The sequence below is a fragment of the Zosterops lateralis genome (assembly GCF_965231275.1).
Source record: "Zosterops lateralis genome assembly, chromosome: 19".
In the NCBI taxonomy this organism is placed as follows: Eukaryota; Metazoa; Chordata; class Aves; order Passeriformes; family Zosteropidae; genus Zosterops; species Zosterops lateralis.
In genome coordinates this window covers 4,104,066-4,165,013 of record NC_139779.1, presented here as the reverse complement: position 1 = coordinate 4,165,013, position 60,948 = coordinate 4,104,066, and the positions used below count along the sequence as shown (strand labels likewise).

At 41.6% G+C, this 60,948-nt stretch overlaps 3 protein-coding genes across 3 annotated transcripts in view; 2 read left to right on the top strand and 1 right to left on the bottom strand.

Annotated features, from left to right (window-relative positions):
- Positions 1-6,252: 6,252 nt before the first annotated feature.
- Positions 6,253-42,200, top strand: EFCAB5 (EF-hand calcium binding domain 5; the record flags this gene model as incomplete). Its single annotated transcript, XM_083875303.1, has 22 exons — positions 6,253-6,410; positions 7,382-7,553; positions 9,861-9,954; positions 10,054-10,360; positions 13,346-13,921; positions 17,762-17,918; positions 18,155-18,218; positions 19,999-20,069; positions 23,535-23,690; positions 28,471-28,564; positions 29,269-30,039; positions 31,173-31,387; positions 32,624-32,780; positions 34,812-35,101; positions 35,758-35,930; positions 36,628-36,856; positions 37,551-37,703; positions 38,856-38,953; positions 39,695-39,948; positions 40,304-40,533; positions 40,688-40,784; positions 42,073-42,200. Exons 5-22 carry the CDS (start codon positions 13,356-13,358, stop codon positions 42,198-42,200), a joined length of 3,903 nt encoding a protein of 1,300 aa, XP_083731429.1. The 5' UTR covers positions 6,253-6,410; positions 7,382-7,553; positions 9,861-9,954; positions 10,054-10,360; positions 13,346-13,355.
- Positions 42,201-43,408: 1,208 nt separating this feature from the next.
- NSRP1 (nuclear speckle splicing regulatory protein 1) lies at positions 43,409-56,165 on the top strand. The gene is made up of 7 exons (XM_083875130.1): positions 43,409-43,446; positions 45,064-45,151; positions 50,923-50,979; positions 51,142-51,273; positions 51,809-52,016; positions 52,603-52,711; positions 54,576-56,165. Exons 1-7 carry the CDS (start codon positions 43,427-43,429, stop codon positions 55,597-55,599), a joined length of 1,638 nt encoding a protein of 545 aa, XP_083731256.1. The 5' UTR covers positions 43,409-43,426; the 3' UTR covers positions 55,600-56,165.
- Positions 56,166-56,914: 749 nt separating this feature from the next.
- Positions 56,915-60,948, bottom strand: part of SLC6A4 (solute carrier family 6 member 4) — a 21,131-nt gene continuing 17,097 nt past the window's right edge. The window contains exons 13-14 of the mRNA XM_083875333.1: positions 60,575-60,742; positions 56,915-59,885 (exon numbers count right to left, since the gene is read on the bottom strand). Coding sequence (XP_083731459.1) covers positions 59,811-59,885; positions 60,575-60,742 — 243 coding nt within the window. The 3' untranslated portion in view covers positions 56,915-59,810. The remainder of the gene's footprint in view (positions 59,886-60,574; positions 60,743-60,948) is intronic.

Sequence of the window (60,948 nt, the reverse complement as noted above, 5' to 3'; positions counted from 1 at the left end):
AAGCATTTTACACATGCAAGGCACATGCTCTATCCCTCCCTCTCATTGTGTAAAAAAGGTAGAGATGAAAAGCCTGACATGGTTTCAGGATTTTTTTCTGAAGAATCCTAATGCACACATTTCTCAGATGTCAACTGTTGAAGCTAAACCAAGCCAGTTGAACAAGTCTTAAAAGTTCTTGATGCGATTTTAAATATGATAGTTCTGTACATCAAAACAGAAAGGACATGGCAGCAGCCAGTGAGAACAGGACAGCCACAGTTCCCTGGGACAGAACTGGCTTTCCACGTTAAAATTCACTTTTCAGATATTTAATTCAGTTACAAGTTGCAGTCCAACTGCTGAGACAACATCTCTGGAATTTACTTCTCCAGGATCTCCTGTGCTTCTCCATTGGCAGAGCAGTGGAAAGCTCAAGCATCAAAGCCACCTCCTGAGCTCTGGTATGAGCTCAGTACAGGGACAGTATGATCTCTGATAAAGCACTTCTTTCAAAACAGCTCAGATAAAATACCTTAATGTCTTTAAACTTCAATACAAGACGTTTATGCTGTGGCCTTAAGTTCCCCAGTAATTCCACCCTAAAACAGCCCCCATCAATGCAGTAACTTCATTATTTCCATGAAGCCTCAGTTTAGGAGTCTCTTGGGAGGAGGAGGAGGAGCTGCACCCCACAGCAGCGAGGAGCCACAAGCACAAGGCGTTTCAGCGAGTGCCAGGGGCGTTCCATTTGCCGGGGCCATGAGGAGTTCACGTCACAGGGCATTTGCCAGGAGTTTCATGATCGCTTGGCATGCACGGCAAGGGTGCGTCTCACCATGGAAGCAACAAGCTGTTAAACCGTGTGACTCATCTCACAGCAACGTTTTGGGCCTTCCGAGAGGAGAGCAGCCTGCAATGAGCAACGCTGATAAGATGCATATTCAGAGGAATTCTATTTGGGCAAAAAGCTATTGACACATTCAAACCCCCTGCCCAAATGCTGACTAAAACACATGAACACACACACTGCAATATTGCAGTATTGTGATAACACATTTTGCAGATGGTTGGGTTGACAGTAATTTAATCAATTTATATGGCCCAACTCAGAAATACAAAAATGGCTTTTAGCCCTTATAATTTTTTTATCCCTTTAAACAAAGCACTCCAGAGGAACAGCTTCCAGCCAAAAAGTAGGAAGCAATGTGTGCCTTGCTTAAATCACTGACTACTTCCACTAGACATCACCTCTTCTCCTGCTTCCAAGATTCCCCTTTTATGCAAAAGATATGGGCTTCATTGTCAGTACCAATAACCAAATTAAAAGGACACTCAGGCAAATCAATGGCACAGAATGAAGTTATCTTTAATTCAGAGGCTGAACTAAACAGCTGGAACACCTGGAGCAGGCAGCTGACCAGCCTACGTGCTCTTGAGTGGCTCGGCCAGCTCATGTGAAGGCAGCACTGCTCACAAACCATTTGTACTTCTTGCTAATGGCATCAGCAGGAGTCAGAGCCTTCAACAGCCCCCTGGCTTCAGCAGGTCCTGGGAGGATGTGGTTTGTTGTGACTGAAGAATGAAACCTTGAGCTGCAGGCTGTGATCGGGGAGCAGCTACACTGAGCTAAGCTGCCCAAAGGCTATTTTCCTTCTCTTTTTTTTCTTTTTCATTTCCCAAGACAGAAGAGTTGCAGCTTTAGATCTTTCAGGATTTCTTCCAGTAACTGGAAATCCTCAGGCATTACTCCTGCATAAAGGCAGCTCTCTTACACTAAAATATTTCCAGCAGACTGATTTGTGGATGGCAGTCTCTGCTCAAAATAGCATTTTCCACTTAAATAAACATGTCGTTGGCTCCCAGAATGGCTATAGATGCTACTGTACCCTGCCCTTTTCAACTTATTTTCATTTCTTAAACAGCACGAATCAATACTGGTTAGATAATGACTCATTACAGCATCACAAGCTATTTGCATTTTCAAATTACAAGCTCCTTTTCAAAACACAAGAATTTATGTGCCACTGGAACTCAAGAGGTGAAAACTGAAATCAAGCTATCATTGAGATATGCAACAAAAGGAGTTAGATCCCTTAAAATATGATAAAGATTTTCTCATGCCCTCTGCAAGTTTTAAGATTGTTTCTCTATGGTTCTCAGTGAGGTTCAATTCCACTGTCATCATCCTCCTTCTCAGCTGCAAATACTGTTGTCAACTCTAAGGGGACATTCCATTTCATGCAGAGCCTAGAGGAGATCTGGTCAGTGTGCACACAACAGGCAGCAGCTATTCCAGAGAAGAAAAAGGTCTTCTGTCACAGTTTAATCATCAAACTGCTTTAGGAGAGTCTCATCACACATGAATGCGTTTACACACACAAAAATTATCTGTGCTCCAACAGCCTGGTCTTGTCCAGCTGGAGAGAAATCACCTTTTAACAAAACAGCAGCACAACCAGCAGAGGTGGAGGCCTCCTGGTTCCTTCACAGGGCTTTCAGCAGAAGAAGTTTCAAAGACAGGAAGTTACAGATCACCTCACCGAAACAGTTTTCTCTCCCAAATGGTGACACCTGGCACCAGAAGAAACAGGTACCTGTAGGGCACTACAGGGTTTGCCTAAAGCAGGAATCAGCTCATTTTTCTGGGCCACTGCCTCTGAAAACTTCAGTTTTCAGAATAAGCTCTGGCTACACCTGAAAGACATCAGCTGGAGAAAACCAAGAAACAATAAATGATCTTTACTGATCAGAGCATCTTTAAATATTAGGCTTTCCTAACTTTACTAAATATTTCATAAGAAGCTTCTGATCTCCCATTTACATTGTAGTTCCCTCCAAAAACCAACTCTCCATAACCTTACCCATGCAGCAGCAATCAACATCTTAATTTATTTAAAAAAAAAAAATTCTATGTAAGATAGACTGGACTTATCAATGATTAAGTTAACTCACAATTATGACACTGTTTAACAGCAATTACAGGACGAGGGGTAGAGCAAAGTTATATTTAGCTTCCCCATAAAGAAGTGGGGAAAATATTTCCTGTATGTTCTACCAGCAAGGACCTTCCAAGCACAACATGAGAGACACTCCCAAACACATTTCCAGGACTCTACTTCCTGCTCAAGCTTTCCTCCTGGGATTAATGAGGGAAAGTCCAATGGTTTAGGTTTTAATTTGCTTTAGCATATTTTTTTTCCCCAAAACTGTGCATTTTAGAACAATATATACCCAGTGTATCCTCTCTTTTTGGGTCAGTCGGTCCCTTCCAATAAAAGCATATTGTCTCCCTCAGGGTAGGGAAGACAAGTGAACTGTGAGAGCAGCCAGGGCCAGATTGCCTGCCCAGCTTCTTCACTTCTCAGGAAACAGATATAATAAACAAAAGGAAAATAGCACTTTCCAGAAATTACAGATACTTTTTTTTTTTTTTTTTTGTAACTGTATATCAAAATACTTTAAAAGGCCAGGTTTCAATAGATTATTTCCAATACAGGCAATTATTAGCCAGGAACTGCCTTGAACAACAACACATCAGCATTAGCATCAAAGACCTCATGGCATCATTTTATTTTACTGTAGCATGGTCCTGTCTGCCACCACTTTCTGCTAACATGGCACATCAGAAGACAACCATTCTGCTGTAAGGATTGAAGACTGCAGTCTTGTTTCTCAAGAGTGACTGCATAACCAAAGGCCAAAACAAACAGCAAAAGTCTGGACAGACAATTAAAGGAATTTTACAAGTCATCAAGCAACCAGAGGGCTGTAAATGTGTAATCAACACTTTGCATGAACTACCCTGAAATGAATGCTCATGAGATGCTCTGTGGCAATGAGAACAAGATAAAAACCTATAAATAAAAGCCATCCAATTTCAGAGTGATTCAGATCAGCTATTCCCCTGAATCCATAAGAGCCAATTATAACAGTTTATAGGGCACACTTAATGCAAAGAATCCAGTTTGAGGACACCAACTTCACCCTTTCTCCTTGCCTGAGAAGTTTATCTCTGAAGCAAAAAGACATCAAGCAATTTAAAGAGAATCCATCTCTGTCCTCAAAATTCTTAGTGACCTGGAAACAGAATTAGACATAGCCATATGCCTGCACACTGACATGCTTCTCCCTTGCCCACAAGTTGAAGCAGCCCAGTTCCAGCAGTTACCAGATAATCTTTGCTCAGAAACAGCAAGGACAGACCCTTATACTACTGATAAAATTATGGAGCAAGATGAGCTTTCACTTAAAGAGGTAACCTGGAGACAGTCAAAAGAAGCTACCATCAGTTTACAACAGACTGGCTGAAACAATTTCACTTAAAACTGAAAGAATCAAGTCCTCCTGCTGCAGTTGACAGGGATCCATGAGAATGGCAAACGTGGCAGGCTCAGGACCAAAGGCTTCCTAAAAATGTGTCTGCCCTGCTCACAAAGCAAGGAGAATCATCTGAAATGACACTAAAGTTGTGATTAAGAAATAACAAGTTTGTGGCAAAGGAGGAACACACATGAGCTCTAACTGAAGGAGGGAGAAGCAACCCCCCCCCAGATATCTAAGAGGCTAAAAGGGCAACCCAGTCCTGAAGTGTGGTTAGGAAGTTGCTACAGGAAATGCAGAAGTGTTCAAACACCAGCAGTTAAGATCATGATGAAAATCAAGTTCACTTTATACTGCAAGAGAAGTCTGAGAAAGCAGAAGTAATTACGAGGCCCAAAACCAGGCCAGGAATAGGCCACACTTATTTCTGGTACAGAACACACCTCCATATCATGGCATGGGAGAAGGAGAATATAGACACATAAACCCAAGGCTGCATCCCCTGGATTTATCAGGCTCCACAGGGAGTTGTTTTATATTTAACAACTAAGTAGTATCCAAATATCAGCACGGTTTCTATTTAATTGGTTGAGAAACAGCCTGGCTGTTGCAGATGGAAAAGCTTTAGAGAATACAACTAATTGTTCATATATATATAAAATATTTAACAAAGGGAGGGTCTGTGCATCCAAGTGGGAGAAAGAAGGAAGATGCATCCAAATGGGAGAAAGAAGGAAGATGCCAAGAGAGACCTATTTATTCTCACTAGATACATTCAGTGCTATTAATGTATGGGAAAAGGAATAGTGGAAATCGTAAAGAAGTCAGAGGGGGAAGAAATCTCTGAAGTAATGCAGCACATTAATATTTATAGCAGGTAAGTATAAGCGAAATTAATCTGTGTTGCTAAGTAAACATACCTTAGGAGAGACATGGGAATGAAAGAGAGTGAAAAAAAAGAAGTAAGTGTTCTGACAGCTAAAATGCCATTGGGGCAGGCAGGACCTGTCAAGTAGCTGATCTAGTTTCAGCAGAGGTTACCTAACACAAGAAGCAATATTTTCGGAGTAGTTGGCTTTTTCATTCCCCCCCACTGAGGATGGAAGCAACTGGGATTTCAACTATTCTCTTCCTCCAAACATTCCCAACCAGGCATAACAGCAGTGTGATAACGCATGAGGTTTTTTAAGGATAAATGCTAAGTTAGAACCAAGCGTACAGAAGTGAAAGCAAAGCTATTTTCATTCTCATCCTTGACTACATCAGAAACGGCACAAAGGGGGTAGGTAGCAGCTCAAGGGGTTAACATCTCAGGGTTTATAACAGAGAAGTACAAACAACAAACAAAACAACAGCATGTCCCAAGTTTAAAGAGCATGGAAAGGCAGAAGCCTTGAGAGCCGCCTGCCCAACCCTGGGCAGCGATGGGAACATCTGTCCTGCTGCACATCTCACTCAGGGAGGGATTTGGAATCTGGCCGTTCTGTGCCTCTCCTGGGCTCGGCACAGCCCTGTGAAGATTACCTGCACTGCTCTAAAGAAGGGGGAGAAAACCACCTTAGGTGCCCGCCAAGGCAGGGCCGGGCACTGGGATACCCAGAGGGTGCTGTCAGATGAGATCAGCTGAGCACGGCCAGAGCCCCAGCCATGGCAGGTCGCTTTCACACACGCTTCCCGCCTCTCCCACCGCATACATACAATGAATACAGAATAAACCGGGCGGATTTACAGAGACAGCCCCGCGCCTCCCCATCTTTCACAGGGCAGCTGGGTATGACCGGGACCCTGCGATGCCATGAGGGCCAGGAGGGGGTTACCCTGCCCCAGCCCAGGCCTGCTGAGAGGCACCGGGACCCCCGCCCGTCCCCTCGGCTGTCAGCAGGCCCAAGCCCGGGGGTATGAGCCCCGTTCCCGGGCACGGCGGGCACGGCGGGCCCGCATCGCCCCCGGCCCGGGCCCCGGACACCGGCGGCACCGGGGGGTGAGGCGGAGGGGGCGTGGCGCATGCGCAGCGCCGCGTGCCGGACCCCAACGGCCGCCGAGCGCCGCGCTGCCCTCAGCGCCCGCCGGGACTCACCGAGGCGCAGGGGCTGGAGGTGGCGCTGGGGGTAGGCGAGCGCTGCACCGTAACCAGAGCCATCGAGGCGCGGCGGGGCCCCCCCGTCCGGCCGTCCGGCGGGGGCCTCAGTCCATGGCGGGGACAGGGGAAGGGAGCGGAGCGGAGCGGAGGTGGCGCGGCGGCGGCCGCAGGGGGCGGCAGCGGCAGCAGCTCCGCGCGCGCCCGCGGCCTCTCGCCGACTGAGGCGCGGCGGGGCCGGGCCGGCCGGGCACAATGAGGCCCAGCGCGCACGCGCCGCCTGTCAGCGCGCGCGCGGCGCCGCCCCCTGGCGGCCGCTCCGCATTAACCCCCGCGGTGCCGGCGCGTCCTGAGGGGTCCCGGCACCGCCAGTCCCCGTGCCTGAGGGGGGGCTGCCATGGGCGGGAGGGACCGACGTCCTTCTCCCGGTGCCTGAGGGGGCTGCGATGGGCTGAGGGCCTCGACATCCTCACTCCGGTCTGTGAGAAAGGCTGCGATGGGCTGGGGACCTCGACATCCTCACTCCGGTCCCTGAGGGGGCTGCGGTGCGCAGAGGGGTCCCGGCATCCCCAGCCCCTCCCTGAGGGACTCCGAGTTCTACCCCCGGTTGCTGAAGGGGTTTTGGCATCGCCCTCCCCGGTCCCTCAGCCTCACCGTGGCTTTATTAATGTATGTCAGCAGGGCACCCTCAATGTGCCTCCTGGCTGGTGGTGGATTGTGGAATCCCATCCCACTGGGAGCCGTGATAGTGGCAGCCCCTGGGGAAAGTTGGCACTGATGGTCACATAACGTAGCTTTTCCTTGGATTAGGCAGCAATAGTAACTCCATAATGAAAGCAACATATAACACCTCTTTGTACATCAATGCACACGCCCAGACACCAAAAATCGAGTCTAATGATTGCATCTTGAGCATTTAAACATTCCCAGATGCAGAACTGCTTGGCTTTTGGGGGTCTGAAACAAAGGGCCAAGTGCTATTAAACCCCATTTGCTTTGCAGCTTCAGCCTAGTGCCACCGAATTAACGTGAAGGAGGTAATTTGGACCAAGAATCTACAGAATTGATGGGAAGGAGGTGACTGGGATCAAGAATCGTCTTGGGCATCAAATGACAACATTACATATGATAACCAGAAACTGTTCTAAACGTTAAACAGAGCAAACTCTGTCAGGTGTGTGTATCAACCCATAGATTCCATTTAAGCACATGGCTGATGCTGCTTCGATCTGTTCCTCAGGCTGACAGCACTTCTTCCCTGTACATTTAAGAACTGGAGAAGCCACATGGTCTCTCTTTTGGTTATTCCCCAGTTAAAATATAATGATCAGCGAGGCTCCTGTAGCTGGGCTTGGCTGCAATGGAGAAGTCAGGCTTTCTAATGGGGCATTTTGCCTCCTGGTGGACAGTGAGGATGGAGAGCAGGCTCCCTAAACTGGGCTAAACTGAGTTTATAGAGTGGGCTACACAGCAAGCCAGGGTCTCGAACATGCAAATTTAGGGCTGCTTTCAGGTCCATAATTCATGTCTGCATTGATAGAGAGGATTTCTAGAAGACTAAAGTTCCCAGAGTATTGTAGCAGTTCCCTCACCTGAGACTGGTGTTTCATTCTGGATTTTGATCAAGTCATGCAGGGATTACTGTCAAGAAATTATTATTTAAAGCAGGTTCCAAAGTAGACTTTTATGTAATTTTCATATACCCTCTAGATCTTCCAGGTATTGGAACAGCAAATACTTTTTAAAAACATTTACCACAGGTAAACCGTGGAGTTGCTATCTACAGTTCACTGAAAGTCCAACATATCAGTTATTGGCTACAACAACCACAAACTGTGATAGTTCTCCAGCCTCTAGAAAGGTGTAATTTGCATGTGCAGTGTTTTTTTAGCAGCAGAATTTAAATGTGGAGGAGGAAGCTATAAGGCAGATGTATTGGGATTGAAAAGAGCAATTAGAGGGCAGGCTGTGGTCACAGCATCAGGGTTGGTACAAAAAACAGACTGGAAGCCTGTGGCCTTACTCCTTCCTGTGCTGGCAGCACTGTGGTCAGCACCTGCTGCTTCAGCCCAGAGGAGCATTTAAAAGAAGTGGAGCTGTACATGAGCTGGTTTTGTACACATTTCCAAAACTGACTATTTAATACACTGCAAACATTCCCCTGGCTAACACAACTTATTATTACTACATGTTAGGGCTTTTATTGCATAATCTTGGCATCAGCTGCAAAAGACAACAGAGTGCTCCCAAAATGTATCTTACACAGAAAAACAAAACAAAACAAAAAAAAGAGATAGAAGAGGCAATTCCAGCAAAACATCTGTGATGACATATTCAGCCCATTATTTTGTCAACAGCGCAAGTATTTGGTGGCATAATAAAAGGATACACTTTGCTTAGCAAAAACATTAAGGGATTACAGCCAAGTTAGATAGGGTACAATTAAAGGTTTGCTTAACCCACGGGATTCCACTTCCAGAAAAATAAAAATAGAGCTGTTTTGATCCATCCTTCTAAATTCTAGTTGTATATTCTTGTTTGGGGGTTGAAAAAAACCCACCTTTTTTTTTTTTTAAATTTATGTTTCATTCTCAAAAAGTTTTGTAAGTTAATCATAATAGCAACAGAATTCTGAATTGCAAAGGGGAAAAACCAAGCCCACCTGGGAGAAGAGATAACAGGAATTAATCATGTGCAAACTGCTTTGAGGAAAAAGTGCACAATCCAGTTTAAAGCCTCATTTTAAATTACTCCTGTGCACTAATTTTCTGCTTCATTTTGTTAACATAATTGATGCTAGACTTCAACACATCTTGGAAATGCACTGCAATGTGCATATTTCCTTCTGATACATTTCTTCAAATAAATAGCAAAGAAATGACAATTTATTACAGTGTATTTTTCACATGAAAGTTGACCTCCACTATTTCAAGGTTTCTTAGAGGCTATCCCCTGAAATGGAGACTAAGAGAGGGCAGAGCACCTTGCAGCTGTTCCAATGACATACACCATAGATAAAGTCACAGTTCAGTTTTCCTGCAGGGAGGCAATCCAAAGGTTTTGCCATTTCTAGTATAAAATACCAAGAAAGAAACAGCACTGGACAAAACTCATTTCCTGGCAGAAATTGCCATAAGTTTCTCAGTTGGAAGTCGTGCCTAACCCAAGGGAATTGCTGAACAGGCACCTGATTTACATTTGTGTAAATGGGTGCAGAATGCCTGTCATAGATGTGTTTGTCATTTGCCTTCTCCTTTCCCTGTCATATTATTCTTCAAAGAATATAGGAGAGATTATGAAAGGGGATTCATCAAATTCCTTTAGATTCAGGTTTTAAAGCAGTCTGAGAAAATGGCACCGTGCACTCCCCGCTCATTAGTGCTTGTGTGCCTTTCCTGCAAGGCTGCTTCAAAGCAACACAAGAAAGAAAGCCTGGAAATGTTTAAATTGAGTTTGTAATTAATTTCTTTTTATGTCTGAGATCCTCACATCTGGTTAACACAATCCTCCCTTCAGCTGGTAATGGACTTGAGACAGTTCTGCAGTTCTGGACTTTGTGAACCTTGAATCTGAAGGTAACCTGTCACTGGCACCTGTGGAATCTCTCTCTATTTGTGCTCTTAATGTTCTCTGTTGCTATTCATAGTCCTTTTTTGATTTTATTTTATTTTCAGTCATGTGATGCAATGTTCTAAGTTCAGTTCAGAAGAGTCTGTTGGGCTGTGCCAAAGCCAAAAGACAACCTACAGCAATTCTGATCGTGGAAAGACATAGCAACCTTTGGGATTATTGCTTAGCAACTGCAAACACACAGAGGAGTAAAACTCACAGCCCAGCTCCACAGCAGGTCTGAGAAATCCCTAATTCACTTCAAGATTTTTAGTGGTTGAGAACAGATGGGCATATATTAAATCCCTGTTGGTTTGCAAAGCCACTTTGAATGCAGGAGGAATAAGATCTATTTTGATACCTGCTCCAAAGGTAAGAAAAACAGTTCTTCAAAGCGTCAGAGAGCAAAAAAGAAAATGTTTTTAAATTTTAATTGTATTGAAAAGATCATGTACGAAAAGGGTATTGGGCTTTTTGTGATTGAGGAGATAAATATGCTATGAAAAACATTAGGGAAAGGCAAAATTATTTCTGAGCAATAGAATGTCAAAGAGATTGGACTTTGTTTTTGAAAGGACTTTTGTAAGGCAACATCTCCAAAATATTTGCCTAAACAAACTTAAGTCCTGCCTTGCTTTGTCCTACTCATCAAAATTCTCTAACAGAATAACAATGAAACCATAAGAGTATTATTTATGGGGAGATTTGAGTTTTGTACAGAAAACACAGTGATAATCTTTTTGTACCTGCAGGGATTCCAGCAAGAGTATTTTTCTCACAGCAAAGGAGCCAGGGAAGTGGCATCCTACTAAATAATGGAAAGCTTATCTTGCCTTCAGCTTGAACAAAGGCTTACAGGAAACTTTATATCACACTTCAAATTTCCTGGGTGTTTCTAGAGCTTGCCTCTGTGCTCCATGCTTGCTGTTATTTGGCTCCATTTGGGAATGCCATAGGCCCTGAGAGCTCTCAATATTATTGTAAAATCATACTCATGGAATCATTAAGTTTGGAAAAGATCTCCAAGATCATTGAATCCAGCATTTTACCAAACACCACGTTGTTAATGTGACCATGCCACTTACTGCCTTGTCCAGTTGTTTCTTGAACACTTGCAGGGATGGTGACTCCATCCCTTCCAATGCCTCATCACCCTTTCACTGGAGAAATTCTTCCTTATGGGCCAAATTCTCAACTAATGAAAATCAGCACTGAAGGTTATGAGCCAATGGAGTATTATCCATTGTGCATCTCTGTAATCCTCCACAAATCTCAAGTTTTATGTCCTGATTGTAGCATTCCTTTGTTGTTTATTTTTTTTATTTGTCCTTCCATACCCTCTTAGTCTTCTTCATCTGTCCTGCATTAAAGCACTGGGCACAGTTCTCCATGCTCTGCTTCCATTCCTGCAGTTACATGGATGCCATGGAATTGAGACAGAACATTCACACTGGTTGTTTCATGTTTTGTTTTGGTCAGAGACATGGAGATCCTTTATAAACATTTACTAATCCTCAAAACCATCCTAACAAAAGGTTGAGAGCAGTGTAGAAAAACATATTTATCATCTTTCAGAATCAGCCACCTCATAAAGCAGAGTGGAGTTGTCACTTTAACATTGCACAGAAACTGCAGACAGTTTCATAAAGGATGTTTAAAAAATAACATAAGTATTTAAAACTACAAGAACAGTTTATTTTGGCACCACAAAACCAGCTGATTTGGAATGTGACCAGAACATTTGGTTAACACCCTGCTTTGAACCAAGGAGTCTGGTTTTACAGCTTATTGAAAGGAACTCACCTAAGCAAGGAACAATTCCACAGAGTGGACAGGTTTCCCTTTCTACCACTGTAAATCCAGATCCTTTCCAGCTCGTGTCCTTTGGTGGCAAAACCAACTACCAACCTAAAACCCTCTCTGTGGGTCAGGTAGGCAGCTTGAGCCAGAAATCCATCCCATTCCCAGTAGGAATGGACCTTTGGAAAAAAAATTACTAGAAGATGCCTACAAGCCCATTGAGAAAACAAACCTAGAAATTTAATGCTGTGAAGCATCCCACCATCCAGGCAGTATTTGTACTCCAGCAGTGTTAATGAACCAGAAGGTCAATATATTCATATTTAAATCTGCGTGCCAGGAGGGCTGTAGATCACACTGATGGATTTCCTGGAAGGCTGAACAGCTTCAGAACAGCTACAAATGCTTAAACAGGAAGACCAATACATATCAAAAGCAGTGCTATTGCTATGGATACTGAAAGGCCTCAGTGAAAAGCACTTTTAAATAAAAACTTGAAGAGGGTAGTGTGGCAACAAGTTCAGAGTGGAGTTTCATCTCTAATTTGGAATGGTATTAGATTATTTTTTAATATCATCCTTCCCTTGCTGTTGTTTAACACTAAGCTGGGGGATTTGCAGCATTTTTCTGATTTTTTCATGTTTTGAATCTTGTAGCCAGTCTTCTGCTCCATTCTGTGTGTGTAAATCCCATTCCAGATGCAGACAGTTATGCCTGGAGACATATAGGAACATTTTTCAAATTGTGTCTTGTGAGCACCTCAGTTTCTTATGATATTTCACAGAATGAACATTTTGAGCTGTGAAGTTCTTGAAATTGTAAAGGGATTATTCTTTTACAGAGTGATCTACAACATAAAGTGCTTGAGAAAAACTTAATCACAGAATTCATGGAATAGGTTTTTCCTGTAGAAGCTCTGCTGTGTCCTGGTTACCTTAACAAAATGTCCAGACTAAAAAATAGTTGCCACAGTTGAAGCTGAGTAGTTTGTGGGACAAGCTCCCTCACTGTTCTTCACAGTCTCAGAAAAGCTGAAGCAGAGGAAGCATGTAGAGGAATCTTGCTCCTGGGTATCTGGAAATTTCCATCACTTGCTTCCTTTGTCTCATATCCACTGGATTTCCTGGAGGCAGGGAATGGACCTAAACAGAAATAATGTGCTGGGGGTAAGAGAATTTCACTGGTTGGAACTGGGGGACAAGTTCCAAACACTGTTCACTGCTTGGTTTCTGAGTCTCTAAGTGACCTGGAATTAATCATTCCCCTTTTGTGTCTCAGTTTCTTCTGCCCTACGAAAGGAACACACTAATTTAGTTGCTCTGTCTCCAAGGACTGTTGTGATACATAATTAATCTTTATAAATCATTTATTGATCTTTGAAGTAAAGGGTCTGTATTTATTTAAGAGTACAAAGCAGCAGTAACAGAATTAAAAAGGAACATACAAAAAAATATTAGTTAATACCTAACAATAGACTCTATTCCTGTGTCACCTGTTAGGGCACTGCTGCATCTTTTGGCATTATATAACAGCTACTTTTTTTTTTCTGTGTCACAGTGATTGAAGTATGGCTGCTCAGCCAAAAGAATCAGCCCAATCTGCAGATCTGCAAGATCTTGCACTTGGACATAAGGATAGGACTGCAACAGAGATGGGAAGCAATCAGGGGGCTGGTGAACTGCCATGTCCTAGTAATTACACTTCATGGCAAGAGTGTTTTCATGAAAAGGTACAACAAAGGTGTCTGAGTCTGCAGGAGAAAAAGATGAGGCTGGTTCAAGCACAAAAGGCAGAAGAAGCAAAGGTGAGGAGGAGAGAACCCGGGGACTGGCTGGCAAGGGAGTGGTACAGTGAAGAGAAGGAGACACTCGATACTCGCATCTATCTGCTCGACAACCTCCTCCCTACAGTAATGCCAGGAGTAGAAAATTTGTTAATGAAAGTGGAAAGAGACCATGTGCTTGTGTCAGACCAAGAACCAGCCAGATTTAACCCCATTAATTATCTTGGAGAATACCTGATGAGGCATAACCCTCAGCATAGTGTTCCTACAAAACCAGGCCCATACCTGAGAGAAATGAAGGTGGTCTCCGAGGAGCTCAAATCTTTGCAGCAAGGTACAACATCACAGAGGTGAGAGCACTGACAGTGTGGCCAGAGCTGGTGTCTTGGTCTCTGTTTTACAAAAGGAATGGTGTCCCTGCAGCCTGGCTGGCAGAATCATGAGCAAAACACACCTTGTAGAGTGCAGTGCCAGGGATGGTGTTTGTCTCATAAAAACTTGAGAAGCAGGACAAATGCCAGAACATGGCACACAAAATGAAATACTAGTTATTCCAGTTTAAGACAATATTCTGCCCTTCACAAGGATGTAATTCCTCCTTAGACTCTATCTTAATTACACATGAGCAATGCAAACTGCTTCCAAACCGGTCTAGCTTAGTGACAGCAGCTCTTTGGGACAGGTGGTAGTATCAAAGGTCTGGAGACTCTTCAGATAATTTCTTCTCTAGTCTTCCAAACTGAATATAAACATCACCTTTTTTCCTCCTTCAGGATAATTTCTCTTGACCAAGCCAACAACATTGTCCTGGCACATTGTAGAAGCTCCTTCTCCTGGGATTTTTATTTAGGCTTTCCTTTTATATTCTATTTTTCCTTTTAAAGTAGAAACTGTTTTGTTATTTTGTTCTGCTGCTTATTTCTAGGCTGTTTGCTTTAGTATAATACTTAATGATTATTGGAACAGGGTTCCATGGCACCTTACAAAATGCTAAGGTTAGAATGTGAGAGCATTAGATGAACAATAATGTTTAATTTTCATTGCTCTGTTCAGGAAAATGTAGATGTGAACTTTTCAGTTCACAGGTGATCCAGAGGTGATTGTGATTAATGTCAAAATTACTCATTCACTACTAGATCGCTTTATTCTCTATCTGTGTTTGTAGAATAATGACTTTTGTTTGAATGACTCTCTATTTGCATAAATAGTGCATACACCTTGAAAATTGGTTTCAGTGTCAGGAATTAGGGAAGTAAAATGTTGACATGTCTTATGCATAAACCTTAAATGAAGATAATTGAAGTTCTCAGTATCATAATGCTTAAAAGGATATGTTAAATCTCTCTATCTGAGTTTCTGTCTCCACATTTCCATTAAACACACTGCTGCAGTTTGTAGGAACATGCCTGATGTGAATACAACAAAGTGACATGAGAATTGAATTTTATACGGTCACTGGTAAAAGAATTTCAGTTTTATTTTCTGTTTTTTAAATGTTGGTCCACTGACACAAATGAGCTGGGGAAATATGTCTTGAGTGAGTTTTCACTAAAGCACAGGCTGTTCTGGGGGGATGTTTAGGATGTCAGCCTTGCCACAGCTTTGCTTTGGGAACAGTTTTATCATTTCTGTTGCTTCACAGAGGGACACCTTTCAGCTTTATTTTGAAAAAAATAATTGAACTAAAATACGTAAAATTTCCTGGGGTTTTGATTGTGTTTTTTGTTTGGTTCTGTTTTATGGGCTTATTTTCCCCTCCTAAAATACTTTTGGCTTTCATTGTGAATCAGAGCTTGTTTCTGGAGAGGACAGATTTTCCTGTTGAATGCAAAGTGTTGGCCACCCATGACCTGTTATATTGACCTTGGCTGTTAAGCCCATCTTTACATTTGGAGACAAGTTCTCAATTTGTAGCTCTCAGAGCTGAGTCAAAGGAAGTGACTATCAAGACTTACAGAAATAAATATCTCCATAGACAGCATTGCCAGGGGGGTTCTGTAATCATGGCTGTAGCAGGTTTTGCATATCCACTGGCAGTAGTATCATGGGATTTGCATTCACAGCAGCTCAGGATTTACATATTTGTGATGGCTGCATTGTGGGATTTGCATGAGATTCTTAAATCACAGCAACACAGGATTTTAACAGCACCACAAAGCAGTGAGACTCCTCATGTGAGTCACTGGATTTCAAACAGGCCAGAATTGTTACAAGGGCAATGCCAGTCTGTGCTCAACACCTCTCACATAAGCACCAGAAAGGTGAGGAATGAAATTCTGGCCCAAATGAAGGTCCTGAGAGCCTTGGCATTACCTTCAGGCAAAGCAGAATTCACCACATGTTCCCATCTAACACTTACCTATCCTCAGTGAGCTCTCTTGGACCTCCTCCAGTTTCTCCTTAACTGCCACCTGACTGGGAGTGAAGGCAGGAAGGAGAACAGATGGGAAAAATTCCTTATGCACATGGACTGATACCTGAGACAGAGCCTTTGTCCAGGGATGGGAGTCCTTCTGGCTGAGTCACCCATCCCTGTGTGGGAGGCAGGCAGCTCTCTTCCTGAGGAAACATGTTTGGTTCTGCAGGGAGAAGTCACCTCGCTGCCATCTCATCTTTTCTGGAAACATCTGATCTGAAACGAGCTCACTTTGCAATGGGTGCCTGGTGCTGTTGTCCCTGTTTTGCCATTATTGTCTGAGAGACACCAGGCAGAGGATGCAGCTGCTCAGTTTTAGGACCTTAGAAATGAACACAAAACTGCAGCCCAGTGCAGGTGCACCACAGAATGTAACTTGTGCTGGAAACTGCCCAAATTAATCACCAAAGCACCTTGGCAGCTCTGAGCACAGCCCAGGCTCTGCTTCCAGTTTGCAGACAGTTCCAGAGGAGGAGCTGCCTCTACAAATGGTCTGGTTTTCTCTTTCTGCTGCAGCATACATTGGAGAAAAATCTGTTTATCTACTTAGGTTGGTACCTGCTGCATTCCTTCTCTTCTCCAGCTCTGGGAAGGAGTCAGAAGATGGGAAAACATTTTACCCTTCCCCTGCTATCAAAGTGCCCGAGGCTGAGCTTCCTCAGCAGCACTTGTGCAATGCCCACCAATGATTAAGAAACCAAACGATTCGTGATCTGTGATAAATGGCCATGAAGAGCAATGACCTTGTGATAAAACTGACTGTGATCAAAGTGTATTGCTGTGACATGTGAAACAGGTCTTTCTGTTCATTAAAGAACATATTCATGGGTTATAATTTGTAGGATGACCCCAGAGGAACGGAAGAGAGCAGGGATGGGATCAGCACATTTCACAGCACGTGAAACACAGGGGGAAGAAGGGAGCAGGAATCACTAGCTAAAATATAGTTTTTGGAGTTCTCAGGTACAAAAGAGGAGCAATTATGCTTTCTCTGAGTAGTTACAGAAGGTGTGAAGGCCACAAGCAGCTGCCTCAGTGCAGAGATTCCAGCAGCCTCCATGAACAGGAGCTCTTCTCTCCATATGAACTGATCATTTGGCTTTAAGTGTTTTGACCTTCCTGAATTTTTTTTTTTTCCATTTCATAAATTAACCAAGTCAAAATCAAAGCAGCTGAGTTCAGGATCAATTTTATTCACTTGTGTGAAATGGAGGATTGGGAAAAAACATGGCAGAGTGTTTAGAGAAGCAAAGAAAACAAAAGCAGGAAGGAGCTGACTGGCAGTCCAAACCTGCAAACTCTATGTGTTCAAAATGATGGAGAGGCTGAGGTATTATCCCTGTCCTAAGGCAATGAGGGCTCTATTGTGTGAGACTGCTTCAGAAATTTCATTGAACGTTGTTCTTTGCCAGTGAAGTGCTTGTGTGAAAAGATACTTGGGTTTGGAGACAATGAAGACTGATGCAATTTTGTTGGTAAATCAACTGTAGCAAAATTATGCACCTGTCTCCCTGCTAGAATTGAAAGGAAATTGAAGGACATCTACACAATAAATGATGAATGTCATTATAAATGTGAAGGTAAAATGTGTGGCTGTTGAAATGACACAAAACTAGGGGAGCTGCACAGATAATTTTCCATTAAATGTCTTCCACGTAGACAGGAATTTCAGCAAAGAGTTGCTTCCTTTTGTTTTGTTCTTCAGGATAGGCTTAGTCAATCTTAAGTATGCCTATGATGGTATCTTTCTAATCCATGTTCCCATGTCCTACAGGCTGGCCCAGATGAAGGCTGAGGCAAAGAAGAAACGTGAGGAAAGGGAGGAGATTGAAAGACAGAAGGCTGAGGAGACAGCGAGGAGAAAGGATGTGTTGGCAGCTCTGTTGAAGGAGTGGACAGTGGATGAATATGACAGGATCCCAGCAGCACTGGTAACCAGGGGAGATCCTGCTGTGGTTGTTGCAGACAGGACAAAAAGGACATTTGTGCTAGTGCCATGTGGCCTGGCATGGCAGCATGGGGCACAAGGATGGGTGATGGCTCTGCCACCACAAGATCAGGGGACAGGGCGTTGTCCACAAATCTCATTATTCTGGGTGATTTATTTCAGTAATTGTCTACTGTTGTCTGCATGACATAGGCCTTTGACTGTTACCTTGATTTTTAGGTTCAGAATGCCTTGAGGTCTTTTCCAGATGTCACTGATTCTATTCCTGAAGATATGAGAAAAGGCAAGTCTTCAATGTGTCTTCCTCTAGTTTTATTGCTGTGATGTGAATTCTGATGTGAAGTGTGAGCGAACAGCAAATGGATTTGATAGCAGAGAAAGAATCTCCAAGGGTAGTTACAATAGGATATGAACCACAAATCTTCAGATAGATTGGAAAGAGACTGAACCACCATGTAATTCATTCATATGATCTTGAAAAGTATGGAAAAATGTTTAAAAAATCTTTCAGGAGATAGAAAGACCAGATACAAACCTTTTCCACTTACATCCCTTATTAGCCAGACGCTGCTTATTGCTATTTTTAAGAATCGCTGTACCAAATTCCTCCTTTTTGTGTTTGTCTCATGGGAGGTCTTGGACATACTGGCATACTGGGAGATATGGAACTAAGGTGGGATCAACAAAATTAAAGTCTGACAGTGCTGTTACCTGTTATGTTTTCAGGGGAATTGCTGAGGTTTACCTAATGCTCCACCCAATAGCTCATCTCATCAAGCCATTCCCTTGGCCAGTCCCAGGCATCCAGTGACACACAACCATGGACCTCTGTACCAGAGCACTCAGCTCAGAAAGATTTCCATAATTCCTGTTCACTTTATATAGCTCACACTTGACCTCCCCAGATGATGATAATTGAATAGAACCCGGAACACTGAAGTGGCAACACGAGCCTGCTGCCAGCCCTTTACATGGAGAGCCTGTAATGATCATCAGTGATAACAAATGTGTCTTTGCTGATTTGAGATGATAAACAGGGCACTCCAGAGAGTGTTTCTGTGGCTGCTGGAGTCACCTCTGCCTGGGGCTCGCCCTTGCTCAGCCCTGTCTGTATTGCAGAATTGTTCCCTGAGTAATCACCCAATATTGGTAGGACGTTGTGTGACTGCCAAACACAGCCCCTGTGCTCCTGCCATGGAGCTGTGGTTCCTCACTGCAAACAGACCCTGGGACACGAGATTGTGAAGGAATTTCCTGCCCAAATATTTGCTCTCCAGATGCTGGGGGTGCTCTCTGTACTATTTCCCTAATAGGCTCCATTTCTTAATTTATTTCACTTAATAGCATTCAATGTACATTAACAGAACATTACACTCTGTTTTATAGTTTAATAAAGATAATGTACAGTTTAGAAACATATTAACCAACAAGAGATAAATGCATTCTATGATGAATTTTCTCATTACTGCTGATATATTTAGAAGAAAGAATAGAAAAATAACGCCAACAGAAATAGTATGTCTGTTCTCAAAGAACTTATTCAGAAACCTATATAGATGTTTGATGTCTCTTCTCAGTTCCATTATAGCAGCCCAGAAGCTGACCAAAACATACTTTTGAATATCATCATCAGTAAAAATATTCCCATATTCTTGAGAAAATTACTATGATTTTCAGATTCCTCTCTTGCAAAGCAGAATCCGTGTCTCCAGAGTTCTAAGGCAGTTTTATCTGTTTGTTAAATCAAAAATCATTTCCTCCCTCACATAATTAGTTGTAAGTACTGTTAAAATCATTGCAATTTGCACCAGTTTATGTTAAGAATAAATATGACTCTACAGTTCTAAATAGCTAAATGGAGATTCTCAGCAAGAGAAATGCAAGCAGATTTAGATGGTCTCTGTACAGTCAGATGCTTCAGCTACTGTGTGATAACCTCAAATAAATGTCATCCAACATAAGAAGAAAGTTAATGTAACAGTACAATGTGCAAAAATATGTGTGCAATATGCAAAATCACAACTGTTGCTTTCTGAACCAAAATCCCTTCATTTTTTTACCAGCAACCCATGACAGGAAGCTGAAAATCTTAAACACAGTGGAAAAAACAATAAGCCTAAGTGAGTTCACAAAGGTGAGAAATGAAGTAAGAGCATTTGATTCAGAATGTGGTGTTTATCGTGAGGTGTCAGCATTTCCCTGGGGACAGCCCGAGGAGTAAGTGAAGGGCTTCCCTTCTCCAACATCCCAGGTAATGGGCTGTATCTGGACATTTCATATTCCATCTCCATCCTCTCACAACACTTCCATTCTGGCCAGCTGGAGGGAACTCTTTTGCTTTCCTCAGAGCTGCAGCCTGTGCTGCTCTTTGGGAAGTTACTCCTGGAGCAGTGGTTTTTAGGACACCCCTCCCTGTTCCTTTCTAGAATGTCAAAGCCCTGAATCACTTGTGAATTCAGACTTTTCTTGGCTGCTCACAGGAGGTTTGCTGTCCCACTACTACCATTAATGTGAGGTAATTAGTAACATCCTCAGAATATTGTTATTTCTGACTAAGTTCCATTAACCAGGATGAACCAAACCATGAAGACCTGGGATGAGAAGCATTTGTCCTGAACTGTCACTAGTCTGAACCATAAACAAACTGCAACAAGTCTCATAAATATTCACGAAGCATAACCAAGTAGTTTTAAACTCAAAAGCTGTCAGTGGGAAACACCAGAAGTGTGGTTTTAAATCATCAAAATCATAAATGTAGTTGGAAGTTTCACCCCATTACTCTGCTGCTCCTCAAGCTGAAAACAACCAAACTGGTTCAAACTGTATTTATTGAAAGTTGTCCAGGCCAAGGCTTTGCCAGCAATTTCTACCTGCGACAGAGCCAGATTTTATGGCTGGGTAATTAAACCTGTAAAAAGGAGTGTTTAGAATAGGAATAATGGCAGACCCTCATTGCAGCAGTGCTAGTGGGTGCTGTTATAATAATTAAAACCAGAGTATAAAGCAGCTGTGCAGAGACTAATTCCAAGCAACCACATGTGATTTTTTTGTGCCTTCCTCCCTCTCAGGAGACTCACATGTTTGGTATTTTGCACAGAGATGCATTTTTATGGTAACTTGCTGAAGGTTTTTTAAAGCATGAAATGAGATATTTTTGAATTTAACCTCAGAATTATTGCATCTAATTAAGAAGACTATTGTGGATAATGAGAGCCCAGAGAATTGCTTTTGTCACTGCAATGAAGCATCAGTCCATAACCCCTATGGTACATATATATAATCACTGAATGAATTCATGCTCCATTAGCATTAGAAAACTATTTAAAATATACTTTGTGTACTCTTTATTTTAACTCAATTAAAGATATGACAACAGAGCTCAGAAGCACAAATGACATGGATTGTCAGGCTGTCTGATTTGCCAGGAATGTTCTCTCAGAACATATTCTCTGATGCTTTTTCCAGTCCGGTTTTAATTGAATCAAATGATGAGGCTTTCATCACTTCCCTTGGGAACGGTTCCATCATCAGGACAGGGCTGCTTCTAATCCTCAGCTACAATTTACCTTTGTTCACCCCTTTCCATCATCCACCAAACCCAGTAAGAAATTATCTTCCTCCACACTGGTCATGGCCCTTTCCCATGTGGAAAACATTGCTTTTAATGGACCTTAAAATTAAATAGCACCTTTTTTTTTTCTTCCTTGAATTCAGTGCAGCTGTGGGTTACTTAAAGGCTGTTAGAAACTCAGTGGAAAGACCTCACACATTATTGTTTTTTAGGTTTGGGGTGCTTTTTTTTCAGAAATGCAGAACAGTGGCTGTTGTATTTTTACATCCTTTGTGACAACCTCATGGGGTCTGTTATATAAAAATCATTTAAATCACAGAGACCAGCCCTTAATAGTTTATTTCACAAGCTTTGTGCTCTAACACACAGAACCCCTAGCAGCCTGGCACAAAGCTATTGACACCAAGGGAAATGCTCACATTGCCTTTGCAGGGTCAGAATCAGGCTTTAAAGGTGAGATTATTTTCCATGATTGCAAGTGTCTTTCTCAACTTCTAGTGAGATCAGTAGGAACAAGAAGAACAGATCATTGTTTTTGATGATAATGTGGTCACAAACTACACCAAGGTCTCTGGTTAACAAGAAGGAGGTGTGCCAGCTTTCTTTGGAGAGGTGTCAAAATCTGTAGGTTAATAACAAATAAATGTATGTTAATTATGTGTACAGTAATTACACATCAGCTAAGACAGGCTTAAGCCTGTGATGATGCCTCCTGCCCACATGGTGCTTGTAAACAGTGTCCTGTGAAGCTGTTAGACACAGTATTAGTGCAGGAGCCTTTGGATGTGTCATCAAGGTGACATCCAAAATAACAAGCTGCTTGTCCAACCTGCCTGATCCCAACAGCCTCAGCTTTAAGGTTCCTCTGTCACAGGACTCTGGGTTCTAATAACCCCAAGAAGCTGGTGGATACCCATAGCCCCAGCTGAGCCACCTTCTCTCCAATTTACATCCTCTTTTTATGCTGAAATGAAGAAAAAACCCACATTGCATTAGGAGCTCTTTCCTACCAGCCACCCCTCAGGCCATTGCTTTTTTTCTGGTCTTCCTCTCTTCTCCACTTGTCCCATATATTTGGAAATTATGCAATATAGACATGAATAATAATAACATATATTAATATTTCAGCTGGTTATTGCCTGTGTGGCATTTCAACAAGTCCAAGATATTTTAGCACTTATGTCAGGTATCCATACTTTTAAAATGGGATAATGAGAAACGTTCTGTGCTTTGGAAATTTTGCCTTTTAACTGTTCTGAGTTCCCTGTTAGTGTGGCTGACTCCAAAAACCTCCTATAATAATTCAGCCCAGGCTCTGGGATTGTGGTTTGTTCTGATGGCCATTATTATTTATGTCATGCACACCACATTTTTAGAACCATATTGCTTTTGCTCATAAAAGCCACATGGCTATAAATCCAAAGTGTTAAAGTGTCTCCAAGGTTGGAATGTAAAATCAATCTCAAGTCAGTAGTATTCCCAGTGTCAGAGGACTTGGGTGACAGCAGGCTCATTTTCAGAAGGATCTTCCATTTTTTTATTGTATCCAACTGCTCCTCTAAACACTGAAATTGTAGGCAATGCTCCTTTTGTGGCATTTGGGAGTTGAGTAACTGTCACTCCTGCAGAATGTAATGGCTCAAAATGCCTCCTTGGGAGTGAAGTCAAGAATAGTAAATGCTGCAAGAAAACCATGGAGAACTTAAATCCTCCACAGGAAAATCGAGCTTAAGCCACAACATTTCATAGGATGGATCTGATCCAGCATTTCTGCATGAGCTTGATAAGTGACCTCTGGACCAGGAAAGGAAGTGTTCAGGATACATTTCTGCAGTGTCCCAGGCTTGTTTGGAGAATATTGTTTCTTCTGAAGGGAAGAATGAAGTAGGCACCAAGTCTGTGTTGTTGGCAGATTAAATTACAAATTCCTAAATATTTGATTGCACGCAATAGATTTTTAGGAGTTCAACTAAAGGTGAAAATGCTTGAAGAAAGCTAACTGTGTCCACTGCTGCTTTCTCTCTATAGCTTGTCCATTCCAACACTGAATATGTTTCAAGTGACAAGTTCCAGGAAATCATGGAATATCTCCATAAGTGTGCTGAGGACTTCCAAGAAGCAACAAAACATGATACACGGAGGCAAATTTTTGTTAAGCTCTTCCAAATGTGTCATTATATAAAGGTAAGCAAAGCAGCTCTCAGCGTAATTTCCATGTGGGCATGCTCCCAGTTTGGTATTTCTCTGGGTCACTGCTTGCTTTTTCTTTTTCTCAACTCTAGATCCTCTCTTTGTGCTTACTCAGCAGTATTTTAGAGAACAATAGCTGCTGCACTGTTGTCAAATTCATAGTTCTTAGACACAAAAACATCCAATAGCCTATTAACTGATGGCTAATTAGAAACTGAATTACCTAAACTGATGACTTAGGACTGAAGTTTGGTGATTCTGGAGAAGAAATTAACCATGGTCTTTAATTCTAAAAAATTACCCACTTTAACAGCACGTTCAGAATATTTGAGTGATAATTTATCTATTCAGCCACATTTGAGCAAAATCTGATGTAAATTAACTTTAACAAATGTGCACATTACTTCAATAATTACATATATTGCATTAATTATGTTGCATTACTCTATAGATCAGAAGGGCTTCTATCAATAAATCTCATAGTTAAAATTTAAAATGCAAAATAATGCACCTTTACAGCCTCTCTGAGAACAGTTCTGTGAACTTCAGCCACAGTTTATGGACAGGAAATTAAAATACAGTAAGTCAGTTACAGAGCTGGAAATGAAACTCAAAAGCCATAATTTGGTTTTCAGCAGCTTTAAACTCTATCTATCATCCTCTCAGTACACCTGCATCCCCATTAAAAAGCAAACAAAAAATGTGCTAGGCTCATTAGAAAACCAGTAAATAGTAGGAACTGAAGAATCAATGGCATAAAATATTGCTAAAAACTTGGGCTTCATCCAGAAAGTGTGGTACTTGTTATGAGCACCCTCAGTTTGGCAGTTGCTGGCTACTACAGAGCAAACAGTTGCCCAAACCTTAGTTTTCTCCCCTACATAAATTTTATATTCCACCCAGCACTCCTCTAGCTATGCTTGCAGCGCCTACCCAGAGTGAACTGTGCTCTACAATGTCATGCTAATAATGTCATTACCGCCAAGAGAAAGGAATTACAGGGCTCGTTTCAACACCAATAGTGTGTTTTAGAGAATAGCAGGCAAGCTGCTGTTTCAGGGATGAAGGAAGAAATGTGTCTGCTTCCCACTAGGAGACATTTCACTTTCCTACGGTTCTCAAGAAGGGCTGTGATGGATCCTCCTGGCTACAGGGATTTATAAACCTGAGTCCTGTCTTTGCCACAGATTTCTAAATGATCCCTTCTTTCCTTTCATATTTTAAAGTGACTTTCTTCCTATTATTTCTGTGGCAGTAATCACCATCTCCATGCTGCTAATCCCAGTGGAATCTCAGAGGCAAAGAGCCAAAAACACTAACACAACAGGAGTGAGCAGCTATCAGCAATGACGCCACTGCTGCGGAAAAAAACAAAAAACAAAAAACAAAAAACAAAAAACAAAAAACAAAAACAAACAAAAAACCAAAAAACAAACAAACAAAAAAAACCCACACACAAAAAAACCCCACCTGATCAGAGCACAGAGTTGTGGTTTCCAGGCTCCGAGATAGCCCTGCCCTGCAAATTGAGTTCACTAAAGTGTCATGTGGGCCACGCAGCTCTTTTAAACCTGGCCTGGTTTATTTTGTAAAGTTCTACTGTACCCACAGGGGAGATAAAAATGCAAAGTAACCCAAGGACTTCTACCATTTGAATGTGATCCATTACCTGTAGAGCCCATTCTGCAAAGCACAGCAAAGCAGTTGTTTCAGTTCCTAATTTCCATTTGTTTGGTAGCAGGCAGTTATTCCAGTCTGCATGGTGAGTGTGGCTGGCTGCCTCAATGAGCTGCAATTAGGGCCAGGGAGCTGAGAAAGCAGTGTTTAAATTACAGTCAAATTAGAAGGTATCCACATGATCATTATTATGATTTCAAATGCATGCATCCAGAAGGATGGCAGCTCAGCAAGGACAGCCTGGGCGATCCACTGCAGCAGAAACTTCCCAAGACAATCCCAGAACACAATTGGATCACTGCTATGATACCCCAAAAGGCAATGGCTCTGTGAATTTTCAGCTTATTGTCTCTGTGCCCACTTGTATCAGTTTCTTTTACAACTATGCATTAATTTTCAGGGATGTTTTAAACATGGGGTTTTTAAATGAAATTGAGTTTAGTCAGAGATTAATTTTCAAGCTAATGAAGTTTGAGACGCTCCTGATTATCTTTCTTGCAGTACAGCAACAACAAAGTCTGCTTTCTCATGACCTTTTCTAAATGTCTGTTCTTCCCTCTTGCTCACTAACAAGCTCATTGTAGGGTTCAGGATACACACATCACATTTCCAGAAAAACAATCAAGTGGTTAAACACTGACCTATCCCTGATTAAATGGCAAGTCTGGTTTAGTCTGTGTTGCCAAAGGAATTACTCACAGGTCACAGAACATTGCTGAAAACAGCTGAGAATCATCACCTGCCAATATCTAGGTGACAAAAAAATTAGGTCAACATGTTTCAACTCCCTGGGCACTAAAGCTGCCCCGAGTTCTGGGCAGCTGTACAAACACAGATGGTTTTCTGTTGTGGAGAGGAGGGGCTGTACCTGTCCTGCTCACAAGGTACTGCATGAAGGGCAGGTGGGCAGGAATCTGTCATCAGTCTCCTTAGTCACATACCAAGTGCAAAGAAAAGTCACCTTTTCTACTAAATTTAGGAACTGGGGAAAATAGCACAGCTGGGGAGAGGAGTTGGAAATGGTTTCTTGTTGTAGTGCTCCTCTCTTCTATAGATGGCTGCACTGTGACATGTTCCTCCCAGGGTAAGTTGTAAGGAAAAGTGTCCTGAAATAACAGCAACCCCTGCTAAAATGGCAAATCTGTGTAAATTGAAAAAATAAGGAAATAACCCCCTATTAATATTTTACAATTTCAGCTATTTTATCTATTTTTTTATATTTACCTATTTTTATATTAAAATAAAATTATTGGCTCCAAATAATAAAAAACTCTTCGAGAATTTGAATTATTTAAATCCTCTAATTATATTATTTTAATATGACAAAAAGGTAACTGAATCCCAAAACAACATCCTTATTTTCTTTTTAATAATACTTCATTCATCTAGTCCCATTTTAATGAAGTAAAATTATGCATTAGTACTGCAAAGTTCAGGGCAACCAGCAGATGATTGTGACAAGTAACAGCTGAGGAAATTTGAATGGAAAATTAAGTGTGTGTAATGGAAATACTGAATGGATGATCCCAAATATTCCACAGTGATCCAGGAACACCTTCAGAAATGTTGTGTGTTTGTGCATCTCCTAAACAGATCAGAGCACGATCTGATATATTCGACTGAAAGACAAATAACAAGAAGAAATGTTTGCACAGGGGTGTGTAAGGTATCTATATGTTAATGTCAGAAAATACTGGGAATCAGGACCTACACCTTGTACATTTAGGGACAGAATTCTGTGATGACATTTGTTGTTCCAAACCCACCCATAGCTGAAATTCAACCCTGACTTCCAGCATTTTTTTTAGCAGCAGGAATTAAATTACCAGAGTCTGAAGCACTAAAATTGGACCAGATGGCTTCTTACATTTCAGTTCTGGTCCTTTCTGCAGAACTGGCAAAACCTCTTCCCTGTAGAGGAAGGTGCTGCACTACCAGCAAATGTGATGTGTTCACTTAGCTCCAGCATTAACTTCACCAGTAGGTGAGATGTAAATCTCTGGGTTGTTTCCATATCCTCTGTTTTTAACTATTCATGCCAATAATTACAGTTTCAGGTTATAAACAATGCAGTCATCTTGAGATAATTTACAAAAAAGAACAGCAAATTCTTCCTTTATTTCTTTAGTCTAAGGGCAGAAAAAGTTCACATGGAATTAAAAGCCTGGTGAATTTTACATTTTGCAGTTTTTCATCTAAGAACAAAATGTGAAAAGGAAATCAATAATTCAGATGGAAAGCTATTCACTACAAATAATGAACTTAAGTAAATCTGTTTCCTAATTAACTACTTTATTTCACTAATGGGAGGGAGATTACAGAGGTGGCAGGACTTAAATAATGACAACAGGAATACATCATAAAATGGAAAACTTGCAATCATTTAGGTTTGCTTTACTTTTTAAACCCCACAATTTCCTGATTGGAAATGACCCATTTCATTGCCTTTTCCTGGGTTTATCGTCTGTGTACACTCACCCTGAGCAACAAGGATTTAATAAACTCTGCACCTTCCTCTGCTCTGGAACTGCTGATACCTCTCTCACCTCTGTGGTCAAATGTCTATGAATTTTTAAAGGAAATTAGGGAGGTTGTCATAATAGCTCAGATTTTTGGACTAATTATGTTTCCAGGCAAATACATCACACTTCAAAGGAGATGACAGGGCACAAAACCAAACTACAGTGTGCAGTCACTAAGGTAACACAGCACAGCCCATAATACATGAAAATTCTTCCATGGTACTGTCAGGAAATCAATATCTGTCCTGAGAGTATGAAATGTTGAAGCTTTGATCTTCACACGAAGAACTCCTTTGGCAGAACAGTTACAATTATCTCACTGTAATTTGTCAAGGACATGGAAGTGGAAGAGCCTGCAAAGTAATATGTGTGGGGAGTTCCAGCTCAGCCCAGAAGAAATTTTTGCCTCTATGAAGTAAATTAACTTCTTTGGAATTTGTAGTGATGTTCTGGTAATGGATAATGATCAGTCACAGGTAATTCTTGGGTAATGGTGCCTTTGTAGTGCTGCAAATGTTGATGTAAGTCACAAGAACCACAGAAAAAAATCCAGTAATTGTAATCTTTTTGTCTAGGTTGGTGTCTTGGATAGACAAAAGATACTGGCCCTGCTGAGAAGCTTCTACAACAGGATCCGCAAGACTGATGTGTTTTGGAACCCCAGAGAATGTGAGCACATGGGATGTTTCAGTTGTGGTTAAAACATTTGGAGTCCACAAAAGGCTGGATGGTTCAGATATGTCCTATAAGTATTACCAGAAATGAACAGAACCCAAAAAAGGAACCCAAATGAGTGTTGTGACCTACACACCAGGATTTGCAAGCATGTTTTGCAAACTGTGATGCAATGTTCAGAAATGTTCCACCATCCAAAAGTTTTCTTTGCTACAAAATTCTGCAGTACTTTTTGGGAAATAGAATTAAAGAAAGACTCTTCCTGAAACAATTGTTCTTTCTTACTGGGCAATATTAGAAGTTTGTTTTGTGTTTGCACTAAAATACCTCCAGAAAGAAAAATAAAAAAATACAGGGAATCATCTGCATGAAAGTAAAATAATTTAAAGATATTGGACATTAATTAATTGCTGAGATCAAATGCAAGGCAAATTACATCTCTTCTTCTTAGTATGGAGAATGATGAAATATTTATTTCAAAGGAAAAGTGGTGTAACACACAGCCAGAAGTGCAGATCTCTGCAGGCAAAGACATTATTCTGAAGTTTTGTGTTCCTGAGATGTGTCTTTGCAGAAGATACTTTCTGGTAATTTGTATTTACTTGGCAATACCTTTTTTCTTGATATTTTCTTATGCAATATTAGAGAACATAAAACCAGTGCAAACTATCCGCTTACACTTATTTTTTCTGTTTTAGGGCCAATAATTGAGCTGCAAGATATTAATCTTATGAATTTCTGGGGAAGCCTTGGTGACCAGGAAGTTTATGAGGAACTCACTGAAAATTTGGTCTGGTCTCAAACAGAAATTTATGAGGGAGAGATTTTAGAGGACGAACTTGTAGATGATGATGGGCAAGGAACTGACAGAGTGAGTACCAGTGCTACAGAAGGAATTGAAGAAATGGGCATGAGTGAAGCTGAGACTGGAGGAATTTCCAAGGAGGAAAATGAAGCAGCAGAGCCAAGTGGTGCTGAAGTGAGCGGGGAAGGTGAGGACGCCATGTCAGCAGTGAAAAGCACTGGCCTTGCAGCTACTGATTTGGAGGGAGATACCATCCACAGTGAGGAATCCACCTCCAATGAAAACACCAAAACTGAGAGGGAAACTGAGCCTGGAACTGTAGACAGACAGGGTGAAGCTCTCCCAGGATCAGCCTCTGCTGGGAACAGTCTCAGTACAGATGGAGAACCTGGATCTGGTAAACCAGAGCCTGAGACAGAAACAAAACCAGAAGGAGATCATACCTCAGCCAGAGAACCTGGATCAGAAGGGCAAGTTAGTCAAGAGGACAGTGGAGTTACAGCACCTGAAGCTACAAGCACAGCCTCAGGAGACAGAGCTGTGACAGACACAGATGTCACTGATTCCCAACAGGAAGCTCCAGCTGCAGAGGCTGTGCAAGAAACCCCTGCAAGCAACGAGAGCCACTCTGACCAACAGACAAGCTCAGAGACAAGACTGCAAGGTGAGGACCTTCTGCATGATCAGGGTAAAGTGTTCTCTTTTTTTTCTAACAGACCTTAATCATTTTTAATGTATATATTTGGGTTGGTTTAACTATAGGGTGTTTAAAATCCATTTTAAAACCGTGTGAGTGATTTCTGAGTAGAGGAGACCACAAGCTTTGCTATCTTCTCAGCATGGTGTTTTCTGCCAAGGTTTCAGAGTTTATTCCTCTCACAGGATGGCAGGTGAGTCACTTTGCTGGTGATCTGTATTCAAGGCGCTGAGCAGACACTTTAATTCAAGTGGGACTTTGTGAAGCAGCAGCATTTTTATAATAAGGAGAAACTTTATGTTCTGTTTCACTCTGTAATATTACTATAGCAAGGCAGGAACCCGAGCACATTAAATCTAGAAATTACTTAAATAACTTTTAGACTGTGACTGCCTATAGGGAGATGTGCTATGAGATCATCTAGTAGGAACCTTTTATTTTAATCTCTCACTGTGTTTCCAAAGGATGATCCTACTTCATTGTCTGCAAAGGCCTTTGTTCTAGGAAGGCTGTGATCAGGCAACTGTGTTTCAAAGAGGTGTTTTATTAAACATCCTAGAAGGGCCAACCTCCCTGTTAGCACTCTGTGAACACTCTTGTGTCTCATGGTTTAGAACACACAAGAACTGAGTCTACACTGTCTGAGCAATCCAATGACAGATTCATTATGTCAAGGGCTGTAAAGCTGATGGTACAGGCCCCTGGTACCTACAGCTTTCTGTTGTAGCTTCCAGTGCACAGCACTACCCTGTCCTTCAGTCAGTCCTTGGATGTGCATCCTGTTTGTCTGGGACAGCAGTCCCTCGATAAAGTCTTTGTCTCAGACAGCCCCCTGCTGAGTAACAGCAATTCCAGCTCACCTGTAGTCAGGGTTTGACCTGGCTCTAGGATGGCATCCATGCCAGACTGGATCTGCAGAGCTACTATTAGAACAGTATAAGCAGATTAAGGCCTTTACTCAGCATGGAGTCAGTCTGTATTCAGCCATAATTTCCCTGGATAGGAAGTGCAGGATTGAGGGCTGTGTTGATAGCTGCCACATGGTTGGCTTTAGGGCAGGATTTGGCTTCCTGTGACACACTGTGCTTTCTGCCTTTCAGACTCAGGTCCCAGCACAGCAGAGACTCAGAACCGTCAGGATTCCAGTACTAAGAGTTCCTTTGCTGCAAGCTGCCTCACCCTGCCACAGTTTGTACAGCTCATGGACAATTTTGTTGGTGAAGACATTTCTCTGCCTGTTGTGAAGAGGCTTGCTGCATTTATCAAAGGAGAATACCAACAGACAGAAAAGGAAAAAAAGGAACAACTAGAAAAAGTAAATATTGATAAGTTTTGCTGATCCCGTGTCCAAACAAAAACCAAGCAAATACCCACAGACACTTAGCAAAGTCAACTGTTAATCTGATGCTGGCAGAGCTCTCCACTTGCAGCCTGGCATCCTCTGTTCCTTCAGGAGACCTTTTACCCCTTTGTTTTCATACAGATGCTCCCTCCCTAGCCCTCAGCTCTGGAAGTGATGACAGACTCATCCTGTAAGAGGTTGTCTGTCTGTCCTAGAGCCGGACTCAGTGAGACAACAGTTGATAGTTAATTGTGAAAGAGCCCAAAACATTCCATTCTGCTTATTCACCTTTATAATAGCCAAGAACCTGATCTCTGACCTACTGCACTGGCATGTACATAGGAGGTTGTGGATGTTTGGAGAGGTTTTTAAAACAAGTGTCTTTGGGTTTGCTATGTGCATGGCTGGATGTGAATGTGCACAGGCTTCTTTGTGTTTAAGTTACAAGGTGCTCTTGCCATCCACTGAAAAAAAAATATTCCCCTTCCTCATGCCCAGCATCAGAGTCCCTCATATCACTTCAGGTCTGTTTTGTGGTGCATTTCTCTAGCTGTGTTTTCCTCAGACCTCTTTCTGGTTTCCCTCTGTGCTGCTGACCTAATTTGAATGAGATATTGGATCTGACGGCTCCATAGTCCTCACTGAACACAGCACACACTGCCAGGATTTTGGCCTTTGAGAGAATTCCACTCCAGCCAGTTATCCCTCTCTGCTGGTTTAGAGGACAAATGTATATACTTGGAGCTCACACACTTCAGGGCACCACCAGCAAAATAACAGTGTACAGAAATATGAACTGTCACATCTCAGGGTGTCACTGACAAGGCTGTGGTTAGCTCTTGCTAGGGAGACATTTGTGTTTTGGGAAACTTGCACTTACCTGAGCTGACCTCACCTTAAATCTAGCACAGGCTTCATTTGTCCACTGTGAAGTAACTCTGCAGTGCTGGTCCTGCCTGATAAATGGAAGTGTCACCTGTGTTTAGTGTTTCTAAGTTATCTCCCAGGTTTAATGATTCATCTCTAAGTCTGAGCCATGTAGGTACAGATTCAGCTTGGCCCATAGGAATGATGTGATTGGCACAACCACTGCAGAGTGTGCCCACACTTGTGTAGTGTCCCCATTTGTGTAGTGTCCAGCATCAGTGTCCAAACTGGACACTTGGAGTAACTTGGAGTTACCAAGCATCAACTGTTCCTCTGTTGCAGGTTCAGCACATGTCTCACGTGGCCCAAAGGAAACAGCTTTTGGAGACACTTTTTGAAAAGTGGGACAGCAATGCATGTGGGTCTCTGGAGCTGGAAGAGGTGGTTGCTGTTCTGAGCACATTTGAGGGAGGCATGGGAAAAGAGGCCCTGATGAGTGGTAAGGAGAAATCTCTGCTCTGTGAGAACAACACAGGAGGCCTTCAACCATTCAGTGACAGGGCTAATGAGGTTGTTGCAAGCATCAGTTTGGTTTTGCAAGCAGTCATAAGCACACACAGTATGAGGTGTAAAATGGAAAGGAACAGCTACCCAAACCTATTTGTTAATGCATTGCTCCATCCCCTCCTCCTGTGCAAGATTCCCAGGCAGAGAAGTAGCCCAATGTTTTAATGACACTGGGATGAGTTGAAAAACTATTTCAGCTGTAACACGCAATGTATACATGTGATATGGCAGTGAAAAAAACACACATAAAGCCTGAGGACATGTTTGCACTTTTAGTCCAGTCCATCTGTGTTATCCAGCTATTTTTAATAGATACATTTTACTGTGCTTCCAGCAGGAATGTACCTCACAGGAGAGAACAGCTTTCCTTATGGATCTCAAATAGCCTGTAGTTATCCACACTGTCGCACAGTTCTCATGAATTACAGAGCAGCTTCGAGTATCACTTCTCTGTTGGTTCTTTCACTGCATAAACTTAGCAAATTTGGTTCTTTATAGAAAAGACTTGGGTCCTGCAGTGGTGCTGCAGGTTCACCTGAACCTGTCTGGCAGCCTCGTGCATATTAACATGTGGGCATAAGGTACTCTGAGACACTACTTTAGCAATTAAGAACATGTCTGCATTTGTGCTTGGTGGAAAGGACTGGTTTTTTCATCTCCATGCTCCTCTTCATGCTGCTTGATCTGCTGCAAATCACTAAAAGTGGCTCACTTTGGCAACCACCAAAATCTCTTTATCCTTCAGCTCAGTGGAGGCAGCTGGTGGGGTGGGAAGCACACCAGCATTTCACAGTTAATCATCTCCAGGCTGTCCAGCCAGGAGAAACTGGCAGTTCACTGCTCTCTTGTATTCAAAGCATGCCAGAACATACCATGGAAATATGGAAGGACACGGTCCCATGAAGGGCTCATAAACTAAAGGACAAATAAATTGAAAGGGAGCATAGCAAAATCAATATCACCTACCAGCAAACATGAACTATTTCTAGCAGCCTCAACCTAATCTCTCAAGGATGTGGAACAAGCAGGTTTGGGGGAAGGGTTCACAGACATTGCATTTCTCCTGGATGCAAACACAGTAGTAGAATTATTTGATTGTCCTTGCAAGTGAAAAGAGTAACATTAGATATAAAGGGGAAAAGAATTCATTTTGCTGTGGCTCAGTAGTGAAGGAAGTGATCATACCACATTCAACTTCATATATATTTTTTTCTGCATCCCTTTCTTCAAAGAGAGGAGGAAGTGGAGGTAGAAATCTAAACATTTTATATGATCAAAAAATTCTCCATCCTAGTTCTGTCAGAAAATCAGAAATTAAATTAGAATACTGAATGTTCCTTAGATGATGGGCTGGGTAAGACAGCATTGAGCATCATGGCCCCACCATGACAGGGGCCAAATTAGTACTTGGTACTTCTTCAGCTAAAATCTGTGATAATGTTGATAAAATAGTTTGGATTGGAAGGCATCTTTAAAGATCATCTAGTCCAACACCCTGCCATGAGCAGGGACATCTTCGAGTCCAACGAGATTTGAAAACGGGATGCAGAAAAAATGATGGAAGCATCAGTGACAGAGACGCGGTGAAACCCGGGCTCCCGGAGCCAGGCAGCGCCTGCACCTTCCTCAGGCTGTGCAAGAGCACCCCCGTGAGCCCAGAGCTGGGGCTGGGACAGCTCTGACCGGCTGCGGAGTTAAGCAGCACCAGGAGAGAAACCAGGGCTGTGCGGGATTCTTTTTTCATAGGAGGGAAGCAGGGATCTAGAGAAAAAAAATTACTCCAGTCTGGAAACTGGAGATTATCTGCCAGTGTGACCATTACGTACAAGAGACAGCTGAGAGAATCCTAGAAGGATGGGCTGGATGGACTCCACCCAAAGCCTGTATAGGTCTTGATTCATATTTTGCAAAACTGATTAATCAATTTTCTTTGTATTATTTTCTATTTTTTTTTTCCTTCCAGCAAAGGAAGAGCTTTGCTCTCAATACCCACAGCTCAGTAGAGTGGGGAAGCTAGCCCCAAAGGCATTCCAGACTTTCCTTGAGTTAATTGCTTCCAAGTCCACTGGCAATGAGGATGAAACTATTGATAACTTGGTGAGATTCCTGACCACAAATGTGGAACAAAGTCACACCGAGAGCTTGCAAAGCTCAGCCAGGAGGAAATGGCTGCAGGATATCCAGCAAGCAGCTGAGAGCAGTGGAACAAGCATAGAACCAGTGTACAAAGCAGTGATGAGGGCCCTGTGCCAGGTAGGCATCCTTGCTCTGCCAGTACTGAAGGAGTCTCGTGGGTAATTTTGCCTGACTTATAGAAGAGCTGACTCAGATCAGATCTGGAAATCCATAGTTGTACTTTTGGAGCTTCTGAAATGAAACACACCAGAGTCAGTTTGGGACAAAGATGGTTAATTTGTAGTGGAAATAGTTTCATTTTTAATTTACAGCTGCAACTTTAGCTGTTTTTCCCCACCATTTAAGTCCTCCTCAAACCAAAACTTCTCTCAGTGTAGCTGAAGTGTTCTTGTAGTATTGTCTAGGTTTGTAAATGTGGCAACTCCAGCATCTGGTTTTTCTTTTCTTAAAAGAATCTCCTACTGGAGAAGAAATCCATAGGACTTTTTCTTAGGCACAGATTATAGTTAGGGATTACTTTTCTATTTACTCCTCCCCATTAGCAACAGGAAAAAGGAAATCAGTTTCCCTTGCCAATCCAAATACCAAGTGTTTGTGCTTGTCACTGGGCAAGACATGGCCACAGCAGAGACACAGCCACATCATGGCGTTGGTGACACACAAAATCAGTGACCCACAGCAGCATCTCAGCAAAAATTAAACAAGTGCTAAGTCCATTAAATAAGTGCCAGTGGCTAATGTGCAGACTGTAATGGGGAACATTTGGTTGCTAGGACATGGAAGCCCATGGGGATAACAAGAGGATCAGTGCATACATTGCCCTTTTGGAAGAGAACCGGCTCTCCCCAGAGCAGGGACAGGTTTGCCTGCGCTACGTGGCCTGTACTGCAGAAGATGCTCCCCATGTCCTTAACCAAGTGCTGCACAGAGACATGAAAGGAGTCAGGTAAGAAAAGCTGCAAATACCTGTTTCTTTTCCTCTAGACTGTTTGGAATGTATGGGGCAGTGTCTGGGATGCACTGGAAAGTGAGGTTGATGGAGTATTCCAGAGAGGGAATCTCCCAAGAGACTGTTTCGGAATGATCCAATATCCTATACATGTCCTTATACTCCACATGGTCTGCTTAGAACTGCTCTGTTTCCTTGGGGAGATTAGCTCACAGTCTAATAAATCTCATCCTTTAGCAAATGTCTGTGGCATTGGGTCTACATTTTCTTCTTTGAAAATTAATTCTGTTATGCCAGTTTATATCCACAGGATATTTCTGAGAACAATGCCTAGTGTTTATGGTATAAACAGCTTTCATGCCTCTTCACTTGCCATTTCCAAAAGCCAGACACATTTGTCTCTTTAAGCATTGCTGCCGCTAACCTATTAAATGTAACTGCTGCTTGTTTCTGTATTCCTTCTCATTCCATTCATTAGCTGATGTTTTTAAAATGTCCTAAGGATGAAAAATGCCTTTTTATTACCACTGCCTTTGAGAAGCAAGTTGTGTGGTCAGAGTATGGAGTTCACACCTTCCTTCTCTGATGCCAAAAACCAGGAAGAAATCAAAGCTGCAGTATTTACTGTTTATTTACTGTTTCACTAAAGGTTTTCTGCTCCTCCTGACAAACCTCCTCATAAATTTATATTCAGCTTTGCAGCCATTGACCAGGGAAAGCCAATCCATGTTCCAAAAGTTCAGCTCCACGGAAACATTCACTTCTGGAACTCTGATCGCCCTGAGGAGGAGAGGGAAGGTTCATTCCTGGTGCTGCCCCTGTATGATGCTCATTGGAGAGTTTTTGGCATTCTAGGACTTGACACTCTTCGGGACGAGTGTCAGAAATCCATCTTCCTGACCCATGAGATCACTTTCTACCAGGTGGGCACCATCAGAAAGCAGTTTGTTACACCAACTGCAAAAAACTTGTGAATTTTACATGTTTGTTCTGAGTAAATGTAAGATGTACAACTAAAAAATATCTGTGGGTCCCCTTCTGCAGTATATGGTGAAAGTGGTGTAAGAAGACCATCTTATCAGTATCATGCTGATAAGCATCTTATCTGAAATTTACTATGAGGTATCCCTTCATCAATAATTTATTTAATCTTCTCCTGACTAGGATGTTAATTGACCTTTTGTGCAAAGTCCAAAGGTAGCAGCTTTTATTTCGTGAAGCTCTCAATCTCATATTTGTGTTCGTTTCTATAAAATTACATTAAACTTTAATTTTTAAGGTGGTGGAATAATTATAAGTGACAGCTGTCCGGATTTCTTTGTGATCAGCCTCACTGTGGATGCATCATCTGGGCAGCAGGGAGCGCAGCAAGCCAACCTTACCGGTCCATTGGCTATTTCCACTAAAAATCAGCTCTGTCTGGTTAAGGACTTGGCTGTGACCGAGTACTGAGTACTTCAGGGCATTATTTGATAAGGGACATTTCACAGTCACTTTTCCGCTTTGCAGATTCTGATTAAAGCAATTTGTTACAACATGAACATTTCCCCAGCCTTTTTTTTTTCTCCCAAATTGTGTCGAATTGTCTGGCTCACTTGGAGGATTCTGCTTTCACAGGGAGTTTGCCACGCATTCAGCAAAGCCTACCACCTCATCTGCATGCGGGAAAATATCCTACAAGTGGCTGTCACTGCTCTGGACTGGTTGTATCCCAGGACACCCAGCATCCAGGCTGTCACAATCTATCTGGTGGCATCTGACAAAGACAAGGTACTGCAGAGAAAAGGTCTGTAATCATCAGGGGCTGAAAAGCTGGTTTAGAGAGGAAGTGGCATCTCCAGCTGCCTGTGTTTTTCCAGTGGTTTTATCATTAAAGCTGATGCCTGCACAAGATTCTTGTGCCTATTCGTGCAACAAAAGGGCTACAAATGCAGAGGGAAGATTCCCTCTGTAAGGAGACCCCTCTTCATTGTTTTCATCCTCCCACAATTCAAGAGCACTGCTAGTATAAACCTTTCTCCATATGAAAAGGACTATTCTCCTACTTCAGTGTTCACTGCTGCATAGCAACCAACAGAGCAGAACCCCACACCCATCCATCCATCCATAGCTTTGCTGTCTGGGACTTCCACTAAGGGAAATGCTTCTCTTTGGATATCCCCTGCATGTCAAAATTATGGTATTTTATAGGGACAAGAGAATGTATCAGCTGATTTATTACCTCTTTGTTCTGAACTTATGTCAGCAGCCAAGATGTAAATACAGCTCAGGAAGTGGCTGGTTCCCAATTAGCCAGCTTGTAAAGGCATCTCTGTTCCATGCAGGTCATATTCCAGTTGTTCAGCAGGCACTCGGGCCATGGGAAGCTTGTCACTTCATGTACCAGTGAGCTGAAAACACAAAAAGCATATGCAAAATTTAGGACTGCTCCCGTGTCATCCCAAAGTCTGTATGATATCTGCTGCAGTCATAATTCAGCTGCTTCCTCTGATAAGCATGGTTTATGTTGGCAGTGTTCTGTTGTCTTTTCAGGCTCAGCACTGTTCCCTTGTTAGCTGCCTGATAGCCAGGTCACTCACTCCCCTCTCTGCTTTCCATGTGTCAAGACACACTGACACAAACATGGCACAAGAAAGGACTGCAAGAGGATGGGAAAAAGAATGGAAAGCTCTAGGCCTGTGGGTGCTCTTCAGTGTGGAGCCTGGGGTGGATTAAATAGTCTGGCTGAGGGAGGTCCAGGGCACATTCTTCACACATCTCTGGGAATAAAACTAAGCAGTGTTGGGAAATGTCTTTAAACAATCCCATTGCTCTTGAATGTACATGAGAGTTTCCTATAAGAAACCATTTCCTCCCTCTCCAAGCCTCAAAATATCTGTTCCTTTCTTGGATGCAGCTAAACCTTTCTTTTCTCTCTGGCAGAACCATGCACTGTACAACGTGATCACTACAGATAACACAGGACAAAAGGAAATCCACAGCTCTCCTGTTGTTCTCCTCAGAGAGGAAAACCTCCTCAGGTGGGTTCCAGCACCTGCAATGGGACTGGTCCCCTCTGCTCATTGACTCAACCTGCATCAGGCTGACCCAGATTACATGAAACCCCTGGGAGTGTCTGCAGCTCTCTCACTATCAAGGCTTCTGGCACATGGCACTGAACTGTGAAGGGCTGAGGAGTATTTTCTCTTTGACTTTAGGCTGCAAAAACTTCTGACTTAATGCTTACCAGCTGAGCTGCCAAGGTTTGCAAGATTACAGCCTACACTGAACCATTTTGCTCTTTAGAATAATCTGTATTTTTTCCTGGCCATATTAGTCTCATTTCCTTCAATTCTCTGTTTCCTTCTACTGCCAAGATCCTTACAGACTTGTCTTTTAAGCATATCATCTTTGTTGTCAAAGTTGCTTGAACAGCCATTTGCTGTTCCAGCAGCTGTTTTTTACTTTTTATAAAACTGTCTACAACAAATGTCAATGTAGTTAGAAACAGCAAACTGCTTTTAAAGCAAGATTTGTTAAATTCTCATGATTTTCAGCAGTCACCTTGGCTAAGCAATATTGCGTTCCCAATGTATTTTTTCCTTTGTGTACATGCTTTGAATGATACTCAGAGCTGTGCAAATTTCATTTCAAGGAAACAAACTATGATTTAGTAATGTAATACCTTTATTTTAACAACAAGAGATGAATGGCATCTTAAATACGTTAAGTAAATCACCAAAACAAACCAGGATGGTAAACCCTAGCACATTTCATTTCAGAGATTACCTGTTCAAGTGCAAAGACAGTTCAGAGGTCACTCTCATTTCTGTCTATGGAGAACACCACATTGCAGTACCTCTCCATGACCTATCAAGACAAACTCTCAGCATATTTGATATCAGCATTGGACAGCACAAGAAATTACCACCTCAGGAACAGAAAGACCTGCAGAAAATGCTAAAGATGGCCCAAGCTGCCTGCTCGGAGATCCTGCAGAGGTCTCTAGAGGAAACACAACCAACACAAGTGCTGGGTATTGTGCATACAGATGTGAGATAGTTTCTGGGGGTGAAATTAGGAGTCTCAGTAAAACTATATTTAAAGTATCATTCCTACAAGTATGGAAAGACAAATAAAAATCCTTGGTATATATAAACTACTCCCAGGCAAGTCTCAGAGCTTGGCAGAGTAAACAGAATGGGCAGATTTTAACTCTGGTTCACGGGGTACTTGGTGCTGAAATCAAAGGTGTGAAGCAGACACCTTGTTGCCCTCAGAAATCTAGGGCATCATCATCTATGATTGACATAGACTGTCAGTCAGTAATGTAAGTCCTGAGTAGCAGATGTTTCTGAACAGCTTCTTGAGAGGTTTGTTTCTGATTGCAGAGGCAGAACGTGTGGCAACCATGAGGCATGCAGGGATTCTGTTCCACCGGTTCATGCTGCAGGAGCTGTGTGAGTGTGTGCAGAAATTCAATGCTGAGAGCTTTGCTGGAATAAAGAGCTGTGAAGAACCCCCAGCTCTGGTACATAACGTAGTTAAGGCTGTGCTGCTGCTTTTGCATCCAGACCGGAAGGGCTCAGAGGAGACTGAGAGCTGGACTCAGTGTAAACTGGTGAGAATTCAAATTGTTGAGAGTTTGTTTTCTATTCTTCTTCCTCCAAGAAGACGCAGTGGAATTTGCCAAGAAGGAAATGGCAGTGAAATAATTATCTATCTTTCATTCTGTAAGCTTTTCACAAGCACCCTTTTCGTTCTCTGTGTTGCAGAAACTTGATGACAATTTGATTCAGGAGATTTATTGCTTTGATCCAACTGCTTCATCTGTGCAAGTTCAAGCAGAGCTGCTGCTGGACCTCATCACTGGTAAATATTATAAACTCATTGTGAGGTTACCAGACACAGTTCAAAAATGAAACCATGTCAATGGCAATGTTCAGCTGAGTGCTTTTAAAGGCTTTACTTCAGAAATTAACTTTGATTTCACAATAAGTTAAACAACAGATAACGAGTCCTAAATATCTGCAATCTTTTTTGGTCAATAGATATCAACCTGTTAAATTTAGACTAAAAATTCACTGCCTTCAGGAAAGGGGAGCAGATCAGCTTTGAAACCTTCTAGAACAAGTGATCTCATTGTAACCCTGATAAGCATGAAGAATGAGGGTTCTTTTGGCCAAGTAATATGTAAAGACTTATGAAGAATGATGGCTCTTTTGGCAAGCAAATCTGCTTCAGACCTCTGTGCCCTGCCCTAGGGACTAACCCATCTCCAAACAGGAACACACGGTGTGAGCCCTCCTCTCCGTAAACACCATCTGCCAAGTGCTTAATGTCCTCACGGGCCATAGACAGGAGTTGTTTGTCAGTCTGTTTTTCTCTCTTTTAATGAACGTGAGCTTTTTTTGGTGCCAGTCAAGAGGCTGTTATTATTATTTGCAATATCTCTGCAAGAGAAATTACTTGTTCTCACTGAGATCTCTCTCTTCAGGATCTAATACCAGTCTGAGAGGCCTGTTAAAAGCCAAACGTGGACAAGAGTTATTACTTTAGCTGGGGATATTTATCAACAGTACCCTGCCTGCTGATAAAGAGTAAACACTTGAGGCAGTCATAGTTCCTTTTCATGTGTTCTCCTCATATATATTAAACCAATTCACTGGAAAGAACAAAACAGGCTTAGAGCATCCAGTTTTCCTGCAGCTAGGGACACTGATGTAATTAGATTAAAGAATGTAGCTTTGGAAACTGCAGTTGTGCTAGGAAAGGTTGGTTTCCCAGGATGGAACCTATTCTGAGAGACCAGTGTCAGATCAGGGGTGTGACTGTAGGTGTAACTCACAGTTATGGGAATTCCTTTGAAATGAAACATCAGGTCATGTCCATATGTTCCATATAAAAGTCCTGGTTTAGCATTAAAATATAGCAGAGCATTTTGTACAACAGGGCACCCATCACAAAATAAGATAAATTATAGTGGAAAGTCAGCACTTGGCAGGTCACTGTCATGATATAGCTGTGTGCTTTCCAAAGCATCACCATTCCTGGAATTACTGGATTCAGGGTAAACTCTGCACATTGCTCACAGTTTTGACTTTCCCTGTTGTATTTACAGCTGGTTTGTTTGTTTTTTTTTTTTTTTTTTTTGTTCCAGGTGTCCCTGAAGCAGCAGTGTGGGAGCAGGACTCTGCTCCAGTCGAGTACCTGTACCAGTGGCTTCACACCTGCCTGGCACTCGTGGAGATCACAAAGAGCCAACACACTGAAAAAAACCATCCTTAGCCCCTTTTACCATCCAGTTCTAGTGTGCCTCCAATTAAATCTCTTAATTTCTCCTCTAACCCTCGTGATTCTGGTGTTTCACATCTTTTATTAAATTAACTGTTGCTTTTCTATATTTTTTATGCATAGGCACTAGTAATTGTTGTTCAAATGGCTTAAATCTGTTCAGGATTATTAGTTAAGATGATAGGGAGTCTGTTAAGGATTATCAAGAAAAAGCAATAGCAACACTAAAGGGAAGAATTTTGCCAGTATAGCTATTGAATTTGAAAGGCTTAATCAAAGTTTTACGGGTTTTTTAAATTAATTCTGATGGGAAAATGAGAGGCAGGGACATCTTTATGGCTCCCATGTTACAATGCTCATGAATGATACAGCATTAATTTTCAAGGTTCAGTCTCTTTAAAGGACCTTTCAGGAATAATTTTAAATAAGGGATGTTAATTAGCATTTTGTAACGTTCTTCTGAACACGTTTCAGAAAACCCCAACACTATTAATATAACACAAAAACCTTCCTACTGGGATAAAGCTCGAGATTACAGCAACTGCACTGTCTGCAGTGAGATTTCATCTTTCCAATAACGTCCCTTTGGGCAGAATCACACTTTTAATAACATTTTGGGAAATTAAACTCCTCTTTCAGTCTTTTAAGGGCAAACAAGCGACAGGTCGGTGATGGCCGAAGCGGGACCGACGTGGCTCCTCAGCCCCGGCCCGGGGAGCGGCGACCACCGGCGGCCCCGGGGGCTCTCGGGGACTTTTCCCCTCAGGGCTTCTCCCTCCTCAGAGACCTTTCCCGCCTGTGGCGACCACCGGCGGCCTTTCCCCCTCACAGCTTCTCCTTCCCCATAGACCTTTCCCGCCTGTGGCGACCACCGGCGGCCCCGAGGGCTCTCGGGGACTTTTCCCCTCAGGGCTTCTCCCTCCTCAGAGACCTTTCCCGCCATTGCCCTGAGGCGCCCCCAGCTCCCCTCAGGGAGCGCCCGCCATCGCCCTTCCCTCATCGGCACTTTCGCCCCTCGTCAACGAGCTGTTAAAAAAAAATCCCCCGTCTCCTCCAGCGCCCTCCGCCCGCCCTTCGCTTCCCTCCCGCAGCGGGACAGCGGCACGGGGCCGGAGGGGTCTCGGGGACAGGCGGGGAAAGCGCGTGTGGGGAGGACTCGGGGGTGAGGAATCTGCGGACGGGGAACGGCGGCGGCGGCGCGGGGGAGGCGGCCGGACAAGATGGCGGCGCTGGGCAAGCAGTGAGTGCCGGCAGGGCCGGGGAGAGCGGGGGGCCCCGCCGGGCCCGGGGCAGCGGCCGGGGGGATCCGGGCCCGGCGCTGAGGGCGGGGGGCGAGCGCTGGAAGACTCTGTCCCAGGGACTCGCTTTGTCCCAGGTGTCCGCCGCGCGGCCTCGCTGTGCTGGCCTGACTTTAAAACTGTGTTTATTAAAGACAAGCAGAACCCAAACAGCGAGGAGGCGCTTAAGACTGTGTTGCTGGGGGTGTTTTTCACTCTTACGGAGGAGAATCTCCCCAATGTTCCCTCACACTTCCCACCCTCGGGCCTCGGCGGGCCCGGGGCTCACGGGAGCGAACGGCGGTCACAGGGTCGGTGTGGTGATTTAAAGAGAATTCTTCCCTTTAATGTTGCTGTGGTACCCCCGGTGTTATAAATGTGTATTATAAAGTTGGCTTTTCGCAAAATAATGTGTGCTATATAAATAATAATGGTGTAGTAAAAATATAAAATATAAGGGTTTTTTTTGTTTCTACTATTAGTAAAAAAAATTAAGCATAGTAGTGATAATTAATGTAATATGTTAAAACTATTTGTTTAATCAAAATAACATCCAATAAACATATAAAAAATACTCTACTATTAATATACCAACTATCAACATCTACCATCCAAAAAAAACCATAAACCAAAACCCAAACTAAAAACAATAATAAAAACACAACCACAAAACACATGTACTCTAAAAAAACAAATCCCCAAAAAAACCCCATACAAAATAATTCCTAGAATATAAAAACTAATTTATGGAAAAAAATATGAATATTCACAAACTAATGCAATTTTAAAAAGTATTTAAAAAATGTCTCTAATATAACAAAGTGTGGACTTGGCTGAATGCTAACCAACTGTACTTTGCTTTTTTATCTCCTAATTGTCTTAATTTTTTTTATTAAACATATTTCTTAAAATTTACCAAAAAGTAAACTTCGTTTTTCGCACCCAGGATGGGGAACTTCTCCAGTCAGTTCAGCCATACACGCTGTGCCAAGCTATTATCTCAGTGATGGACCCAGGGAAAGGCAGGTGGACAAGAAATCCCCAATTTAGAGGTTGCTCAGCACCAAAAGGAAGTGGGTTTAGCCCAGAAACGGACTTTGTCAGGAGAAGAGTTCTTTGTGTGTGGTTAATCAGTCTCAGCTCGACACAATCTGACTGTAGATCTTGTCCTTTGCTGTAGCATCTGTGGTTACTTGTCCATGAAAAACACGAAATTACAGGACTGCAAACGTAGCCATGGAATAGACTAAGATTAAATCTCTTCAGATGAAACAGTAATTTCTTATTTATCTAAGAGAGAAAAATAAATTACTTGGAGAACGCTGGACAAGAGGGATTTGTGTCCTAATTTAGGAAAATCATTACATCCAGGAACTTTACATGGCAAAAGACAGAAGTAGCTCGGGGAGAAGCTGGCAGGTGTGCTCTGATGCAAAAGCTGCTCACATATAACTCTGATACACTATGTTGATGCTGACTTTTTAGTTCTCAAATGGTAAATGGCGGATTTTTGGTTTGGAACGTGCTGTGTTGTAAGTGATGCTAAAGGTAATTTTATGGTTGTTTTTTTTTCCTTCTAGATATGGGCTTATTATGCCCAAAAAGTTGCCACAGAAAAATCTTGTTTCAAAGAAGCTCTCGGTGTTTGCAGATGAGTCAGATGAAGAGGTCAGTTCAACAATTTTCTTCTGAAACTTGCCCCGTATTCTGCAAATTTATTTGTGTCCAACCCTTAATGGCTTCATCAGGTTTTGGCAGTGTCATTATGATATGTGTCATCATTTTGGATTTGGGTGTGAAATATGATCTGTATTTTCTTTAGTGCACATTACATGAAAGTGATGATTTTTTGTTACTTTCTGTCAACTCTTCCAGAAGTTCAGCACAGGTGACAACCTGTTTGCCAGAGTTAACTGTGGCTTGGAAAGAGATTTGTTGGCTGTCACTGGTGAATGCCTGAAAAGAGAAAAAACAGTAGCAATCAACAGGTCTCACTCAAATACTAACTTCAAAGTGTGGTAGTTTATGTGTGTTTTATCCTTTAGCTCATTCCACCCAAATTTGATGTAATTAATTCTATGATGTTCACACTGGGAACAAAAGCAAAGCTGTACAACCCAAAAGTTCTAAAGCAAGAGCAGATATATGATATTGCGTGAGAGTGTTCTTTTCTATAATCTTTAATTTTTAATATCTTTTAAGCATTAGGTTCAAAATATTTGCTCTGTACCTGCCCCAGTAGAGGGCACTGTGTGCTGTGTAAATCCCACCTGGATGTGCTGCTGGAAGCACGGGAAGTGTCCGGGAACGGGCTGGGATATGGGCTGAGGCCCTGAGCTACAAATATGTTGTTTCCTCCCTGGAGCTTCACTCCGTGCTTGCTCTTCTGTGTGGTCGAGAGAAACAATGCTAATAAAGCATCAAATAATTTTGATCGGTTTCTGACTCACCAAAATATTTACTTTTAACATCTGTTTCTTATTTTAATGAACTAGCAGTTGTTAATTTTACGTCACAGAAAGCCTGAATTTAGCAATTCCCAGCCCCCTGTGTGCCTGGTTCCATTACAAAATCTGAAATGTTGCTGTTTGAAGGTGTCTAAGCTCCCGTTTTACAGGGCATGAAAGAGCTGAGGACCTTTCTAGTGATGTCCACTCAACCTGAAACTGCCTCAGTGGAGCTGACAGGAAACAGGAGAGGATTGTGTTTTTGTGTTTTATCCTCACTTAGTTGTGATCCTCAGAGGTGCATCCTTCCACTGGGGCTATAAAGAGAGGCTTTCCTTTAGATACCACTGCTGGAGATGGTAATGGAGCACTTGCCTTGTTAAATGGGATTTGGTGTCTTTCTCTGCATTAAGGATCTGACCCCACATTTTCCAGATCCCAGGAATAAACCTCATTTAATCTGTTGTCATTAAATGTTACGTGGTCGGTCTAGGAACCTTCCTGGGGACTTTCTTGTATTTTTTCACTTCTTCATTTTCTCTGAATACCTAAACATTAAAACAGAAGAATGCATGCTAATAATTCTAGTAAAAATAATATATGATGCTGTCTGCCAACTTTTAGTGTAACAGCTCAAGTATCTTCCCTTTTAGAAAAGCTGACAGATTCACTGTCAGAGTCTGTTATAAAAGCTCTTAAAAGTTGTTGTGCTCATCACTATGGTACATATCCAGCAAAAAGTAATAATCTCATAACTGCCTTTATCAAAGAAGATTGTTTTTTTAAAAAAATCAGAATTACTTTATTAGTTCAGTAATGATTTCAGAGCTTTTCAAGATAAGGAGCAGCATTTGGGAGGGGTTTCATTTCCTGTCTGCTACCTTATCAGTCAGAACTACATCTCAAATGTCTGGAGATTATGTATTTTTAACTGAACTCTAATAAAGTTTGTGCTGAGAAATCAGCACACCTGACTTGTCCATGATTATATATTAGATACCAAACTTTTGCTCCCTTTTTTTTTTTTTTTTTTTTAATAATGTTACTATGCATTTCTCACTCAGATTTTGCCTCTACCCTTGCTGAAGGAATTTGGATTTTTTTTTTCCTTGTGGTTAAGTATATTAATGGCTCTTAGTTGCTGATGATGGTCTTTGTGTTAGTTCATAAGAAACAGCATCTGGGATGGAAATTTTCTGGAAATAGAGTGTTGACTGGGAAAAGGTGACTTGTCAGTCTGTGTGATGTTCATTGTTCCTTTTTACCTTTAGTAAATTTAGCAAGCTTTAGTGTTTAGTTGAAATTATCTCTGTGGTACAGCAGATAAAATTTCTATGTTGTGATTGCACCAGAATTACCCAGTGTATGTTCCTGCACTGCACCAGTCTTTCAAAACTGATCTGTTAATACAGGATGAAAAAAAACCCAAAAAACTGTACACAGACCTCAGTAGGTGCTAAATTCGGGAGGGAAATTGTGGAGCCAGCATGAGCAGTTCCGTGGATGTATCAGCTGGATTTGGTGGGTTTATTAGTGACCACCTGAAAGATAAATGGAGTGTTTGAACAGGCAGAAGCTGAAAATAAGCAGCAAACTCTTATCTTTTTGTAGGCTCAGGTTTTTGGTTTTGCTTATGGATCCTTCCATTCCCTTGGCAACTTTTCAAAGGAAGAGTCTGACTAAAAGGATTTGCTGAGTAGTTGATGCTGGTGCTGACCAGAGTTCATGCAACAGTTGTAATGCAAAGTAAGACTGTGTAAAGGGGCTGCTAGAAAAGAGTTTTCCGAGGAGGAGGAAGTGGAAAAGAGTAGCTCAAGATGATGGATGTGAAATCAAGAATAATTAGAGAAGTAAGGTGATGTTGCCATTTCTCATAATACGAGCAGTAGGTTCTGTTACAGAATTACCAAGTAACTGGTTTAATCTAAACAAAAGGAAGTTGTGTAGTTAAGGTGCGGGACTCCTTGCCACAGGATACTGTGGCATGGCCAGAAATTATAAATGGATTCAGAAATGTTTTAGTCAAATTAAGGGATGCCCTTGATTTCAAACAATGGTTCAGGTGCATCCTCCAGTTCAGGAAGTCCTTGATTTGGTTTCTGGAAACTACGATGGAGTGCTGAGAAAAGCTGATTCTGTGTACATGACTTGTTTTTCATGTTTATTCTCTTGATCTTCTGCTGGTAGCCATGACTCATATTGTGTGTGAATTGAGAGGAATCTGTTGCCTGATGTAATTTCTGCTTTTTAGCTCCATGAAGACTGGAGTCTCATGTGCAGGTTTCTCTGTGAGGGTGGGCCATAAGGATTCACTCCTAAATTCATGTACCTGAGGGTATAAGTAGCTAATTTTAGAGTGAGAAAGAGCTAAGAAATGGAGAGAACCATGAGAAATGTTAGCAGATTGGGGTAATTCGTTGCTTTTTTTTTTTTTAATAAACCTTTCAGTTGTGTACAAGCTATCTTCCATGGTCTGGTAGCAGTGATAGACTGGAGAGCCTCATTTCTCAGAGTTCCTTGATTTGCATGGATTTTATGTCCTTTCACAGGATAGGGTTAAAAGGTTTTCTCCTTCCAGAAAATATTGAATTATAAGCTTTGTGCTTCAGAAGAATGGCTTGACTAGAGGGAGGGAAAAAGTATGAGACAGATTGCTGAGCTTATAGGGCCTTTAATAAATGGGCAGTTGATAAGTAAAACAATACAAAAGGACGGAAAGTTCTCATCTATCAGAGCTCACAGCACAACAGGAAATTGTCCACCATAAACCACTGGGGAAGGTGTTTGTTTTCTGTAAACTTACTGCCAGTCTGGAGAAATGGCAGATGGACCTCTTTACCATCATATGTCAATAATGAGGATTATGTATTACTTTAGTGTTTACCTGATCTTTGTAGATCAGTGCATTTATTCCATGTACACAGACAAGGAAAACATTCTAAGCAGGGTTTCAAATATTTTGGTGGAATAGAGCTTATTCTGTAAATGTAACTGCAGAATCTGTTTTGTTTTTCACTGAGCCCCTGCTCTCTGGAATAGTGCAAGGGAGATTCTTCACTGTTGAGGTGCCTTTCTGTTAAACCAGAGTAAGAGTTTCCCACAGAGGAAACCTTCAGGATGAGCCTCGATTTGTCAAACAAAGGACCATCTTCTTTCCAGAGAGCCAGGAGGAAATTGGGGTTTTCTATGTAATGCTGATGGTGTGTTCTATGCTAATTTAAAATGGCTGTTTATGGTTTATTCTGACTCATTTATAGCCTTTTCAAAAGAAGGTGTACATCATAAAATTAAGTACAGTGCTGTAAACTATTTCTGAACATCAGTTCTTCAAAATTTAAGAGTTCTTCAGTGTTGAGGTAAACATGAGATGAATGAAGCCAGGTTCTTGTGGGTTTTAAACAAAATCCACTGTCTACTTACCCCAGTCAACCAACCAACCAACCAACCAGCTACATAAATAAATAAGAGACTGTATCAGTTCTAGCCCAGATAATCAGGCAGCTGCAGCAGAAAGGGTGTAGTCCCTGATACCACAGTCAGCTCTGTGCATTGCTCATGTCTGCCAGGCTCAGCTCCCCAAAGCCTGGGCTGCTTCCTTACCTGGTTGTCTCCACCTGGAGCTGCTTTCTGGTGGTGAGCACAGAAGATAGAGGTGATCACTGTCTGTACCTGTTCCTTAGTCCCATCCTGGGTGGGTGACAGAGGCCCCAAAGATATCAGCTGTTCCTGTGGTCTTGGTGAAAATGCCAGCTGGGTAAAGGGACAGAGGTGGATGAGAATTTGTGATTTTAGTCTTTCGCAGTGCCAAGGAGGAGCTGGGTGCTCAGCACAAGGTCACTGTCTGCTCACACAGCACTGCCCATGGGCCAGATCAAGCAGGCACCTCTGAGGGAAGAGAAAGACAGAGTGCACAGAGTCACGTATCATGAAGCTCCATCCCTGCACAGCTTTCCCTTTCTGAAATTAACCAGTGGGAAAAAAAAAAATTACACTGTTTACAGTCTGTCCTGTAGAAAATTGTGGAAAAAGCACTTGGTGTTTCTCCTTGTTGACACATATGTTAAATTTTTAATAGGATAAGAAAGAGGGGTCACGGCATGTTATTATTTTATTTTAAACATCAAATGAATTTAAAAGCCTTCATGTTCAGGGGATCTGTTTGAATTTAGATGGTGCTAATTCTGTTTGATTTCAGAAGATCTTAGTTCCTGCTGTAAAGCTCCCTGCTACTTGGTTTTTAATTTTTTAATTTTATTAAGAACAAATTACAGAATCTCTTTGCCTTTTTAAAATGTGACACAGAGTGTATGTGTATTAGTCAGTTGCAAAACTTGGGAAGCTGCCAAAATGCAAAAGGATTTTTCCTTCCTATTTCTGCTTTTTAAGATTAAGAGATATTTAATTACATAAACAAGGATACAAGTCCTGCCATTATAGTGGATCTGTTTAATAAACACTATTATCTATTGGTTGAGAAAAGATAGATATGTAGTTTAGGTCAAAACTAATTAAAAGAAAAAAAGTAAATAAGATGCAAAGCTTTTTTGTAAAAGATAGTATGATTAGAAAACATATTTTCAGTAGAGATCTGTTTCTTCTTAGGGAAGACTAGTATTGCTATTTTCTAACATGTTAATCTTGAGAAATTAAACAGTAACACTTGAAGTACATGCTGTTTATCTGTGTTCTTCTTTTTGAAAATACACAACTAATGATACAAATGAGACTTGAACTAAATACCAGATCCTTGCAGATTTTTGTATTTAACTATGAATACAGTATACAGTTTTTTTTTTTCTTTTTTCACATGATGTTGGGTATCTCTGCTTGTGACTGGTAGTTCTCCGATGGACATGCAGGAAGAATTCAGTATTTTCTGAAATACCTGTCTATAACTGGACTATTATATGGTTGTTTGGTAGAATGATAGAAAAAGAATATTATCTGTGTCAATGTAATTAATTTTGTTTCTGCAATGTGTCCTTCCTACAGCCAACTGTTGGGGAAAGTCTTCAAAAAGAAGCATTGAAAAAGCAAGCGATGAAACAGGTAAGAGACTGTTTTTAATTTACTCTCAATGTTCTGAGGGGTAAGTTTATACTATAGATCTGTTTAAAATACAATATAGGAATCAAATATTTGAAAATAGTAAAGATTTTATTATTATTATTTTGATATCTTTTCTCCTCCTCCTCCCTGTTTTTGTTTTAGACTAAATTGGAGATTCAGAAGGCTTTAGAAGAAGATGCTACAGTATATGAATATGACAGTATTTACGATGAAATGCAGCAGAAGAAGAAAGAAAGCAGTGCCAGAATGTTAGCTGGAAATGATGACAAAAAGGTCAATACCTGAGAATGTATCCTGTGTATCCAACTCTGTCTGCTTGGGGTAACCACGACTGGTTAACTTGTAAACTTCAAAGCATTGCTGGATTCTCCTGACGAGTGATACTTTCATTGTTACTTATTCTAGTTCCTTTGAAGGCTCTTGTCAGGTTTTGGGGATGAAGTGAAGCCTCCCACTCCTTAAAAGAAGGGCAAGGCTGTAGAAGGGCAAGTTTGGAATACAGAGATGAAAAAATAAAAAAAGAAACATTTCATTTAGAGTAAAAATCTTCCTAGTCAAAGATGGGATGACTGTTTTGATTGAATGCAGCAACCTCTCTTGGTACTGGGAAACGTGCTGTGCTAGGGGTCTGAAAGGAATGGCAGTTTGTTTTGGAAAGCTTCAGTCAGAGAGTGAACACATTAGAGTAGCTCCTGACAATTTTCTCCCATTATCAACTTAATTCAACATCTCCATCAATCCCAATTTGTGTTTTCTCAGCCACCATAATTGCCTCTCAGCATGGTAACTTTCTTCCCTTCTACCTCAGCCCAGGTACATCCACAATATCCTCAAAGCAGCTGAGATTAGAAAGAAGGAGCAGGAAAGACGAATGGAAAGGAAAATTCAGAAAGAACGTGAAATGGAAGGAGGAGAGTTTGCACACAAAGAGGCTTTTGTGACTTCAGCCTATAAGAAGAAACTGCAAGAAAGAGCTGAGGAGGAGGAGAGAGAAAGAAGAGAATCAGCTCTTGAGGGTGAGATTCATAGTGAAATAATCATCCGGAAAAAAAAGTAGGGCCTTGTACATGATTTACAATATATTCATCTGGTGGTCTCTGTGAGAGGCTTGAGATAATTGAAATCAAAGAGGATTAGCAGATCCTGAATCAGATAGACCTTGGTCTTTTATACTTTCCTTTGCATGTGTTAGATGTAACAGAGGAAGCTCCTGTGTTCGTGTGTCAGTACTATTTGTGTTGGTACTTTAATTTTTGAGGGAGGGTCAGTTGTTGAAGGAAGACTCGTAAACCTGGGGTACAGTGATGTTTCCAGTCCTTACCTCAGACATTCTGGTCAGGATCAGGAGCAGATGTAAAGCACAGGATGTAGAATCATTGGATAAATTGGGCTGGAGTGGAGCTCTGAAGGTCCCCTGTTCCAGGCACCTGCTCCAAGCGTGGTCTGCTGTGAGGCCAGATCAAGTTACTCTGAGCTTTTTCCACTTCGGATTTGAAAACCTCCAGGATGGGAATTGCAGTTGTGGTGGCGTGTACCAGTTGTGAGTTGTGTGTGGTGAGTATTTGTGGCACAGTAAATCCAGCCTCCCTTTTTTTCTCTCAGCGTACCTGGATGTGACCAAACAGAGGGATCTCAGTGGATTCTACAGACACCTTTTAAACCAGCGTGTGGGGGAAGAAGAGATGCCTAAATGCAGCTTCCGTGAAGCCAGGTAGGATGTGATTCCAGCAGCGTTTCAGGTCTAAAATCCAGCATCTGGCTGTTTGTGATCCCATGCTCACTGGAAGATTAGACAAAGAGCACTAATACAGTGGTAAGGTAAACTGGTAATTTCATACACTTGATGAACTGAATTATTTGGTAAATAACTAATGATCATCAATGACACAGAAATTAAACAAGCAGGACAGGGATGCTGTCTGAAAAGTATGAAGTTATGATTGTAATGATGACAGTTATGATTGTAATCCTGCTTGGTATTATTCTAACCTGCATTTTCTTTGGTGTACGTAATATTTGGCAATCTGTATTAAGTTACACATTTTGAATCATGAAGAAGACAAGAGGTAAAATAGTGAGCACAGCAGTAAGTCATAGGAAATGAATATGCTATGAATTTCCTATAAGAAATGTGAGTCTCTTCATTTCATACTTCACACTTAGTTGCATAAAAACTAAATTGAGTGTTGATGCTGCAGTAGAAGGAAATTAATCACATCTATAGGAAATCCAGTGGGAGTATTTTGACATCTGAATATGGGAACATTCCAATGCAAAGTAATGAGATGAGACTGAATTATTTAGGTGTTTAAAATGGTGACATTCTGCCCTGTGGATAAATGATGAAGGGGATGTTTCTCGTATGCAGCAATTGATCATTTGAGACAATTAACTCAGGTTAAACCTCATTTGATAGAGGTTTAAAGCATGGATATCACTGTTTAAGTGTTTGCTATCACAAAGAAAATGCAGCTTTCATCAAGAGATCTTTTAGCTCTGAGATTAGATTGTTAGAAAGTAAATTCTTAGCCTAAATGAAGAAAGTGATCACTGAAGTTACTCAGCTGCCTGAAGTAAGAGAGTTCTCCATGAAGTCTTCAGGATGATGTGGTTTTGTACTTTGTAGAGAGCATTTGAAATGATGTTTTTTTAATCTTGCAAACTAAGGAAATTTCCTTTAGTGGCACATAAAATTAATTCAGGGGAAACAAATTGTCCTGTAGATTGTGTTCCCAGCAAGACTTTCAAATAAACTCAGATGTATATTTTAATTTTATACAGCAGGATACAGAGAGAAAACAGCTCTTTTTTTAGATCTCAGAAGTGTCCATAAAGTGATCCACCTTTAGTTGGATTACTAAGTAAATTACCAAACTTTTCAGTGTAATTTTTAGTTGTTATTCATATACTATCCATGCCTTCAAGCATTCAGCAGACATAAAATCTCACTGGTGGTGTCCTGACTCAGGAGATTGCCCCACAGGCTGTTCCTGGAGCTTTGTGATTAGTGGAGGAGACGTGGCTTGTGTGAGTGAACAGGGATTTCCTCATCAGCCAGAAGAGAATGACAAAGCATAACCCCCTCCCATGGATCAGCATTTTGCATTTAAGAATATTTGAGCTGTTAAAAGTTACTAATTCCTGTCTAGCCACAAGTGAGATCTTCAGAAATACTGGATCAAAAACACATGTTCTCTGTCAACAAAACAGACAACCTGCTTCTTCTCTGGATAATTATTTGATGTGAATAGAGGACCAAACACATAAGAAAAGCTGTAACTTGCCAGCAGACTTACACAGGAGCACAAATCAGTGTTCTTTTCCTTAGATGGAGGCTGCACATACTTTACCATAGTCACTCTTTCAGATAAATTCCTCAGCTCACATTCACCAGTGAACCAGATATGGATACTTTGTGTGCTGGATTCCTGGAACCTGAGCCACAGACAGATTTGCTTTCTTAGACTTCTCAGCAGCATCTTTTGCCTAAGTCCTGACCAGAAGACAGTTTATAGAAAAGTCCAAGATTTCCAGCTTTTTAATGTTGTTTTTCTTTTCTAATGTAAATAATGTAGGATAAAGGAAGAAAAACCTGACAGTCAGGATGAACCCAATGAAAGGAACAAATCTCCATTGGAAAGACAAAGAGAGAAGCCCTCTAAGAAAGAAAATAATCCAGATGCTGATACTGACCTAGGAACTGATAGTAGTGATGATGAAAAGAGACACAAGCATAGTAAAGTAAATTTGAAAAAGAAGAAAAGAAGGGAGAACTCGGTGAGCAGTGAAGAGGAGGTTAAACATCACAAAAGCCAGAGGCATTCCAGGTCACCAAGCTCATCCAGCGTGGAGGAAGAGCCACGCAGCAAAGCCCAAACAAGTCATCAGAGGGGAGAGAGCAGGCCAAGCAAAAGGGGAAGTGATGAACAGTACAGGGAAAAGGATTATGAGAGAAGTAGGACCCACGAAAAAGATCACCACAAGGAAAGGGAAGAGCGACACAGGCATGGGGATCACACTACTAGAGATCACTATAGAAGGAGGGAAGAGCAAGATGATAAAAGGGGGAAGGAAAGAAAAGAGAGGGAGGGACATGGCAGAGAATGGAGGAGGGCAAAGGAGAGAGAGGAGAAGGGCTCAGAGAAGGAACGAGAGAAAGAAAGAATTAGAAATGATAAAGACAGACATAATGACAGAGAGAAGGAAAGAGGAGAGAAATACAGAGAACGGGAAGATCATGCAAAGGAGAGGAGAGAGAAATATGGCAGCGAGGAAAAGAAATACCGAGAGAGGAGGGAAGGTACTCCTACATCTTCAGAAAAAGATGGAGAGAGTGGTCTGGGAAAAGAGAGAAAGGGAAAAGACAGAGAGGTGGATGAGAAGGGAAGCTCCAGCTCTGGAATGTCTGAGCAGAAACGTAAAGCTGGAGAAGAAGGGGAGAAAGATGAGAAAGAACAAGCACAGAAAGCACCTGAGAACCTGAGCAAATTTGCCAAAAGGAGCAATGAGGAGACGGTGATGTCAGCGCGGGACCGGTACCTGGCCCGGCAGATGGCCCGGGTCAGCTCCAAACCTTACATCGAGAAAGAGGAGGACTGATGTCCCTGGGCTGGGCATAAACACCTGGGCTGTCAGCCAGGAGGAGAGGCCACTGCTGTGCAGACTCTTGTACAGGAAAGGTTTTCCTATCTATTAATTCCTCGCTTTCCTTTGAGAAGTTGTGTGTCTCTTAAGAGAACAGCTTTTGGAATGGATCAGTAGGTCTCTTGACACACACCTTTAGTCTGTCTGCACAGTTGAAATGTTAAATGTGACTGACTGTCCTGCTCTTCAGTACCTTGTCCTTGGTACATGAAGATTTTGAACAGGCCTGGGAGTGTTAAACAATATAAGGCGAGAATGCATCCCCCTACTCTTTTCAGCAGCCAAAACAGCGAGCTCTGCTGAAACAAAGGTGTTCTCAGCCCTTAGGAGGACTTGTTGTCCACTAGTGCTCTCAAAAATGGGAAGCAAAGCTGTAAAAGTGGGTGAAAAGACAAGAAAACCAGCCTGAATAATGATCTAGGAGGTTTCTGTATGTAGAGTGGAGTTTTGTAAGATATATGCATATAGAGGTGTGCATTTTGTATTATGTGGGTTCTGATGTACAGAAACAGTTAATAAAGTGTAAGATACATATTGGATCAAATATGTGTGTCTTTTTTCATGTGTAGGTTATTTTACTGCATCTTTTTTGCATGGAATAAGGTAGATGGGTCTGTTTTCATGTATTACAGTTGTATCTGCTTGTTAAGTGATACTTTAGATTTGTCAGTCTTCTGTTCAAAGGTTCATATTCAAGAATAAAATTATCTTCCAGCTAGGTAAGTAAGATGTCTGACAGTGGTCATAGCTTTTAGAATACATTTTCAACACTTCTTTAATTGTTTCTTTCACATCGTTTTGTTTTAAGTTTATCACTTTTATGTTAAAGTAAGGAGAACTTATATATTAAAAAAAAAGGTTTTGAGATTGGTGTTTCCCTGATAATTTGTTCAGCAGACTGAGCAATGAGACAAAGCATGAGTAAAATTAAATGCAAATCCTGCCACTTTATAAAGGCTTGGAATGAGTTTTATATGTCAGCTAATCAAGTGGTTAAGCACATACTCCAGTGTGGTGCAGTTTGATTTTGCTGTTCTGTGTAAACAACTGTAATGAGCTTTGGTTCTTCTGTTGGAATGGAATGAAAATGTTTAGTTGTGGACCAGGGTTCAAACACTGAAGGAAATCTGCTTTTTGTCAGAGGCCTTGTTGGCATTGTAAGCTGGACTAGATATTCTGCTGTTCCTTAGAATTGAGATTTTTATCTTTGCTCTTCCCAGAAGAGAGAGGCACAAGAGACATCTGCAGATGGTTTATGAATATTAAATTTATTACAGTAACAGTTTACAGTACAAGGCACATACTGATGACTTACAATCAGCTTGCAACACTTGTAACTAAACAGCTGCATAAATTAATACAGGTGCATCATGTACAAGTTGGAGGGAATACTTAGTTCTGTACAGCTAAAACTCCAGTTTAATTCTCTTTAAAAGGCAAAGATAGTCCTAATTTATCTATTCATTACTCCCTTTCACTGTTCAGAACAGAGGGTAGGATATACTTGTGGTAGATGAATGGAAGGTGAGCTGAAGAGGAGGAATTTTTTTGCCTCAAAACACTTTGTAACTGCAGTGCAGCTCATTTGGTATCAATATAAGTGGTTTTTATACAAAACCAGTGTTTAAGGTATGGCTACTTGCTGAGCTACCTGATACATATTTGTTACTTTACATGTTTTCAGATGGGTATGTAAAAGGGAAAAAAACCCTAATTGTATAAATAAACCAATTTCTCAATATTTCATCCACTCAGCTAAATAAAAATACTAAAAAATGAACTTACCATAAGATATTCAAACCAGTACACCATGTAACAAAAAAGTAATGAGGACTAAACTGCCTTTCAAGTTCAGCATTTAGAGAATGAAAACATGGATTTATTCTATCTTTGTATTATTCAGGAAGAGAAAAGCCTTTTTAATCTACATTGCTTTTTGTATCTTCAAATAATTCTAAGGGTTTTCATCCTCTCTCAGTATCTCAGGACTCAGAGCACATTGTTCTCATGTTTTAGCTGTTGCAAGGCTCGTGTTACTGTCAAGGCTTCCTGGCTGACTTAATTCACTCTAAAATGTGATACTTGTTGGGAAGTCTCTCTGAAACCTACCAGAGAGCCAATGTCTGTCCTATGTCAATGTCTTAAAAATTACAATTTTTTTTTTTTTTTGTTAGCTGAACACCTGTCTGAAGAGAGAAGAAACTGGGTAGGGTTTTCTCCTTTATTTCCTACACTTTGCTGTTGGATACACACAAATACCTCATCTTTCTTTGACATTTCATGTGTATTTTTTCAGTTAATGAACTCAGAAAATCAAATTTTTGGAAGAAGGTTTCAAATACACTTGAGGCATAAGCTACAAAACTTTCCCATGAGTAACTGTCCAGTAAGACAAATCTATTATGTTTTTCTAGTGGCAGTTACAGAACACATTCCCTTTTTAAAAATAGTTCAGGAGTCTAGTTCTGAAAGAACAGTCCTTCTCCCTCTTAAATGATTTCCTCATTGGAAGTTGGGATTGAGATTTAGATGAACTCAAAAGTCATTATCCAAAGTGGAAGAGGAAGTGGGAGCGGCCTTTCTCCAGGTACACAAAGGGGGGGAAACTTTGGCAGAGGTGATGGAAATGTTTTCAGAAGGCAAACAGAGCATCCCTGCTTCCCTCTCATCTGGCAAGTGCTTCATACCCAGGTAAACTCCAACAGGTTCCTTAATGCCCCCTGCTCTGGCTGCACAGGGAACCTTGGCAACTTTAGCAAAGGGATACAGAAGAGACTTTTATGCTCTATTTTATTTTACTTTCATCATCATCTATGTGCCAGAGTAAAAATACACTGCAAGTTTGTACATGAATGATGCCTGCTAGTGTTTGTCTGCACTTCCACTGCAGCAGAACTGGTGTCCTCCAGGGGCCAGGGCATAAAAAGTGTGTGCATGTTGTGTAAAGAGCTTAGTATGGACATGGGAGTTAATTAATGTGTCAGTGCCTTGAAATTTAATATAAATAATTCTGATGAGAATGAATCCTGCTGAACTCTACTCAGCTTCTTGCTAAGGAAAAAAAAAATTCCTCTCCTTTTCTTCTTCACCTTGAAAACCCAATGCAGTCCCATTAGAATATGAGCTACTAAACTTTCAAAGTAGGTTTGGATAGTTGTAAATGTACTTTTGTCAGCCAGCCAAAAGGATTAATCTAAATTTCTGTACTAGGAAAGAGAAGGAAAAACCCACAGGCTCCAACAAATTTTGGGGGTGAAATTAACTGTAAAAAAAAAAAAAAAAAAAGTGGAAGTGAAGCAGAGAAAGAGATTGTTAACATTGCACGTTTTGGCATCAGAACTCAGAAAGATTCAGTGTTGGTCTGTAGGTCTGCCAGGACAGTGATTGGTTATGGAAACAGTACAGTAGGTGCTGGCAGCTTAAGTGCTTGTCAAGTAACTCACGATGAGTTTTTGTGGCTCAATTAGGTCTAAAGGAAAGTGAAGCCTTAAAGACCACAACAAATGTTTTTGTAAGTTTGGTGTTCTTTTGCAAGAAAAATTAGAAATTGTTACCACCTACAAACCAGAGGAAATTAAAAGAAGGTCAACACTACCAGCTGTGTGTGCTGCTCAGCATTTTTCCTCTCCCTCTGTCTACTCCACCACAAACCTAGGGAACTTCCTATTTTTGTTTTCCTAGCTTATAAACCCCTGCATTACTCGAGTAACGTATGGTTATCAGAAATATTTGTGCATTTTCCCATGTAGTTGAAGCAAGTAGAGAACCTTAGAAGCGAATACGACATTGCCCGGTACGAACGATCACACGGAGGGAGGAGATACGGGAGCACTGCCACACACTGGGGGTCTACACCTAATCCTGCCTTGCCTTGCTCGTCCTGGAGGGGCTGCTGCAGGCGCTCGGTGCCACTCCCGGAGCAGGGATGTCCCCTCGTGTTTCCAGAGTGAGTGCTCAGTTCAGCCTGCTTGGAAGTGCACTGTAGATGTCATTGAATTGCTTGGTTAAATGTGCTGGAGGTGTCACCTCTCCGGATGGTGCCGGCGGTGCAGCCTCTGTGGAAAACTCCGTTTGTTGTCTCAGCTGGAAGGGTGGTTCTTTTGGGGGGAGAGGGTGGGGAAAGTAACATTTTGTGCTCCTCTTCCCTCCCCCAGAACCAGGTCAGCTTATACTGCGTTCATGCGGATGTCTCCAAAGGGAATTTCTGTGGCTGTTTCTGGAGTGATGCTTTTCAGAATACGCTGTTGGAAAGAAATCAGTATTAGGAATGGATTGGAATTTGATTTTAGAAGCAATACATAACATGTCAGCCATTTAGAAAGAGAGTAATAATAAAGTATGACTTTGAGTTACACCTCTTGAACTACTTAGGAGTGTTTCAGGCCTCTGTTAGCACAATGAAGATGGAAAGTGCTATAGAAGTACACAGCAGGATTTTTAAAATTACTTATAACATAATTGGAATCAAAGCTTGGCAGATGTAATATTAATGCTTTAAGACTGCAGTTTACTCAGATACACTGAGCCAACTAAACATATTCTTTATGTACTGTTATTTATTTGAACTTAGAAGACATCTCAGTATTGTCATTATAGATTTATGACAGAGAAATCTTACTAAATGTGTGTGAGAAAAAAAATGCTTTTCTTACACATACACACCAGAAAACCAGCCTTGCATGGCCTCATTTGCTTGGCTGGGGGATTTTGAGTGTCTGGGGTGAATTTCAGGAAGACTCTTTAGTTCATCAGAGCTTAAAAAAATACTCAGTGCATTTTATAAAAATTTGTCAGCAGCCTCAGTAAGAACTAGGAAGATTTGTGAGAACGGGAAGAAGGCAATTCAGGAACAGAACAGCCAGTCATGATATTTTTTTGGAACCACCTCCTTCCTAATAGTCAAACAGAAGCAACAGAGCATCAGTGATACCTCCTTGAGTGTCCCTGGGGTGATGACCAGGCGATAGACCATGTAGATGGGGATGAAGATGATGGAGGAGGTTCCTATGCAGTAACCCACAACTGTGGTCCAGTAGGGATAATCATAATCAAAAAGCCTCAGCTCAGGAGGGTTGGACAGAAAGCTGCAAGTGACGAACTGAAAGAGAAAAATAGGACAGTGTGAATATGTGGATTTTGATGGCACACACTTTGGGAATCTCTGTGTTCCAGCATAGCACTGAAATAAATAGAAAATGAGTAGGACTCAAGATTAAAAATATGTTGACACTGAAAAAAATCCTAAATTACATGAGTAGATTTAAAACAAATCAACAACATATCACAAAACAAAGACCAAAAGGA

Coding starts and splice junctions, on each gene's coding strand:
- NSRP1 (XM_083875130.1), top strand. CDS start 43,427: ATGGCGGCGCTGGGCAAGCA. Junction 43,447..45,063: donor ATGGCGGCGCTGGGCAAGCA/GTGAGTGCCGGC, acceptor TTTTCCTTCTAG/ATATGGGCTTATTATGCCCA. Junction 51,274..51,808: donor CTGGAAATGATGACAAAAAG/GTCAATACCTGA, acceptor CTTCTACCTCAG/CCCAGGTACATCCACAATAT.